Below are 72,089 nucleotides of genomic sequence, written 5' to 3' on the forward strand. Positions count from 1 at the left end.
TTAAATATTTAATTAAAAAATAAAAATTAAATAAAGAAATTAATTTGAAATTCAAAATTCAAATCTCAGGGATGATGCGACACACATGTGTGGCGTCACTCACTGTCTGGCCCAATGAGTGGCGCGTGCCACTATATGTGTATTCCTGATTTTCTCATTTGTTTGTTTAATTAATTTTAAGACAACATATTTATTTCCAAAATAAATATCAATTAATTCAAAGTTAACCTCATCCTAAAAACTATTAGTTTTAAATAATGATCTTATAATAAGATAATGATTACTCAAGATTTAGACTGATCTACAAATGATCATCTATTATAATATGAATTAAATCTTTATGGCAAATGGTAAGTTTATAAAGTTAATTAAATCATATCGGTCATGTCATATATAATCATTATTATATATAACACATTTACGAAGATATATATCCACATTAGCAATCTGAATCTAGATTACTTGCATCTCATATGCTTAGTAAATAGTACTAGCAACCATTCATTAAATATTTTGTACTTTAATATGTTGCTGGATATTTGATTCATTATATATGATCTTAATTCTTTCGTACGCACACAAGATCATATTCTCATGAATGAATATGGAATTGTATGATATTTATACAAATTATTCAAACAATAATTATATCATTCAAATATAATAAAAATGCACATTTATTTAAATCAATAAAATGTATTTTCACATGCTTTTATGGCATAAACCTTACAATCTCCCACTTTCCCTCAAAGCAAGTAAGGCGTCTCTCTCAATCCCATATTGCGAACATGATCCATAAACGACTTTGCAGGAAGTGTCTTGGTGAACGAGTTTACTAGATTTTGTTCCGACGCTATCTTCGCAACTGTCACGTCAACTTGGTGCACAGTCTCTTTAACCAGATGGTATTTCCTTTCTATATGTTTTCATCTCTTGTGGCTTCTAGGTTACTTAGAGTTAGCTACTGCTCCATTGGTTTCACAGAACAAGATTAGTAGCTTCTCCATATCTAGAACTACTTCCAGATCAGTGTAGAACTTCCTAAGCCAAACTGTTTCCTTAGCTGCTTCATAAGTCACTATATACTCGGCCTCTATGGTTGAATCTGCAATGCTGGATTATTTAATACTTCTCCAGACTACAACTCCTCCACCAAGAGTAAAAACTAACCAAGACTTCGACTTACGATTGTCTTTCTCTGATTGGAAATCAGAATTAGTGTATCCAGTAGAGTTTAATTCACCCCTTAAATATACAAGAATATAATCTCTCGTTCTCCTAAGATACTTGAGAATGTGCTTTACTGCAATCTAATGTTCCAAATTAGAATTTGATTGATAACGACTCACAATTTTCACTGCATAGCATATGTCGAGCCTAGTACACAACATAGCATACATAAGACTCCCAACTGCTGAAGCATAGGGATACTTTCTCATGTCATCTTCTTCCTGAGGTGTCTTTGGACATTGCTCTTTGGAAAGAGTAATTCCATGCCTGGTCGATAACTGACCTTTCTTGGAATTCTGTATTGATAACATTTCAAGCACCTTATCTATATAATAAGCTTGAGAAAGTGTCAAGAGCTCGTTCTTCCTATCCCTTAGGACTTGGATTCCTAGAACATAGCTCGCTTCGCCCAAATCTTTCATTTGGAACTTCTCAACTAACCACTTATTCACATTTGACAATGTCTCTACATCATTTTCAATGAGAAGAATGTCTTCCACATAACGAACTAAGAAAACCACCACTTTACCTTTGACATATTTATATACACATGCTCCGTTAGGGGTGTTCATCCAATCCAATCCGCACTAAGTGCGAGTTTCATATTTTGGATCCAATGCCACAGAAAGACGCTTTGTCAATAACACCTCAGCTTTGTCAGACCACGTCAATGCCACATAAGCATTGTTAATGGTGTTAATGGGTGGGTAGTGACAGAGAGACGCTTTGAGTGGGTTTGAATATATTCACCGCAAAAAAAAATTGGGTGTAAAAGTGGAAAACTTTGAAAACATTGGGGATTTTTGCCGCCAAAAACCCTAAATATAATTAAAACTATTTTAATATTCTTTAATAAATTAAATTAAAATTGATTAGTTATAACCATTTTAATTATTTAATTTAAATCAAATTTAAAAACAATAAATGCAGTTCTGTCCTCCATTTATTGGTTCGTTAATTAGAGTTGGTCAAAATTACCGTTTTACCCTTCTAATTACCTCTTATTCGTTAAGTACCATTAATTCACCAATGAATAATTAATCTATAATCAAATTATAATTTTTGAGCTCAATAACTATTCAGTCCCAGAATTAACCCTTAAGGGAACCAATATTCGATCCGTTAGGAAAACATGGATTCCATTATTGTATAATCATGTTCCCACCCATTCATGATATTGAATCTCCAAAACAAAAGTAGCTGGCCTCATTACATCAAGAGACCTTAATGAATGAACCGAAAGATCCAATAAACATAAACAAGAGTTCAAGATTACTCAGGATTTAGACTTATCTACAAATGATCATCTATTATGATATGAATTAAATATTTATGGCAAACAGTAAGTTTATAAAGATAGTTAATTCATATCGGTTTTGTCATATATAATCACTATTATATACATCACCTTTACTGAGATGTCTATCCACATCAGTAATCCGAATCTAGATTACTTGCATCTTATATGCTCAATAAATCGTACTAACAATCATTCATTAAAGATTTTGTACTTTAATACATTTCTGACTATTTTATTAATTAATTATATATGGTCTTAATTCTCTTATACGCTTAGAAGATCACATTCTCATAAATGAATATGGATTTTTCTGATATTTATACAAATGATTCAAACAATAATTATAATATTCAAATATAATAAAATTATACTGTTATTTAAATCAATAAAATATCTTTTCATATGCTTTTAGGATGTAAACCCTAACGCTTGTCTCCAACAACGACACTTTTCTCATAATGGTATTTGGGCTCTCTCGTCCCTTTTGGCTCTTAGAAATGGAGTACGACTTCCATGGCAAGTGGCGGGTCAGAGCGAGCTTAATTTTTTTAATGTCGTAGGTATAAAAGCATTATGAGACCTTATTTCGAAGGATTTTTTTTTGAGACCTTAGATTTTTGCCTAATTTGCCAAATGAATGAGCCGGTCAGGGTCTCACGCACATTCTGATGACTATAAGAGTGGTTTCTGGTTGGGTATTCGTTAGTCTAGCAGACTTCATCACAAGTGTTGATGGTTTTAGTGTTCAGCTTATGTGGTTCTCATTTGGCTTGGTTGGGATCTCTTGATTGATTGACTAGTGGTTTGAATGATGCTTTAGGATTTCATCTGTTGTTTTTAGAATGCTTGGCTTCAAAGCTTTGTTTTCTTTTATGTTATTATTTTGTGCTATTTGTTGTTATTTTGTTTCCTAGTTGTGTCGTCTATGTTTGATAAACATGTTTATAACACTCTTGTCTTTGATGACGATTGTTTGGCTTCTGCTATCGTTTTTGTTTGTAGATCTATGCAAAAATATCTTGCTAAAAAAAAAAAAGATAGGCTCACCAATTCACCTTTCTATGTTTTTGAGGATTTTGACTGGTTTATCTTATTGGATAACTTGTAACAATTGTAAAAATTTAATTAGTTGCTCTTTAAACTATCCAACTTTGTCAGCTTAACCAATTAATGGAGTTCATATTTTCTCTATAAAAAAATGTTCAGCTTTGATGTTGGTTTTCTATTTTATAACCCCTCTATGAAACCTTTCAAATTTGGATCCATTTCCCAGTCAAACTTAAATGCGTCATGAGATTTATTATATGATAATGTCTATCAAAGAAACGTAAGTACTTCAATTTATTAATGAAAATGGAGCCAACTTTTCCATTCAAATAAATAAATTATTAAATTATTTATATAAATAGAATTTGCAAAATTAAAATGAAATTAGGCTATATGAGACAAATTTGGATATGACATAAAGTGAGTTAAAGGATCTTGGGTAAAGGTCATTATTCACTTAACAAATAAGCAACGATTATAGTTAGTTGATTGATTAGTTTGGTAAATGTCACATGAAAATAGGATAAAACGAATATGAAAATGATATATCCATGAACCATATGATGAGTTCAAGACCACAAGGCTAAAACTTTACAATAGCCTAACTATTCCCATAAACTCCAAATGTTTTATTTTTAATAATATTATTATGTTGTAATAATATAATAATAATTATTTTCTTTACAAATTTATAATTGAAAAATAAAGTTACAAAGTCTTATATGACAATAAATACACATGGTCAAGTAGCAGGAACTATAATTACTCGAACCTATATTTTATTAAAGTGAGGACAAAAGATAATAAAAGAAAAAAAAATATTAACAATAAATATTATGTTAATGGTCTCGGACATTTTATGTTTGGTTTGCAGTGTCAATAATACTTATTATAATAAATGGAATTCGATTTAAGGTGCCAAACACTACGTATTAAAAAGAAATAAAAGATATATTTTTAGAAAAAAAAACATAATAACAATTAATGCTGAGGTTTATATTTTTTTCGGATACGGTGTTTTGTCAAATTATTTTTTAGATTATGTGTTTTATAAAATGGTTCAAATGAAATTATAAACCCAATTTAATTGAATATAATAACAAAGTAATTAGACATAATTATTGTATGTTTGTTCTCAGTTGTTAATTTGACGAATTATTTGTGATTTTAGTTCAAAAAACTTTGAACAAAATCGGGTTTAAGAGTCTGCTATTTGAACCATTTTACAAAATATAAAGTCTAAAAAAGTAAAACCATTAATGCTACAACACAACTTAAGTTCCTTAAGAGCAACTTCAATGACAAAAGGCGGTGTAGGCAGTGAGGTTTTTGGCTAATTTATTGAACCGCACCACATATGCGGTTTGCGCAATTTTCCAAACCACAACCCGCACCGCATAGACCTCAAATCGTATAAACTACACTGCATTTTTGCGGTGCGGTGTGTACGGTTTATACCCATCACCAAATAATTTAACAATTAAATATTATAATTAATAAAGATTCATAATAAATCTCATAACTAAAGATTGTTTAACAAAACAATAAATATACAACAACAAAATAATAAAAAAAACAACAAACTAATAACAAATAAAAAATGTGATATAGAAATAAATATTTTGATTAAAAAGGAATATCTTTAAGTTAAAGTAAAATATGTGTTAGCATCTTATAAAATATAATTTTTTTTAAATAGTGTACATTATACTATATATATGCACTAAGTTTAAATGTAGTAAAATTGAAAAAAAATATATAAACCAATTAATATACCTGACGATATGGTGTAGTATAGTTTGAACCGCATTTATAAAATTCAAAACCGCAAACCGCCACCACACTGCAAAGGGTTCCAAACCACAAATTATGGTGCAATGTCGACGATTTGATGAAGTCCCCTAGACAAAAGATATTTTGATGTTGAACCACCACTAAAATGTTGAAATTTTAGCACAATATTTGTTTTTTCTATTTCAATCACATTATTAAAAGTTAAACCAAAAATTATATTCTATTCTATACTATTATTTTATTTTATTTTTAAAGATATTAAGATAAAAAGCCAAAAAAAAAAAGGTGATTATACCATTGCTATAATGTTTGCATTCGGTTGGGTATGATATGCTGTTAATCAACAACAAAATGTTGAAATGATGCTTCGTTAGAGCTACGCTACTTCAATTATATATAAAAAAAAAATGCCCAGAGAATTTTCTATTATACTTTCTTCACTTATTTTGTATTTTTAAAACATTATATAATATAAGTGAATTATACATGTCATTCTTTGATTTGAAAGAGTGCAAAAGAATGTTTAATATAAAGTACATTTATTTTTTCTCATGTATAAATGAGACCTTATTTTGGATATGTGTCAAATTAATCAAGATATTTATCTAATTTTAATCTCTCAATTCATGTCCTATTAGGTTTGGACCTGAGATTGGTGAAGCACAAAAAAATGTTATTTTTTTAATAGCTATATACAAAATGATATTTTTCTAAAACTTGAAATTTAGGATTTCTTTGAGATAGGGGTCCTAAGTATGGACCTAGCCCCCCTAATGAGGTTCAATCATGTGTTAATAAAATACTTGCTACATTATTTAAGAAATTATTTTGATTTAAATATTTTTTTTAAATGTCACAAATATTTATTGGTTAAACATAAATAGATGGGAATAAATTTAAGTGCTAGGAATGATAAAAAGGGGATAAAAGGAAGAAACAAAAAAGCAATATAATATGTATTTTGACAAAATATAAATAAATATTAGATCACAATGCAAATGAAATAGTAATTAGATTACTACGAATGTAGATTCTCTCTTAGATTATTGTATATTATATTGTGTCTAACTAATATAATTGTGACACTTCGTATTAAAACCTAATTTATTGTGAAAGAGCAGTAGTAATTTTTTTATAAATAAATTATTAAATATGAAGTGTCATATTTACTACTACTCTTTCACAATAAATTAGGTTTTAATACGAAGTGTCACAATTACATTGGTTAGACACAATATGAGACATACTAATTTGACTGAGCATGTATTTTGACAAAATATAAATAAATATTAGATGTCAATGCAAATGAAATAGTAGCGAGTGAGTAATTAGATCACTACGAATCAAGATTCTCTCTTAAATTATTGTATATCATATTGTGTGTAACTAATATAATTGTGACACCTCGTATTAAAACTTAATTTATTATGAAAGAGCAGTAGTAATTTTTTTATAAATGAATTATTAAATATGAAGTGTCATAATTACATTGTTAGACACAATATGAAACATACTAATTTGACTGAGAATGTATTTTGACAAAATATAAATAAATATTAAATGCCAATGCAAATGAAATAGTAGCAAGTGAGTAATTAGATCACTACAATCAAGATTTTATATCATATTATTGTATATCATATTGTGTCTAACCAAAATAATTGTAATACCTCGAATTTAAAACTAAATTGTGAAAGAGCAATAACAATTTTTTTATTAATAAATTACTAAATATAAAGTGTCATAACACAACACGAGACATACTAATTTGATTAAGAATCCTGATTCGATTACTACACTTCCCCAAAAAAGGGATAAATGCACATTTACGGTGGAGGAAACACTTGGCGAAAATCGCAATTTACCTAATACCCCCTCTTCTTAACGGATAAGGCCTTTCGGCCGACCCAATGCCAGTTGCCCCATGCAAATTAATAAAAATAATAAAAAACCTTATTCTCATATCCCAATATAAATTCCATGCAAACACACCCAAAACCCAACCCAACCCAACTCATCTCTTTTTCTCTCTATCCATCTCCAAAAGCCTCGATCAAATCAAACACAATCGCAACACACTGAGCGTTATGGAGGTCGAAACTAGTACTAGTACTACTACTACAAAACCTAGTAGCAATCCTAATCCCAACTCTTTCCGTGTTTCAGATCAGGTAACAACGGCGGAGCCATCCCCACCGGAGAAAGCTCCCTTTCGAAAACTCATCGCTGTAGCTTCAATCGCCGCCGGGGTCCAATTCGGCTGGGCTCTTCAGCTCTCGCTTCTGACCCCTTACGTTCAGCTCCTCGGCATTCCTCACACCTGGGCCGCTTTCATCTGGCTCTGCGGCCCAGTCTCTGGCATGTTGGTCCAGCCCATTGTGGGTTACCACAGCGACCGCTGCACCTCCCGCTTCGGTCGTCGCCGCCCGTTTATAGCCGCCGGGGCTGGTCTCGTTGCTATTGCCGTTTTTCTGATCGGATTCGCCGCCGATCTCGGTCACGCCTTCGGCGACGACCTCGATCGGAAGGCCAAGCCTCGTGCCATCGCCGTGTTCGTCGTCGGATTCTGGATCCTTGACGTGGCTAACAACATGCTCCAAGGTCCTTGCCGAGCATTGCTGGCGGACCTCTCCGGGAACAGTCAGAAGAAAATGAGAGCCGCTAACTCTCTTTTCTCGTTCTTCATGGCCGTCGGAAACGTTCTCGGCTTCGCCGCAGGTTCCTACACCCGGCTGTACCGGATCATTCCCTTTTCCAAGACCCCAGCTTGCGACGTCTACTGCGCTAATCTCAAAACCTGCTTCTTCATCGCCATTGCTCTCTTACTCACTCTCACTGTGATTGCCCTAATCTCCGTCCGGGAACAACCGGGGGCGAATTCCGCCGTCGTCGCCGACGACGGCGGCGAGATAGCTAGCTCGGAAACGACGCCGTTCTTTACCAACATTGTGGGGGCTTTCCGGGAGCTGAAGAGGCCGATGTGGATCTTACTCTTGGTCACGAGCTTGAACTGGATCGCGTGGTTTCCGTTCCTGCTTTTCGACACGGACTGGATGGGGAAAGAGGTGTACGGCGGAGAGGTCGGAAAGGGTAAACAGTACGACCTTGGGGTCCATGCCGGTGCTCTGGGGCTAATGCTGAACTCGGTGGTTTTGGGTGCGATGTCGCTTGGGGTGGAGCCACTGGCTCGTCTGCTCGGTGGGGCCAAGCGGTTGTGGGGCCTGGTTAACTTCTTGCTCGCCGTTTGTCTTGTCATGACGGTGTTGATCACCAAGTTGGCCGAGGCCAGTCGGAGGGGGCTTCCTGAACCGCCGCTAGCGCCACCGCCTGGAGTGAAAGCTGGCGCCTTGGCTCTTTTTGCCATATTGGGTATTCCTCAAGCGGTAAGTGTTTAATTATTATTCTTTTTTTTAGTATTATCTTTTAATAAGTATTTAATAATATGCCTGTAATTAAATAATTAATAATTATTATTAGATGTGTATGTTTGGCAACATAGTTTTTTTTTATAGTCATTTAAAAAAATAATAACCAGAAAAAACTCTATTTAATTACACTTATAATTGTGTGAGAAACAAAGAGAAAATTTCAACATTAATAATATTTTATATATATAATTCTCTACAAATAATTTGTTTTAGAAGTTATTTTACAAAAATTATTTAAAAGAAAAACTCTATTTTCATTACCTATTTTTAAGTGTGTTTTTCAATTCAACAGTGTGTGAAACAGAGAGAAAATTTCGGCACTTAGAAAGTGAAGAGTGTTTGTAGGAAAAGTAAAAAGTGCAAATTAAATAAAAACCACGTTTTTATTGGTTTGGTAATGAGATTTAAGAGCCTTTTTAAATTATTAATCAACTTTAATTATTTTGTAGTTATATGCCAAATTAATTGTTTTAATTTTTTTTTACTATTTATTAGAAGAAAAGTTTGAATGAAAGTGTTAAATGGTCAACATCGTCCATATCCATATTATTAAATGGTCGTATTATGTTCACGTGCTTCACTTGTCGATGATGTCATTTTCTTAAACATATAATTAGTGTGGAAAATTTTGTCGTTTGCTTGTTTTTGCTTTTGACTATTTACTCAAATTAGAATGTCAGCTGTTTTTTTCTAGTTTAAAAATAAAAAAATAAATGGTCTTTTGGGTCATAACTCCCGTGATTCAAATCCACCTCTTTACTATATATGCACGTAACGTCTCGGGTATTCATATTTTTATATGTGAAGATAAAATAATTAAATTGCTAATCTCAAAATCGGAGAGAGTGACATATAATATTAAACAAATTGGGTTTTATTATTATTAGGGTTTATCTTTTTTTTTTTACCTGTATTTTTTTTCATTATTTGTTTGGACTCTGTATTTTGATAAATTATTTTTTAGACCCTATATTTTGTAAAATGGTTAAAATAAAACCCTAAATCCGATTTTGGTCAATGTTTTCTCAACTAAAATCACAAATAATTTACCAAACTAACAATTCAGAACAAAAATAAAATCATTATGCTTAAAAACTGTGTTGTTATATTCAATTTTTTCTTCATCAAAATTGAGTTTAGAGTTCTATTTTAACTATTTTACAAAACATAGGGTCCAAAAAGTAATTTGTCAAAATACAGAATCCAAACAGGTAATAGAAAAAAACACAGAATCCAAAAATGTATAAACTCTTATTATTTTGAGAAAATAATAGTCTGGTTTCTGAATAATTGACTCGTGTGTTTTGTTAATTGCTAATTTAAATATTATGTTTTATAAAATTGATCAAAATAATACCTTACAATAGATCTTAGTCAAAATATTTTTCAAATATAATCTTTCACCCTCACTTCATTAACTACTTTCTCTTATATTGTAAATTTATCTTATCTCTAACGACCTAAGAATTGATCTTATAATTGAATATATTTTCACAATAAGATCTAAAGTACTATTTTAATTTATTTTGTAAAATATATGTCATTTAATAAAATACAAAAATTCATCACTGCCTTCTCATTTAATGTATTCTGAACAATTTATGTTTTTATGTATAGGTTACTTACAGTATCCCTTTCGCTTTGGCATCCATATTTTCGAGCACTTCTGGTGCTGGCCAAGGTAAAATTTATTTTCTTAATTATATATATTCAATTTAATTATTCGATTAATTTATAACTAATATATATATATTTATTTCAGGGCTTTCATTGGGAGTACTAAATCTTGCTATTGTTGTACCGCAGGTAATTAATTTTCTATTTCATATATTTTTATTTTGTTCATTTACTTTTAAAGAATAATAATTAAAATTTACATTAATAAACAACAACAACAACAATACTAAAAAAAAATGTTTAGTATAAATATTTCTTGAGCTTTTTCCTATTTAATAATTCAGTCCCTAAAAATTCTTAAATATCTTCATTAATTTACTTTTTTTTTTATATTTTTTTATACGTGTAAAATTCTTTAAAGGTGAAAAATACATAGAAAAGTAACAAATTACACCTAAAAATTTAGAATTTTGTCAAAAAATTGGCTAGAAGAACCTACTTGGTTTTTTCAACGACTAAATTGCCAAACAACTGAGTTTACTTAATGGAAATTTAGGTTAAAAACTCGAAAAAAATATATATATCAAATTAAGTCCTTGAGACAAGCATATATATTGTAAAATTTTCAAAATATATTTCCATTATTTCTGTACACGTGTATATATATATATTGATTTTGAAATAATAATAATGATAATAATAAGGTTGTTGGCGCAGATGTTAGTGTCAGTAGTAAGTGGGCCATGGGATGCTCTATTTGGAGGAAGTAACTTGCCAGCGTTCGTAGTGGGCGGAGTTGCTGCGGCTGCCAGCGGAGTACTTGCGCTGACCATGCTACCATCGCCCGCCGCACAGCCTGATCTTCCCGGCGCCAAAAATGACCGGACTGCCCTTTCAACTGCTTCATTCCATTGAGACATGCACACATAAAAAAAAAACAAAACTAGCTTTGCTAATTGATATATATTTTTTAGCCTAACTTTTTATATAAAATTGGGTCATAAAACATATATCATCATAAAACAAAATTGTGTTTTTGTGTTTGTGTGTATGGAGGGCACATCTTAGAATAGAGTCTAGTCAATGTTACTTTCCAATCCTAATACCAATGTGTTCTTTTTTTTCTTCTTCATCTAGGTGTTAGTGTAGTGTAGTGGTGTGGTCATGTTGTACGTATAGTACTAGTTGTTGGGCAATATTTGTCTCTTTGTTTATAAGAGCACATATATGTAATGTATACCTAACGCCTGCAAAACATGTCATTTTGTAGTAATAATGGCAACTATCTCTGTAGCCATGCGCAAGCATGATACAGTCTCCTTTTATATAAACCAAATTTTCTTCAAAGTCTTCTCTCTTTCTTTCTTTGTTTCTTTCCAATTTATGTTCGATGCTCTTAACAACAATTATTTAATGCAATATGTACATATATATTGCTACACGTCAACACCTCCTCACATAACAATTTTATGGATAGTAATTTAATTGTTTATGTATATTAAACTATAATATGTGGGGCTCAATTCTAAATTCATCCTTTCATAATAATATATCAACCCAAATGGTGATGTTTGACAACATATGGTAGCTAGCTAAATATTTCGGTAATTAATGCAACAAGACACCTTTAGATGCCTAATGTGACGTGCTGCCCATTTGGCACAACCACATGAGCCATTTTGTATATGAGTATTTTTTGGTGCTTGATCATTAATTAAGTCTCGTATTAAGCAACTTTATGGGGAATAGTAACGGCAGTACTATAATTATGTATATGTCTCACAGACAAAAATCATATATGTTCGTGAGAATACATTTTTATCTTAGAATGGTCCTTAGGAGAGGTGATATGGTGACTTAGTGAAGCACCATGGCCACCAATACATATGGACTCAAATTGTGTACTCTGTTGTCCTATCAATGTCTTATATTAATAAAACGATGTTTGTCCTTACTTGTCCGAGTATGTCTTCTTATTGTCTATATGTTACTTATTTGTTACCTTTGTTAGGTCATCGCATGCCACTTGCCTTTGTTGTATGCTTTTGTGTTGTATAGACGTATCCATAGGATGGCTTGCTTTGTGCTTGCTCATACTTCGTTATTGCATGTTGCATGCACGAGACATGTTCGCGGCTAACCAATGAGTTTGTTAGCAAGTGTTGCACATTCCGTCTACTTGAAGAGCCCAAATAACTGGCACGAAAGGTAGCATTTATATGTGAGTATTGGCCGACACCATCAACCAAACATAAATGGTCATTTCACATTGTGTTCAGCACCTTAAGATGTCTTAGCAACATTCGTTCAGTAAATGTTTTATATATAGGACAATTCTTATATAGGGGCTTCACTTTAAGTCCTACCAGTGGGGCTCTTTAGTATTCTCGACTCGTGAACAGTTTTCAGCATGATTTTTTTCATGACCGTGTATATTGTAGTTGTTTAGAGCATCCTGCAAATTTTTAGAAAATTCCGAATAGTTTACAGTACTGAAATCTAGGGTCAAACATGTTGCTTTCCACGCGCATAAAAAAAATAGTCACGCGTGCAACAACATGTTTAAACTTAGTTTTCGGTACTGTAAACTATTTGGAATTTTCTGAAAATTTGTAGGACGCACTAAATAGCTACAATATACACAGTCATAAAAAAATCGTACCGAAAACGATTCACGGGTCGAGAATACTGAGAACCCCACCGGTAGGGCTTAAAGTGAAGACCCTATAGGAGAATTATCATATATATATAAAAGATGTAGTCCTAACTCGAATTTTAAATATTAAATGGTAATTTTGTAAGGGGTTTTAGCGACTAAAGTCTCTACTATTTATGTTTTGGTGCAGTCATTACTAATACATTATCATATCTCTTCTATATAAAAATTGTGTAGATAATAGAAATTCTTGGTTTTAACGGTTTGTTTTATAAACTTTAACGGAATATGCTGAATATTAAACGTAATATACATTTAAAACTAACTAAAAATAGATATTTATTTATTATATTAATATAAATTCAAATATTATAAATTATTATTATAATAATATTTAATACAAGATTAGACATTTAATATGTATATTAATATATATTTAAATATTATAATACATAATCTTAATTTTTATTAAAAAAATTATCATTTACGTTTAAAAAGACTATCATATTATATATATTTTAAAAAATTATAAACAATGCTTTTGTTTAATTTTTCATTTAATATGTTATTATGTGTATGTCATTCTTCTATATATAATATTGTTTATTTATATAAAATTTATATGACAATGATACAAATTTAATAAAAATAATTGATAAATTCTATAAATAAAACTAAGCAAATGTGCATTGTGCGTTGCTTATATCTAGTATGATTGATAAGTGTGCATCTAGTATATATTATTTATTATATTTCCTTGCATTTTGATATTTGTAAGTGTTTAAAAGATTATTTTTAATTAAATTTTGTATTTTGTGGAGTAGGTTGAATAAAATGATCAAAAAGAGAAAAAAGATTGGATTTTTAAGCAAGAAAATAGGAGTTGAAAAGCTTGAGCAAGTTAGAAGACGTTTTTGCAAAAAGCGTGGGCGTGCCTTGTTAAGTTGGAGCAGTCTGGTGCAGTTATGAATTTTTTATAGAGGAATGTGTTTTAAATGACAGCTGGACTTCTTTTGTTTCAATTTCATTATTTCTAAGAATTAGTCAACATGGTTAGACTTCCTACTATTGTGGGATATTGATGTGGAGAGAGAGAGAGAGAGTATTGCTTTTCACTCCAAGAAAATGAGGTCTTTACCTACCAATTGTAAGTGTAGGTAAAACTAGCATAATGGTCGGTAATATGGTTTACCTACCAATATTGAATTGGTAGAGACTGATAGGTAAAGGTTAGTGGGGAAAAAGTCTTTACCTACACTTATTAATACTGGTAGGTAAAAGAATCAGTGGACTCCACTAAGTTATAAATCAATTGATGAGTCATCAGATGACGTGTTTGATGACGTATCATCCTACGTGTCTGCTGACATGGTTTCCATAGTAGCATACACGTGGCATACGTCAATACCGCCACTTGGCATCTTGTGGTTAATCCACGTGTCAAACAAGAATTTGTCCATTTTTATCGATTATGTGGCACTAAATGATTGGTCCACGTGGCATGTTATGGTAGCCCTATTTTTACCTACACTTATTTATTGGTAAGTAAAGATTTTTAGATAGGTAGTTTTAATTATATATTTAAATTAAATTAATATAAATAATAAATGAAAGTAATTAATTTTTAAAATATTTAATATTGTTTCTCAAATAAATTATTTAACATTAATAATAAAATAAACAAACATATATTATAAAATATTCATTGCTTAACGATGAGTCTTAAACTAATAACACTTCATAAAAAAATATCAACAAGTTTATTACAAGTCATTACAAACTCAATAATGTCATTTTATTGATATTCTTCTTATTCTTCACTTTTGGATTATTGCACAAGAGGCTCATTTTTCTCTAACTGAACTTGTGAATGTCGATGATGGCTTCGGGAGGTGGACAACGACGATGGCTTTTGAAACATACAACTGTAATGCCCCAAATTTCCTAATAGGGTTCAGAACCTTGATTAGGAGGCCGAGAGGGCCATAATTGATTTATTACGATATTAAATGATTATATGCATGTTTATGTTAATTATATTATAATATGATGATAAATGCATGCATATGGGTTTATTTTAATTATAAGGACATTTTGGTAATTTGGCCCGTTGAGGGCGTGATTGTGTATTTTTGTGCATGTGGGTGAGTTATGAATGGTAGCACAATATATCTGGATTTGTTCGAGCCTTTCGGCATGAGACGATCATGAAATGCAAGTGTTTGGTTTGGTCATAACGGGATTAAGTTCGGGGCTCGGGGTGAGTCTCGGGGTGATTTTAATGATTAGAGCATTACCGGGAATTAAAGAGTAATGAGATATGATTTATTGGTATTTGAGAATAACGGGATTTGGAGGGCGTTAATTATGATTAACGAAATAGGTGCGAAAGGACGATTGTGCCTTTGGTGGCTGTTAAGGTTTCTTTTAGACTTGAGGGCATTTAGGTCTTTTCGCCCTAAAGGATTTGTTTCAGCCATTTAAGCTTAGAAAGCTGTAGAAACCTTCCCAAAAACAGAGCACCAAAATCACCTTCTCCCTTACATCATTTCTCCCCCATTTCTCTTTGAATTTTCAAGCTCTTTTTGAGGAATCAAGCCAAGGAACCATTCTGTGATAGGCTAGGGTTATGCTCTACCATTGAAGAGGGTGTTTTATGAGATTGAGGTGAGTTTTTAGCCATTAAACTCTTGTTCTTGCTCTGTTTTCCTAGTTTTGTTTTAGCTGGTTTTTGAGTTGGAAAGTTGGGAATTGATTGGAGTTTTGGCTAAGGTTCTTGGGGTTGTGATGCCTAGGTTATGTGGGGATGATTTTTGGGTTCATTTGGGACTTAATTTGATGTTTGGAAGCTTTTGGTTTGGGTTAAAAATGGTGGAATCGAAGGAAGAGGTTTCTGGGTGAATTCTGGCTGGAGGTAGCGCTACAGCGCTACCTGAAGGGGTGCTGGGCGGTTTGGTTCTGTGAAGAGCGCTGGGGCGCTAGGAGGGTAGCGCTATAGCGCTAACCTGTTTCTTCAGAACCTCGTTTTGAGTGTTTTTAAGGGTTTTTGGCTCGGGGTTTCAATTCTTAAGGCCCGAGATCGAATCTACTCACCGTGTGGGTACATTTCGGGGTCTCGAGAGTGGGGTTTAGATCAAGACCCTATCTTTGTTGATTTTCATTAATGGAGGTTATATTTGGTTATGACTACGTGACCGCTAAAGGATTAAAAGGGTCGATCGTTCTCAAGGGCCGTTCAATTATTGTTTCTTGCTCGAACCAGAGATAAGAAAACTGCACCCCATATGTGACATGCATGGTTATTCTTGATGCATGTTGGATGTTTAAATGTGAATATTGATAGCATATTGAATGCTTAGCAATCTTGCTCACTTGTATATGGTTATTATTGAGGCATGTTGGACGTTTAAGTGTGATGCACGAAAAACACGTGATTAGGGCATGCCATGAATGTTGAATATGAGATTGATCAGAGCTTGAGTCTCTGTGTCTGTGCATGATCATAGTTATTGTAACGCTCTGGATAGCCAGGAACGCTACACTGTGTACTTATAAAGGTGCAAGACTCGCTAATCAAGTCATTTAATTAAAAACGTGTCACTAACCATGAATGTGCTAGGGTTAAAAAGGGTTTTGGTCTCAAAAGATAAAATTTATATAATTAAACAATTTTACACATGGGATCCCAAAATGAAACAGTGTTTAAAAGTTGGTTCACAGAATCTCTAAAATACAGACAATCATCAGCCATTCTAAGGCAAAACAGAAATTTCTAGTTCCCCTGTTCCTGCTTTCCCCTCAACTGTGGCGGTTGAGCAGCTGGTTATGTACATTCAGCTCGCAAAGCTCTCCTAGTCAAGGCTGATCGAGTTTTCCCTTGCCTTTACCTGCACCACGTAGCACCTGTGAGCTAAGGCCCAGCAAGAAAACATAATATGCATCACAAACAACAATAACAGATGAATAATCCTTCGAAGATGATCAAACACTCAATACTCATAATAATCACATAGCACGTATTCAGAATCAAAGATACAACTAAACATCAATAACAATCAAGTTACATAATAATCAGGGCCGACAACTTAGGTCGCACCCTCTGTTTACCCCACTGACTCCAGCCCGCGTAAACCGAGCTCACTGCATAATAAGCTATCCTTGGCTACCAGTGGCCAAGCCGCGCCTTGTGCGCTAGTGTAACCCTTGGCACTCTTAGGCCGTTGGTTTACTGTTTACATGGTATAATACCATCATTTCAAGCATACATATTAGGGAGCCCTTAGTCCCATTACAAATACACAACCGGGTGCAGTTTTCTTACCTTTAATTTCTATGTTCACAGATTACGAGTGACGTCCCTCGAGCACGATTTATTTCCCGAGCCCTAGCTTTAACACCTCTTTTGCTGAACCACCTCCTTGACAACCTCTGAGCTAAAACCCAAGCACTCAGCTTCAATTCAGCCCTTAATCTTGGTTGAGTGACCCTTAGTCTGAGCTAAGCTAAACCTTCATGAATCCAGCTCAAACACATAATTTTCCAACTGATTTCCCTTAGAAATTCTGTAGTTTTCTTGGGAGAGAAAAGAGAAGAGATGAGAAGAGAAGAGAAGGTCAGTTTGTGTCTTTTTGTTCTACTGCTGTCATTAACTTAGTCTGTTAAGTCAATCCCGAGGTTCGTGGTACTGGAAACGTCCCCAAGGGCAAAACGGTAAATTTCCCCACTATTCCCGCCTAAGTCTCCTAACCTCAAATATATCTCCATATATTTATTTCCATAACCCGATAGTCTAAATAACCACCTGATACCTAAAATACCCCTGACTTGTCCAAAGTCAACTATTAAACCCCGTTGTGACTTTTCCCGCTATCTAGCTCCGCAGGATCGCCTCAAGTCGTACACTACAAATCTACCCACATAATAATGTGGTTCTCACAGATATAACATTTAACCTCATTTATATTCATATAATCATACAAACATGCTTATCATATAATCATGCATCAAAACAATAAATTCACACATAAACCAATTATGCATTCCCAACGCACTAATCAAGGCTCTTAAGCCATATTAGTGATTTTGGGTCGTTAAATTTATGCTAGCAACTATTAAGTAATCATGCTGAGTGCCCTACATTGGAATATTTGACATATGATATATGTTTGGTAGCATTGCTTACTTGTGTGTGACTCTGACTAACTAGTCAGAATTGGCAATAATGTCAGTATTAGTTGTGAAGCTGTGACCTACTTGTCAAGTTCACAGTAGTACTGAGCACTGGTCACCTGGTATTGACTAAGAAGTCAAGGACGGCCTTAGCGTATTCAACGCAAGCCAACAAATATTAGATCTAATCGACATCTACATTGAATGACTCAAAAGAGCATTAATGCCGGACCGACCTCAAGTTCGATGAATACTATAAGCGCTTGTCTAGCCAAAGGCTAGTCACTTAGAGCCACAGTGACCATTTAGTCACATGGCTGTGGGTATTGAGCCTGTGAGACTTACCCATCAGTCTCTTATCTGTTAAGCTGGTGACTTACTCATCAGTCACTCATCTGTTTAAGTTAGTGACTACCCATCAGTCACTCATCTGATTAGAGCCATTGCAGGGAAGCCCAGGTAACGGTCTAGTTACACGGCTATGGGCACCGGGCCCCCTAGTGATTTGCTTGTCAGTCACTCATTATGGTTTAACAGAACCTCAAAGTGATATTCACTCATCTGTTCAGGGCTATAAGCTCTGCATGATCATTCTGATCATCATTTGCATGGCTTTGGGTACTGAGCCTCGTAGTGACTTGCTTGTCGGTCACTCAGTATGGTTTACTAGAACCTCAAGTGTTAAATCACTCATCTGATTAGGATTGACTTGATAGTCATCCAATCAGGAGGGCAGGATTTCTTATCCTTGATTCCCCAATATTATCTGAGTTTATTTGCATGCTTGAATAGAACTATGTTTGCTAGGCATGCCAGATATGATTTGGTATCATGATATGACTGTTCATGAGCATATTGAGTTTTCTTGCTGGGCTTCGACTCACAGGTGCTATGTGGTGCAGGTAAAGGCAAAAGAAAGCTGGACCATCCTTGAGTTGGAGAGCTTAGGTGACAATGTGTACATATGCAGCTGCTCGACCGCCACGACCAAGGTTTGAAGGAGAGGAACTAAGGTTAAACCCTATTTTGCCGCTTAGATCGGCTGGTTGTAAATATTTTATTGTAATAGACCTTTAAATTATATTTTTGGGATCCCAATGTATACAGTAAACGTTCTAATGAAACGTTACATCTTAACCAAAATTGTTAATCCCTAAACCGCTAATCATACTTAGTTACACGATTTTGGCCAAATGACTCGATTAGCGAGTTTATCACTGTTTATAAGGCACACCGTAACGGTCCCTGGAGTTTAGGGCGTTACAACAACCTTGTACAACTAATGATAAACTTAATATATATATATTCTGATTATTTAAACTTTATTGTTCTTCAAAATTAATACAATGTTACATCATAATCTCAATTATTACATTATTACATCATAATTTTAATTATTACAAATAAAATATCCCTACTTTATTCATCACAAGGATTTCAGAATTTTTATAATAGACCGATTATTAAGGGCATTTATATGACTTGATATACCAACATATATATATATATAAATATTAGCACAAGAAGTCACATAATCACCAACATAATAATAACTATTTTCTAACATCATAGGCCAAAAAAGAAAAAAGACAAGCATAAAACTAAGGAAAGCTTCATTTATTTGGAATACAAAACACGACAGAGGCAAAAAATACTCAGTTATTGAACATCAATGACCAAAATCTAATTTTTAACTTTAGCATTTAAAAATTCTAGAAAGGCAGTAATAATCACAATGGTAAAGTTTACAAAATAATTAAAACATGAAACCAAAAAACAAAACTTGAAACCAAATGACATTTCCTTGGAACATAAATCATGACAGCCAAAAATTACTCATTCTTGAACATAAAAAAAAAAGATGGAATATGAGATAATGATGTATTTAGCAGACATTGTACAATACAAAATAATGCAGTAAAACAATGCCAAAGTCTTTAAACAAAAGCACAACTCCAAAAAAAAAAAAATATATTGTATTAGAACAATGAAACTCAAAGCCTAAGAACTATGAAAAAAAATAAAGCACATTAAGACAATGAAATACATATACTGTATTAAAACAATGAAATTCAAAGACTTGGCATAAATAGTCAAAACAAAAATTCCCAAAACCATAAATCTAAGTCATATACTAAATACACACTGCAAATAACAATCAAAAAGCCACAGAATAATGCATCATCATCAAACAAAAAACAAAACTTCACAACTCAAAGCCTAAGAACTATGAAACTAATAAAGCAGATTAAGACAGTGAAACACCGTTAAAGACTAAACAAAAACACAACTAAAAAACAATGAAACTCAAAGCAGTCAAAAGACAAATTCCCGAAACCATAAATCTAAGTCAAGTAAATACAAATTAATCCTTGAAAAGGCCTCAAAACAATGCATCATCATTAATCCTTCAGAACAGTGGGGATTTAATCAAAACGAATCATAGCAGTATACCTCAAAGCCAACCAGCCAACAATGAAACTCAAAGCCAACAAACCACCAGGCCAACAATCTGAAACTCACAAAGCCAGAGCCAAGTGTATCAAAAATTTCATACCACCCGAGCAAGAAAACAGAACATCAATCACAATATGGTACCTCTGTCAAAACAGAATCACAATCACAATATGTGCCCCTGCCAAAGTGTTAAAGCCCATTAGTTTTCAATCAATTAAACAACATAGAAAATATAGAAATTAGGGATTAAATAGAGATTATTTATACCTACAGAAAATAATTGAAATCGGGTAGCTGTTTCAGGGGTTGAGATGAAGATTCGAAGATTCAAACATGGAGGCAGCGGTTCAAAGATGGAGGAGACTGTAGGGGCTGAGACAACTTAGCAACTATTCAGATTTGGAGGCGGCGGCGGCGGCGACGGCGACGGCTGAGCAATCATCGGCATGGGTGGTGTGGCAGGTGCGGTTGAAGAGAGTGTTGGGGCTGAGGAGAGGAGGGAGTACTCGTGCAGCTGAGGAGAGGATGGAGTACTCGTGCGGCTGAGGGAGGGAGTTCTCGTGCGGCTAAGGAGAGGATGGAGTACTCGTGCGGCTGAGGGAGAGAGTTCTCATGCGGCTGAGTGAGGGAGTTATCATACGACTGAGGAGAGGAGGAGAGGAGGGAGTACTCGTGCGGGAGAACAAGAGCGCCTGGGTTCGCCTGGGTTTGAGGGAGAACAAGAACACAGAGGTGCGACTGGGTTTGAGAGAGAAGAGCAAAGTGAGGTTAGGGTTCGGAGAAGGGGTTAAGTGAGGAGGGATTTGAGAGATAAGTTTATATTAAGTTTTGTTTTAAAATATTATATTTAAGTTAAGGTTTAATGTTTTTTGTAAATTATGATATAATGTTATGTGAATTGACACAAGTAGGGCTGAGCATTGGGCAGGTTGGTCGGGTTACAAGGTATTTTTACCCATCCAATGTCATAATCGGGTTAGCAAAAGTGACCCGTAAATTGCTCAATTAAGAAATTTTTTTTTTAACCCGTCCAATAATTTGGGCGGGTTGGTCGGGTTAACCCGCCCAAACCGAAATTGTATTTTTTTTGGTGGGTTGGTCGGGTCAACCCGTTCAAACAAAAGTGGTATTTTTTTTTAACATTTTTGTAATTTTTTTCTTTTAAATACTAGTACTAATAGTGTGAAGTTTGTATTTTTAAGCTTAAAACAATATTTTAAATTTATAGTAAAAAAATTAAAACAAACCTTAATTAATTTATATATTTATTTGAATATATTAAAAATAATAAATTCTTAATTGGGCGGGTTAGGTTATATTGGGCGGGTTGATAATTATTTTCAACCCGCCCAATGTAACAATTGGGCGGTTTAAATTTTGGTCGGTTTATTCGGATTGTGTTTTTTGGCAGTTTTTTCGGGTTGGTTTGTGCGGTTTATTCGGGTTGGGCGGGTTGTAAAATTGTTTGCACAGCCCTAGACACAAGGATACATCAGCATTTATTTTAATAAAAGTTAAAAATTAAAATAAAATTGGAGGGAAAAAAAGGCTCTAAATGCTGAATTTTTTCCCTCCAATATATATATGTAGGTAAACCTTTTTCCTACCAATTTTTATTGGCAGCTAAACATAAATTTAAAATATTATAACATTTTTTTAATTTTTACCTACTAATAGTTCGTACCATTAAATATTGGTAGGTAAAATTAACATTTACCTACCAATAAATATAGGTAGGTAAGAAATTGGTAGGTAAATGGCGAATTTCTTGTAGTGTTTTAACAAAAAAAAAAGAGCCCTAGGACGTGAGAAGGGACTCAACTTCAGAACTTTCTATTTTTTATTCTCAACCAATTTTTATATTTCTTTGTCATGGATTGCTAAGCTTTATTTCCAGCAAAATATTAATTGAAGTTCGATTCTTCAAGATTGTGAGATCTTATTAATTTTCATTGCTATTCATTTTTTTCTTCATTATTTATATATTTTCTATGTTTATAATGCTATTATTGTCTTGTTTGGTTAATTCAAATGGTCATTGTTTATTCATCATTACAATATATTTCTATTTAGAACTTTGAATACGTAATTGTTTGAATGTTCTAATGTTAGTGGTAAAATAACATGGTTGATTATAAACAGGTTTTCAATTCATGTTATGGAGATATATAATCTAGAATAAATGAACTAAGCTTTGTGTTTGTTGGCTAGAATTGGTAGTCTTTCTAATTCTTAATGCTATTAGTAAATTAAATCCTAAGAGCTTGTTTAGGGTTGTTTATTAATAAAATAAATAATCAAAACCATTCAAAAAAATAAATAAATAATCAAAGAGCTTGTTTTGATTATCAAGAAACTAAGGAAAGATAGGTTGTTAGAGCTTGTTAATATCTATAACCAATTTAGTGAAGGATAAGTGAATTTATATATATCAATGATCGATCTCTATGAATCAATACTGAAATTATACCTTGAGTTGGATTCTTCTTATATCGATTTCTTATTTATTTTCTTTTTGTTCATTGATATTGTTTTTAATTAAGATAATTAGTTTTGAATTAATTAGTTTTATTTATTTGAATAATGTGAAAAAATATTTCTAATAATTCAAATTGGATTTGAATTTGAAATAATATATATTCTTTAATTAATCTAATAAGATAACTTATCAAGTTTAGATATTTTTTAATAAATAATAATTTAAAGAAAACTGTTGGATCATATCTCTGATTTACATGCCAAGCATGCACTATAATTGGTGTGTAACAAGGCCTAAGAATGAATTTTGGATATTTCTTTTATTTATTTAATTATTTAATAATTGATTTATAATTTGAATTTTGAATTTTAAAATTTAACTAATTCCTTTATAAATTTATTTGAAGGAAATAGTTTCATAATATGCTTAAGAGATAGAATATTCTAGAGAGAAAAATCTAAGCCTTTCACAGACTATTTTGGATTTGATGTTCGTTGGAGTTACTAAAATATAATAATGATTCTTGATTGTTCTACAACGGATAAATCATGAACTTTTTCTTTTTCTTTGATTAATGTTTTCCATGTTAATGGATCCGATTATTTAAAATTTCTTTAAATATTTTTTTTTTAAATCTCTGGGCCCAACATCCCATGCTTTCCGCTACGCATATGGTAAACAAATTACCAACATGAAATTGATTTAGATTCTAAATTTAGTAAGTGGAATGCTAAATCTTCTAGATCGAGGAAAGTCCTATCAAGTATGTGTGCAATCGATTATAGATTATGCGACCAGTTCGGTAGAAAAAGAGGGCCAAGCAAAGAGGAAAAAGTCTCGTAGAAGATAATTGATACTCACATAAGCAAACATAGCTTGCATTAACACGACAGTAACAGACGAACATGGCTCGTTAACTGTAGATTGCACCTTCAGAATGAGCTCAGTTAATTTAAAGACAAATACTCATATTTACGCATTTAGTGAAAGATCCATTTAAAAAGAGAAATAATTAGTCAACCATAAAAGTAGGAAAATGAGTTATGTCCCACCGATTTTTTGCTCAAAGCAATGTTAATTAAGCAACCTAATTAACGTAACCAGAAATTCTATATTCTATAAATAGAGGAAGAAGGAAAATGTACAAGGGCTAAACTCTTTGTGCTCCGAAAAAAACTCCATAAGAGAGTAAACAGAAAATAATAGTGGGTGTAGGCTATTTCTTATCGGTCGAACTACTATAAATAAATTTTGTGCGTTTTTTTATTTTTTTATAATTATTACTTTCCATACATTTTGAACCGGATCATATGACAACTTCTTCCTTCTTCTTTTCATTGGCAAATCTTCATGTTAACAGTAAAAATAAATAAAAAAAATCCAAACAGTTCTAGTTCAAATACATATTTTAGTACTCATATCTTAAAGGAATCTACTAGAACAGCCAAAAGAAGAGAAATATTGTAAAACATTCACTTCCTCAAGGTAATAGTTACTTGGGAATAGGGGTGAGCATCGGTCGGTTTGGGCCGTTTTTTCACAAAAAAAAATCCAGAATTCGGTTTTCGGTTCGGATTGGTGCAATCCAAAAACCAACCGAACCAAACCAGTTTAAAAAAAAACCGACCGTTTTGGACCGCGGTTTGGTCGGTTAAACCGACCAAACCGAATTGATTTTTTTTTTTTTTTTAATTTTTTTTGAAAGTTTTAGTTAAAAATTAAAAATTTTGAATTATTAGAATCCATTTTTGTGTGTTTTTAAAACATAAATATATAGAACATAATTACATTTACAAGTGCCCTAAGTTTATTTTTTTATTTTTATTAAAAATTTTAATAATTAAAAATTATATAATATTATATTATTATTTTATTGTGTTCGGTCGGTTTCGGTTTTTTTGGTCGGTTCACCCAAAATTTCCAAACCGACCGAACAGTGGCGGTTTGCACCGTCGGCGGTTTTTTCGGTTTTCGGTTTAAACGGTTTCGGTTTTTTCGGTGTTCGGTAGGTCGGTGTACACGGTTTTTTCGATTTTTTGGATTTCATGCTCAGCCCTACTTGGGAATTACCGAGACAAAATCTTATTTAAAATCAATCTTGACAATTACATTTGGAAAATGAAGAAAAGAGTGCCATTATAGAGCAATTGCCCTTGCCTTACATAATTGAGTCATTATGCATTGTCGTTCTATAGAGATATTGGTGATATAAATACCTAAGTTCATGCTTCTATTGCACTCAAATACCTCACTTATTTTTTTGACGATATAAATATCTAACGTTTATTTTTTTGTTGCAACTGTTACTTTTTTTTTCCGTTAAGTGGCATATACCAAACTTTTTAAATAGAGATATTGACAGCATAAATACCAAAGTTTATGTAATTGTGGCATTTAAATACCTAACTTTTAATAGACTAATAAATCTTTTTTTTTTACATATACATTTAGATCTTTTGAAAAATCTTAGATTTATCAGAAATAATTGTTTAATTAAATTTGAATTTTTCAAAACATCTAAATATAAAATTATTTTTTAATTTTGTATTAATTAAATTTAGGATCTAAATATTTTCTTTTTAAAACTAAACTTTTTTTTATTATTTATGTTCCAGAAATTAAAAGTTTGGTATTTATGTCACTTAACGGGAAAAAGTAACAGTTGCAACAAAAAATAAACGTTAATTATTTATGTCGTAAAAAAATTATATTTTTAAGTAGAACAAATGCATGAACTTAGGTATTAATGCTGTCAATATCCTTATTCATAAGTATATGTATGCAAAGAATTAAAAAAAAAATTGGGTCTCAACAATTCATAAAATTAACATGTAATAGTATGCCATACATACTACTTTAAGTAGTAATTAATGTAACATCATTCTCTTAGGTTTCTTGGTGGTCTCATTAAAAATATATTAAATATGAGCCGTCTTGTTTGATATCAATTTCATACAGAATTAGAAAATCTTTCAAAGTCAATAATTTTGGCTAAGATGTGTTATTGCCAAAACACAATTACTTTCCGATGATAATCACAAGGTAGGCCTTGGCATGATTGTAGGGGACAACCAAGGAAATGTGCTTGTTTCTGCAATATGGCCCCTCCTAGCAACTTTTGTGCCTGTTGTGACTCAGGCTATGGCCATTCTGTCTAGTGTGAAACTTTGCAAAAGCTTGATTGCACTACTACAAAAATACTTTTTTAGGACACATTTTTTAGGGCACTCACCTAGATGCGAGTCCTAAAACTAAACTCCTGGACGTTTTAAGACTCGCAAGAATTTCTTTTAGGACTCGTATTATGTGTGTCCTAAAAGTTTGAGTTTTTTTTTAAAGAAACACTTCCTGGATTTTTTAGGACTCGCAAACTTATGTGTGTCCTAAAAGTTTGAATTTTAAAATATTTCAAATTCCCTCCAATTTTTTTTAACTAAAATTACGAGAATAATGCGAGTCCTAAAAACTTACGTGTGTTTTAAAATTTTGAATTTTAAAAAATTTCAAATTTCCTCTAATTTTTTTAACTAAAATTACGATAATGTTTTTAGGACTCGCATTGTGAGTCCTAAAAGAATGCTTTTAGGATTTGCATTGCGAGTCTTAGTGTGTTCTAAAAATTTGAATTTTAAAAAATTTCAAATTCCCTCTAATTTTTTTTAACTAAAATTACGAGAATGTTTTTAGGACTGCGAGTCCTAAAAACTTATGTGTGTTCTAAAAATTTGAATTTTAAAAAATTTCAAATTCCCTCCAAACTTTTTAACTAAAATTACGAGAATGTTTTTAGGACTCGCATTGCGAGTCCTAAAAACTTATGTGTGTTCTAAAAATTTGAATTTTAAAAAATTTTAAATTCCCTCCAATTTTTTTAACTAAAATTACGATACGAGTCCTAAAAACTTATATGTCCTAAAAGTTTGAATTTTAAAAAATTTCAATTTCCCTCCTATTTTTTTTAACTAAAATTTTACTATTTATTACCTCACAAAGACAAATAAAACATATTAGCCCATTTTCTCTCTCTCTCTCTCTCCTTCTTCCCCCATTTCTCTCTCACGAACTCCACAACCAAGCCACGGATGGCGGCGCTCTGGCCACCCCTCTCCTACACGCGCCGGCGCAATGGACGTAGAAGGTCGGGGACCTTCGACCCCCGCGAGCCCAGCCCCTCACGCGCCGCCCTTCGCCGCCTAAAGTCGTTCGAAGTCGCGGTGGTGCTATTTTTCTCAAACTCTTCCGAGTATTTTCCGACCGCCTCGAGCCACCCCGACCCAAACGAACACCATCAATTTATTCCTTGTGCTTTGGGAATAAAAACCCACTAAATGATTGATCATTTTCCCGAACCACCACCGTGGGGTGGTGGCGCCGCCGTTAATGTCGGAGCTCCGGCGGGAGCTTTGGCTGTCAATTAATTTTTTAAAAATTAAAAATAAGATCTGCGAGTCCTAAAATCTTACCTTTTTTTTTTTTTTTTGCCAAAAAGTCCTAAAATCTTACTTAAATGCACTCAATGGGATTTTTTAGGACTCGCATCTTTTAGGACTCACAAGTTTTAAGACTCTCAAATAGAGGACTCGCGCGAGTCCTAAAAAAATTTTTAGAACTCACAATGCTAGTCCTGAAAATCTTTTTTTGTAATAATGTTGGTTCTCATCAAAGTCATTTAGAAGAAGTTTTCGACATTATCTTATCTAGGACGTATTGTTAGTGATATCATTTTATTGCTGTAATGATTTTGTTGATATTTTTTTTCCAACAATTGCCAATGGAGTTTCTCACTCTTTGGCAAAACTAGCAGTGTTCACAAAAGATAACTATATTTGATGGTCTCGTAATCACTCTCTAGTTCAGGTTGAGGCTCTTTATTAATAATTTCTCTTGGTAATAAAAGAAATTGATATTTATTTTAGTATCTTCCTGAAATATTATCTTTTTACCATGCTACAATAACTACAACAATTGTTTTTTTAATAATAATTCAAATCAGTTTGTGTAATTAAGAGAAATTTACATAAATATGGGAAAAATAAACATAGTTTCAATATTTATGGGGGAAAATAATTATACAAAATATGGTAAATTTTGAAGAAAAAAAATAAATATGGTAATTTCATAGAATATAAAAAATATATTAACACAATCATAAATACACAAAATTCACTTTCACTCTCACATTTCTCTCTCTCTCTCTCTCTCTCTCTCTCTCTCTTTTCTCATTTCTTCTTCTCTTCTCCCCCATTTGGTTCTCTCTTCTCAGCCCTCTACCGACGATGCTACCTTCGCCCTCGCCCTCGACGACGACGACACACCTCCACCCCCGCCCTTGACGGTGACGTACCTCCACCCCTCTAGTTCTTCTTCTTCTTCTTCGTCTTCTTCTTCTTCAGATCTAGTTTTGTTTTTATTCTCTTTGTTCTTCTTCACATCTGATTTTATCATTCCAAATATGATTTTGCACTTTATATTTAATTTTTTTCCTTCTAAACCTAACTGTAACCGGTTACAGTCACGATCTGTTCTGATTTTTGGTTTTTTTTTAAAATATGTTTAAGTAACTGGGTACAATGGTTTCTGATTCTTTTTATTCATATCTGATTTTTTTTAGATCTAGTTGTAGCCAGTTACAATAACGATTAATTTAGATTTGTTTGTTTAGATCTAATTTTATTTTCACACTTTACTAAGTAACCAAGTACCGTGACGATTGGTTCTTTTTTTTTAAGATATGAATTTGTAACCAATTACGATTATGACCAATTTAGCTTTTTTTTTCGTGATCCTATTTTTTTCCAGGTTTTGCTAAGTAACTGATTACCATCACAACTGGTTCTTTTTTTTCATATCTATTTTATTTTTTAGACCTAGATGTAACTAGTTACCTTCACGATCAATTTAGTTTATTTTTTTTCATATCAGATTTTTTTCAAATCTCACTAAATAACCAGTTACAATTCAATTGATATTTTGATAATGGTACATTACTAAAAAAAATCAAAATTATTTTCATAGTTGTAACTATTACTACAACACCACTTAAAAAATAAAAATGATTTTTATTGTTATAACCAGTTACCACACATCACTAAAAAAAAGTGACAGTGGCACATGATTACTATCACAAAAAAAAATATCAGAATTATTTTGATAGTGGTAACTAGTTACTACGAATAAAATGTTGATTGAAGAAGATAAAAAATGGAAAAAAAGAAGAAGAAATGGGAATAAAAAGTACGGTGCTGAAGGTCTCAAATTTTTTTCTTCAAAGAATTATGTAAAAAAAATATTTTATAAAATATGAATGATAAAAAATAATACAAATAGATTAAAATTATAAAATAATCTCAAAACATATCAAAACTAACTACTAAAAATGTATAAAAGATAAAATATGGTATACAAATAAAATTTTACAAATATATGAGAAAAAAACTCCCATAAAAATGGTAAACAAAAAAAATATGCCATAAAATACTTGAGGAAAAAAATTACCATATTTTTCAATGTTTGAGAAAAAAATCTCATATTTGATGTAATTTCCTCCATAATCAATTGTTATCTTTGGTTTATCTTACAATGCTATTAATAAAAACTCTAGAGGCCAATTTGGTTGATGGGAATGGAAAAGAATGGAATGATGATGAGCCGATTCTTTTGTTTGGTTGGAAATAACAAGTTTGAAAAACATTTCCAATGGAATGTTTATTCAGCCAAAGTGGTGGAATAGCCTTTCCACTTTTGAGTGAGTGGAAAAGCAATTCCATTCCATTTAGGGGTGGAAATTCGTGTTCATGGGTCATATTCTTGTCGTATCAATGTTCCTATATTATAAGAAAATGCTGAACCCAAACCCGACCCATTTATTAATCGTGTCGAAAACTAAAACCCAAACTCGACCAGTTTATAAACAGGTTGATTTGACATGACACGTTGTCGTAACCCATTTATATAAAGATCGTTGATAAGTGCAATTTTGATCATATATTTTTAATTTCCTTAGGCTTAGAAATTTTTAGTTTTTAGTTATTTTAATGATTTTAATTTTATTTTTCGTATTTTGTGATTTTTTGGTTAAAAAGAATTTCAAGAGTAAAAATATACATTTATTAATATAAAAATAAACTGAGTTTGAATTAATATTTCTATGGCTTTAATTTAATATTTTTTTATTTAAAAATATTTAATTTTGATTTGATTTATTTGGTCTTGTAGGTTAGTGTGATATTTTTATAAAGATAATAAAAGAATCTAAATATGAATTTGAGCCAGAGCTGAAGCTGAAACTTAATAAACGATTTTGAAACTATTCCAACCATATTTTGGAAATTCTTCAAGAAATAGAAGTTGTAGATATTTTTCTTAGATTTCCAAAACATGTTTAATCGTCCAATTCGGAGTATGAAAAATACGATTAGTTCCGTGGAAAAAATCAATTTCTTGAGGACTACGAAAATAACAGATTCAAATTCTGATTTTGCAACAAAATTGGAGATATCACATCAAAATTAAAAGTAAATTAGTATGTATTAGTTTAAGTTTTAAATTTTAAATTTTATTCTAATTAGTTTTAGTTGTTATGTGACTATTATAAATAGAGCTATGTCTCTATTTGAAAACTTGACTCTACACTCTCTTAGAGATATATTATTTTCTACATATTTTTTCTCTTAGTAAATTTTATGCATTTTATTTAATTATGTCTAGCTAAGTTTTCTTTTAGGTTAAGGGTTATTTCAAAACTCTAGACATGAGATCTTAAATGCATTGATGAATTTTATTCCTTCTATTCCCTTATATTAAATTGTTTTTATTTTTTTTAGGGTTTATACCTTTTTGGACCTTGTGTTTTTTTCCATTACTTGTTTGGACCCTGTGTTTTGACAAATTACTTTTTGGACCCAATGTTTTGTAAACTGGTTAAAATAGAACCCTAAACCCGACTTTGGTCAATGTTTTCTCAACTAAAATCACAAATAATTTACTAAACTAACAATTCAGAACAAAAATAAAACCATTATGCTTAAAAACTATGTTGTTATATTCAATTTTGTCTTCATCAAAATTGAGTTTAGGGTTATATTTTAACCATTTTACAAAACATAGGGTCCAAAAAGTAATTTGTCAAAACACAGGGTCCAAACAAGTAATGGAGAAAAACACAGGGTCCAAAAATGTATAAACCTTTTTTTTTATTTGAATGCTATGAATCTTGTAAAATCTTGTTTAGATGGTGACTAACTAGAGTTTTGTATTATTCTATTATCATCTTAGGATTTCTATTCACCTAATAGCTTAGGATTATAAGTAGAGTCATAAATTACAATTAAGTATTGTGACAGATATTTTAATTGTGATGAAGAATAGAACCTAGGTTAAATGAATTGCATGCTTAATGAATTTTTTGCCTAAATTAACTTGTTTTCATTTAATGTAATGATTTTCCTGTGTTAAATAGATCACAAGTTTAATAGGTTTATTGCTTGGTAAACATGATTAATTAATAGCGCTTAACTTTAATTAATTATAATAGGGAAACTATGATAATTGTTTGATTAAGTGTTATCTGCGGGGTTAATAATTTAATTGGGAATAAGGATTATTATTTGTTATTGTTGATAGATAAATTGTTGAAGCTGAAGAATAATTCTTAACTGTTTTCTAAATCGTATTATCCATTGTTCTTTGATCATTGCTTTGTTTTATATTATTAAATATTTAAACAAAAATCCATTTTCAATTCTTGCTTGCACTTTGAATAATAAATTGAATCATAGTCCCCGTGGATTCGACATTTATTTGCCACTATACTAAAGTAGTTGTTATAATTAAGAAATAATAAATAATTAAGTTTGATACGACATACGACAATCATCAAATTTTTGGCGCCATTGCCAATGACTATTTTATTTAATTTGTTATTCATTTTTTTTTTCTTTTTACTAACTTGGTCTATTAGTTGTGATTTATGTTTTCAGAGCTTGCATAGAACTTGGTTTGAGACATGGCAATGTACTATCAACACTATTATGATCCACAAATGAATAGATATGACACATATTCTAACAATTACAATTCACGATGAGAGGAATATTCTAATACTTTCTATTATGGAAATCAATATGTTGAGCCGAATTACTACTCTCAATCAGAATATAATGAGTTCGCGCCACAATATTCATATCCATCAAATGGAGATTTCATCAATGCATTGAATGCCAACAATCTCCAACTTCAACCGATGTCACAACAGGCTTATGGGAATTTTCCTCAACAACCTCTTACAGGAATGTCACAAGATCAGGAATTATCAATTTCAGATATGCTAAAAACCTTGGTGGCTTCAAATATACAGACCCAAGTTATTCTTAGAGTAATCAAGCATCCCTCAAGAATTTGGCGAGTACTATGGGACAAATTGCTACACCATTGAGTAATCTTGAGATTGAGAATTTTAAAGAATTACCCACATAATTAGAGAGTAATCCAATCAAGAATGATGGTGCCCTAACTCTCCAAAGTGGTACACAACTTGACACGCCACCTCACCCAAGCATTACATTTGATCCAATTCTAACTCAAGAAGTCAACAATTCAACCCCAGAAGCATCATCTCCATCGGAGATCGAAACTTTCACTTCAGTTGGTTCATCATCACAGAACATGCTACACAAACCAACTATCAAATTGTATGTCCCTCTTCCTCCTTTTCCGAGCACATTGACAAAATCTAAGAATGAGGAGGAAAATAAGGTGATCCTTAAGACCATTAAGTAAGCCCCACAATATGCTAAGCTTTTTAAGGAGTTGGGCACAAATAAAAAAAAAACTTAAGGGTGATAAAAATATAAGTGTGGGGGAGAATGTCTTTGTTGTTTTTCAAAAGAAGTTGCCACCCAAGTGTCAAGATCCTGAGATGTTTACAATTCCATGCATCATCAGTAAAACTAGGTTTCATTAATGTATGATAGATTCAGGAGTACCTATTAATATATTATATTCTATTCTATTTTTGCTTCTTTAAATCTATGGTTATTAATAATAACACTAATTTCTTTAAACTATATATATATATTTGGAAGCCAAATGTTTTGTGACTGATAAAATTAAAAACATATTATATCTTTATTATTAGAATATAATTTACCGTACCGTTTTACTACAAATTTTAATATTTTCAAATATATATAGAAATGTAACATTACATGATTTATTATAATCATACATTTTTATATTCAATACTTTTAATATATTAATTTAATTATTATGATTTACCTAGAAATAAATCTACTTTAAAATATATGTATATTTATATGTAGTTTATAATTAATATTTACTATGAAGGAACATAAAAATCGTATTATATATATGGCTTAAGTTGCCGTAAAACATTTGAACTAAACTTTTAGGTTAATTACCCTTTACTTGATATAGCCAAATTGAAGCTCTTAATAATTAATATATACAAAGTAGACTTTGTTGCTTGATTCAATATTTTCTTCTCCTATATTCTAATAACTGCCCGAATTTAATAAATTACTTAAAGTTATTTAGTAAATTTAATGTCTTTTCAGAGTTTTCACCATACTACGTCAATGTTCCTCTAGCAATATAATTTAAAACTTGGTTGGCAACAATTACCTTCACGCTTTAATATTATATTATTATCATATGGTTCCATTCAAGATTTTTATTAATACTAACTTAGTTACATATATTTAAAAAAATATATTTGGTTGTAAATAAACATACATTTACTTTGTACATATATTGAGAAATTGAAAAAAAAATATTACTTTTATTATTTTATATATTTTAGACAAATTTTAGAGTATCCCCTAATATTTTCGGTACGTGAATAGTTATAATCCCAAATTTTTTATATGCAGATATATATTGTAGTTATTTATGACATTTTGCACAATTTTGGAAAATTCTAAATAGTTTATTGTGCTAAAACATGGTTCAAACAATCTATTATACGTGTGTCTGTTTATATTTATATCAATTTGACACGTGTAGGAAGACATGGGCCTTTCACCCATCCAAAAAAATAAATGAAAAAGAGCAACACCGCAGCATTGGAATCAAGATTTTGCTTGGCATAGTTGCAATACGAGAGTTTATTTAACTATGAAACTGACTATTTGAATCAAATTTTTAGCTCTATAAATTATTCAGAATTTTTTAAAAAATTTACATAATATTCTAAATAACTACAATATATACCATCATATAAAAAATTAAAATATAACTTTTCAATTACCAAAAACATAAAAAGGTGTATCGTCATTTCCTAATTGAAAAAGGTCTATTATTCTTTTTAGATTTATAATAAATGAAAAGCTTATTATAAAACTTAATAAATATATACTGGTACAAATTTTTATTATTTTTTTCATTAACAATCAAAAAGTAATAATTTATTATAAAATTTATAAAGTATAATGATAATTATGTAATGCTAAAGCACGTGACTTACGCGTGTAGTTCACATTAAACTAGTAATATTGAAAACATCTCATTGCAACAAAAAAAATTAGAAATTTTTACATAAAATACTAATTTTTGCTAAAAAATTACGTTTTTATTGTCAAACATTTTTCTTTATAATTTTATAGTTTTAAGGATTTTTTTACGGTTTTATTTTTTATCTTTTTTTGTGTTGTTTTCATATTGTTTTTAGGTTTTTTTTTTTTGTTAATGTTTAGTTATTATGATATATATTATTTTTTTATTTTTTGTTGGTCTCATAACTTATTTTTCCTAAAAATCTTATTTTCGTAATTATAAAACTTTAAAAATTATATTTTTGAAATTGAAGTGCGCATTTTTTTTATAAAAAAAAAAACCGTAAAAAAGTAAAAAAAAAAATAATATGTATTTAAAAAAAATCTCAAAAAAATTTTCAAAAGACCCATTGCTTTTTATTCGTAGGCCCAAACACATCAGCCCAATAAAAGGCCCATTTACTGTAATGTCTCCTTTGTAATTTTTCAGATTTCAGAGGGCATAATCAGAACTCAAATCAATTGATGTCAAACCCTAACCCTAGCTAGCTTTTGCTTCTCTCTTATACATATTTCTTCTTTATTCGTCTCTCTCGTTTGTTTTCTTCCATCGCTCTTATAAAGAAACCGTTTTTATTTAGCCTATTATCTCTTGATTTGGTTTTGGAAATTCATGTGGTTGTGTGTGTTTTGGTATGATGATATATGTGTATCCCAGCTCATTATGAGACCTTTTGTAGGTCTGAGACTAGAATCATTCCACACATAGTTCTGACCCATCTAATCCCCATTTTTTCTTATTCCCTCATTCATTTCAAATACGATTTTAGTTTATACATGTTTGTGATATTCGTATATTTCTTTAAAAATATACAAAATTTGGCTGTGTTGGAATCTCTTTCTGCTTTTTCGTAATTCTGAGGTTAGTCGCCGTCAAAATTTATATCATTATCGTCGTCTACAATATGTTCCTACATTTATGTCGTTTTTCACAATAGCTATCGTTTTCACAATCAATGTCGTTTTTCGAAATTGATGTCGTTTTGTGGAATTAGTGTCATTTTCGCAACCATTGTCGTTTTTATCAATAGTTGTCGTTTAATAAGTTGATGTCGTTTTTCTATTTTATTGTCGTTTTGGTAAATTGATGTCTTTTTGTTTTGGTTAATTTTTTATTTTTCGTCATTGATTTCATTTGAATAATAGAAAAAAATTAATATAACTATCAATTTGATAATACTACTATAATGAAAGATCACTTGACCAAGGAAAAGAATCTCCGAGCACAAAAATTCCAAGTTTCATATGAAATGAAGTCAAAGAAAGTGTTTTGTAGTTTTTTGTTGGCCAAAAAGATACTTCAAACATAACATGTCTCCTAAGCTTAAATGGCAAAAATAAAAAGAGAATTTACTCATTTAGTATATTGTGTTTTTCAAAGTATTGTTTTGGTACTTTTTTTTTCAATAATACTCATATGGTATCTTAGACTCAGATTTCATAAATGAAATTTTATCAATATGATAAAAAATTTGAATTTAGAACTTATATAATTTATGACAGTTTGATTAAATTAGTAAAATTGTATTAATTAAATTTAAATTTAGGGTATCAAAATGTACGATTTAAAAAATACAAAAACACAGGGTATCAAATAGTTACCTACCCAAATAAAAAATTGAATGAGACCTCCTTTAAGGTGGTGGCCCTTCATTTCCGTGAAGCTGATCTTTAGCTCCATTTCCATCATTGAAAAAGCTCACCAAGGACTATTCTTTCTTTATGTTTAAGCAACCTTTACATCAAAGCCTCTAATTAGTTTAGAAAATGCAAATGCTTCCTTCTTCCATCTTGAGGATTTAAGAGCACTTTCCCTAGTGTTTTGAAATCACCAACTTCAACTGAAACCTCTAGGGCCAACTCCCACTTTGGAGTGAGGTAATTAGAAGAGAATGAATAATTTATGGACTTACTACAAAGCTAAATGTATTTTTATTTTAAAATATATTAAAGTTATAGTTTCAGTCATTTTGATACATTTTTCAATAATACTTTACATACTTTTATATTAAAGTTATTTATAATTTTTAATTGTTAGAATTTGAATACTTATTAATAAATACTGAAATTTATGACTCACAAATCTTAATACAAATTAATGTAATTTTATATTGATTATAAATACTTATATTATATGATATATTTATAAACATTTAAATATAATTGAAAAATAAAGATTTTATTAAAAGGACAAATAATCAATGTTGATTATTAATATCAAATTAATGAGCTTAATTTGTAATTTTTATCCTACCATGCTTACAGGGTTACATGTTGTCATGTCGTGCCTTTAAGGCTTGCCATGATGTATTGTATCATGCCTCCGTGTTTGACATCTAGATCTGACATGACCCACAACATTGTATCGAGTTTGGCCTAGTCTAGACTCATATTTGTCGTGTTGTGTTGTAATCGTGCCCGCCCCACCCACATTGATAATTGTAGAAATGATAGTTATATATATATATTTTGTATATATTTGAAACTGATCAATCTTTTTTTTTAGATAGTTTATAGGTGCTAGTCGTCCTAAAATTAGCTTGAATCTACCAACTCTGCTAAAATGAGGAGCTCAAGTGTCCAACGAGCTCCTCATTTTATCAAAGTCTCTAGGTTCAAGCTGTCTGTAAGTCCATATTCAAGGGTCTAGCGAGACAGTTAATTTACTCTCAACACGTATCTTGCAAAAGGCTTACGAAAAAGTCATCATACTCTGGTGCAAGTACTCCCACATAATAGCGAGAGGGTAATGTGGTCCCCACACTAGATACGGGTTCAATCTAGGACTTTTGAGCTAAATAATCTTAAAAAAAATTTATGTTAGCTATGTAACTTTCATTTTTCAAAATTTAGCTACACTAACCTCCTCCTTTAATGAAACTTTTATATTCCAATAATGTCCTTTTGTTTTTAATTAAAATTATAAAAAATCAGATTTAAAAAAAAAAAAACGTGTCCAGCCCCCCATCCTTCCTCCATCCACCATTTCTTCTTCAAAATCTCTCCAAATCCTATCAAATCTCTCCAAATGTATAGAAGGATTATTTTGTGATACACTTACATACCGATTTCAGCGACATTGTTGAAAAAAAGTGATTACATTAAGGTAAGTAAATGAGAAACCCTAATTTTTTAATTTTTGATTTGAATGTGAAAACAAAGAAAGTTGTATTTTTTTATGTAGATATTTATTTTTCCATATATATATATGGTAAAAATAACAATAAAAGTACCTTGTTAGTCATATTAGAACTATTTTGTGGTTTTTGAGTTGAAAATGACAATTTTTCGAAATGAAACTCGCGAAGAAGATGATACGCATATCTCGACTGTGTAGAGTTGAGCTCGACTATGTTCAATCGAGAAGACAGTTACAGTATAGCTCGACCAAACATGGTTGAGATACTAGTAGAGCTCAAATGTTGCTCAATTATTGCTGGTTATGATAGTAGGTGAGGTCAACTGGACTTGGTCGAGATTAGTATTTTAAATTCCGAATCTTTCTTGATTTGAATGTTAGAACTAAATATTTGCATTTTGTTTGCTTACAAGTTCATAAACATATGGTAAAAATAACAATTAAAGTACAAGGTTACCCATATCATTACCATTTTGTAGGTTTTGAGTTAAAAATAGTAATTTTGCAAAGTGAAACCCATGAAAAATATGATATTGCTTAGTTTTTGGCTTGGTACAATCGAGCTCAACTAGATAGAGATGTTCAAGATAATGGTTGAGCTCAACCGTTGTTTTACTGTAGCTGGTTGAGATACTAGTAGAGCTCAACTGAACTTGGTTGAGATTTATATTTTTAATCTATAAAATTGTTCCATCTACATTTTTTGTCAAAAAGAGAGATTACATTCTTTGTAAAAAAAAATATTAAATTCAATCGATATGTTAATTCCAGTAGTAGAGCTCAACTATAGTTGGTTGAGATACTAGTAGAGCTCAACTATAACTGATTGAGATATTAGTAGAGCTCAATTGTTGCTCAATATAGTGGGTTGAGATACTAGTAGAGCCTAACTAGACTTGGTTGAGATTCGTATTTTTAATTTTAAACTTATTAATTATAATTTTAACATCAAATATATTTTTTAATGTTAATAATCTATTCTCGTTACAAGAATGGCTCGAGTGGTAATCTGTGGTCAATATGACGGGGAATGGAAGGATGACCAAGGGTTGTATAAATGGTTACCAAAGAATAAGGAAGTTATATCTATCATTGTTGATGACTCCAATACTACTTTTGAGGTGTTATTGGAGAAACTATATAAGAAGATTGAGGTGAATCAAAATGATATCGAATTGAAAATAAGCTACTTACCTATCATTGTGGGAGAAAATATGCCACCACTCATTTTACAAGGGGATGAATGTCTTGCCACTTATCTTTTGGATTGTGGAGAGAACAATTGTAGAGTTGCACTACGTGTGAAGCTCATTAAGAGAGAAGATATATGTGATATGGAAGTTGAATGCGGCATGAAAGAAAATGAACAAAGTTTAGTAGATGATTACTTTGACTGTGAATTCTACTTTGAAAATAATATTTGTGATGCTGCTTCTGCACCAAGCGAAAGTGGTGTTAATCTAGGTTGTGAACCTGTGGACCTTCTTAACAAAAGGACAACATCATCATCTCCAACTCCAAATCACATTGACCCACTCAACTACTATGATCTGTTGGACCACCGCGATGAACAAAATCAAGTCCTTAGTAAAGACACATTTAATTTCCCAGATGGGTCAGATTTGGCAATTGGTCAAGAATTTAAGAACAAAGATGAGGTAAAAACTAGGTTGAACGATATTGCAATAAAGGCTTGCTTTGAGATGGAAATTAATAAATCTACCAAGTCATTATATGTGACAAAATGCATTGACAAGTCATGTAATTGGGCAGTGCATGCAGCAAAAGTTACCAACTCAGAGCGTTTCTCAATACGAACTTATTGTAACACTCATACTTGTTCCCTTATTATTAGCCGCTCTGGCTAAGACGATCTCTTTGTGTCCTCTCAACTGGGGATCCTCCCCCTACGCCTCCTTGATCCTCTCAAGTAGTGTAGACTGAAGAGTAATGTTGGCTAACTGACCAACCACTAACTCTGTACCCGCTCTAGTCATCTCCTCAACTAATTTATCTGATATCTGTCTCGAACTGAACAATTGTCCTGGACCCTTTTGACTCAGTGCGTCGGCCACTACATTGGCTTCCCAGGATGATATAAAATATCACAATCATAATCCCTTACCAATTCCAGCCAACATCTTGGGCGCATATTCAGATCTTTCTGAGTAAAGAAGTACTTCAAACTCTTATGGTCGGTGTATATTTCGCACTTCTCACCATATAAGTAATGTCTCCAAACCTTAAGTGCAAATACCACTGCCACCAATTCCAGATCATGTGTAGGATATCTTTGCTCATACTCCTTTAGTTGTCTCGACGCATAGGCTATTACCTTTCCAGCCTACATTAGTACACACCCTAAACCCTGTCTGGAAGCATCACAATAAACTACAAACTTCCCATCGTCTGACGGCAGACTCAAAACTGGAGTGGTGATCAGTCGCCGCTTCAATTCCTTGAAACTGTTCTCACACCTGTCTGTCCACATATAACCTATGCTCCCTCAACCGTTGTAATACCAAGCGTAGATGCTGCTCGTGCTCTGTCTCTGACTGAGAGTACACTAGTATGTCATCAATGAATACGATCACAAACTTGTCCAGATAATATTTGAAGACCCTATTCATCAAGTCCATAAAGATTGTTGGGTGTTGGTTAATCCAAAGGACATAACCAGGAATTCATAGCGTCCATACCTCGTGCGGAAAGCAGTCTTTGGTATGTCCTCCTCTTTAATCCTTAATTGGTGGTAGCCTGACCGAAGGTCAATCTTAGAAAACATTGTCTTCTTCTGTAGCTGGTCAAACAAGTCGTCGATCCTAGGTAGTGGGTACTTGTTCTTAATGGTCAGCTTGTTCAACTCTCTATAGTTGATACACATCCTTAAGGATCCATCCTTCTTCTTGACGAACAACACTAGAGCACCCTATGGCGAAAAACTCGGTCTGATGAATCCCAAATCCAATAACTCTTGCAACTGAATCTTCAGTTCTTTCAACTTTGTCGGAGCCATTCTATAAGGTGTCCTAGATACTGGCTCCGCCCCTGGTGCCAATTCTATGACGAACTCAATCTCCAAGTGTGGTGGCAACCCTGGCAAGTCTGCAGGGAACAAATTTGGAAACTCACATACCAGTCTGGTCTCACTCGGCCCAACCGACACAACTCTAGAAGTATCCACAATATTTGCTAGGAATCATATGCAACCATCCTACATCAGGTCTCTAGCCCTCAGTGTCGAAATCATAGGTACTCGTGGACCACTCACTGTCCCCACGAATACAAAATGTACCTCTCCTTCTGGTTCAAAGGTCACCATTATGCGCTTGCAGTCAATCGTCTCCCCGTATTTTGATAACCAATCCATCCCTATGATCATATCAAAGTCATCCATTGCTAGCTCAATCAAATCCATAGACAACTCCCTACTATCTATCTCTACTGACAATGCTCTAACCCATCTCCTAGAGACTACTAGTTCCCCAGTCGACAACAAAGTCTGAAATCCCCTAGCATACGAATCACTAGGTCTACACAGCTGATCTATCACTCTAGCAGACACAAATGAATGAGTAACCCCCAAATCAATCAATGCAGTAAAAGAAGAACCATCACTAGAAATCTAACCTGTCACGACCGAGGGGCTAGCCTCAGCCTTAGTCTGAGTCAAGGTAAACTGTCACTCTGCTTCGGCTCTTCCTTCATGGCTTGTGGGCAATCCTTCCTCAAGTGACTGATACTCCCACAAGTAAAGCAGGCATTGATCCTGCACTCTCCCTGATGTCGTCGTCTGCACCGAGGACACACTGGGAAACTTCTCCAGTTGTCTGACGGCCACTGAAAGCACCTTGTGCCCTCCTATCCGAGCTAGGAGGAACAAAAGATTCTGGGGTCTTTCTCTTCTGCTCACTGGGGCCACTACTCCGACTAGATCCAGTGAAAGGAGGCACTGTCCTCCGAGCATCGCGCCTAGCAAGGCCCTCTCTCCATATATGATCCTCGGCCCCCTCAGCTGTAAAGGCCTTGTCCACTACCTGTGCATAAGTGGTAGTCCCCGGATCCAAATTTATCTTGACATCACGGGCGATCATGACATTCAATCCTCGTACAAACAAATCTCTTCGTGCCATTTCAGTCAACACCAATGTAGAGTCCCAGAATATTTACTTAGTTAGCTAGCTAGTAGTAGTTGTAGTATTTTAAATTTCGTGGATTTTGGTTCAAACCGGGACTTAGTTTAACACTCGTAGCAACACTTATAGATTTTATAAGTTTAACTTATAGTTTAAGAATATTAATTATAACATAAGGTTTGATTAATATAGCTGATTATAAAGATGTTATTTATTATACTATAAGGTTTAGATAGAATTAATAAGATCATGACACTTGTCGTGTGCATGTTTATTTAAGGATTTAATTATAGTTTAAATAAAAGAAAGTTCAAGAAAGCTTTAGAATCTTCCAAGACCATTAGGAGCTTGTTTATTTGTGGATTAGGTTGTTATTTAGATAATTAAATAGATTTTTCGTAACTTTAGGGTACGGTAACTTCTGACTTATTTTTGACCCAGTTATGTTATGAATTTTGAAAAATAGTATTTCTAGAAAGTTGTAGATAATTGAATTAGCTTTCTAACGGTATAAATCAGAGTCTTACAGCTCCAGTTATGTTGATTTTACTACAGGTGAGTTTAGAGTTACGAGATTTAGGAAGTTAGAAGTTAGAATTCTATTTTATTTAAATTTAAATTTGGATTATAGTTAGAATGAAATTAAGTATTTTTTTTTTAAATAAAAGAAAGATCTAGAAACTATAAAACCTTCCAGAACCACTAAAAGCATGACACTTGTCATAATCATGTTTATTTAAGGATTTAAGTATTTTTTTTAATAGGATAATTTCACTCCTCAAACTCTATAAATCGGATCTAGTACCCAACCTTTTCACTTACTCTTCAGTTGTGATCATACTCCAAGGTGCTAGTGAGAACATAAGAGTGATACATTTGGGTTGGGAAGTAAGGATTAAAGTATTTCGGTATTGGAGTTAAGCCAATCCTTAAGATCAACAAAGGTACCGTTATTCTTAAGTTTAATTCTTTTGATTCCTTAGTTTCTTTTGTTATGGTTTTGTGGTTAGGTTTTTAAGTTCTTTGAACTTAAGGTGTGTTTTCGGTAAGTTTTCTCTTGGTGGTTTAGTTCTATTCTTAAATATTTTGAAGGAGGCAAAATAGATTAATTTTACATGCCCTAGACAATGAATTTTATTAGATGAAATAAATCTCTCTAATGTGTAAGTTTTTCAATCATTAGGTAATTCATTCATTTTGTCAAAATAAAACAAAAATATCAAGAACCTGACATATTATTGGCAATGCACACACCCTTTAGACCTTATTGGTAGAAAATTAACAAATAAATAAAGATTACATTTTCATAATTGTATTGTATGTCTACATAAGATAAACAAAATTTGACAGAAATGCATAAAACATTTAACATTTAATTATTAATTTACTCTGTACACATAGAACAAAGGAAAACTATAAACCACATATCCGTCCATTTTCCATCTCTACAAGCAATTAAATTTCCCTCGAACCACATGTTACTTATCACCCTAATTTTTCACATGACTTCCACATTCAAAAAACAGCAACCACTTTTGTCACTCACCTATCTGTTTTTTTTTTCTTACTAATTCACGCATAAAATAGCTAGCCACGGCCTCCGAAATCCAAAGGCTCTGCTGCTCACAAGTTGACAATGAAAAATGCAGAGGTGGGTCTGTTCTGAACGTGCTGCCGGAGAAGAGAATCCTTCCCCCTAGCAAGTTCGGCGTATCATCATTTTCTCCCTAAATGTTTCGAATTGTGTCAACTCGATCAATGAGGTCCAGCGCTTTGATCCGGTCTATGTCAAAGTCAATGACGGGAACAGAGGACGGTCTTCTAATGGGAAATGGATCTCTCCTAGTTTCACCTGTTGGGGAGTGATTACTACTCTTACTCAGTCTATGGTGTTTGCTTAACCTGGTCTTTGCAGTGTCGAATTCTTGACTCTTGCTTATCCCGGGTGTCAGTTTTCTTTTGCTCACGTCGCGAAGCATCTCTTGATCTTCGACAGTCAACAAAGGCGATGGACAGTTGGGTTTGCCCGAAGATAGCTGAATCGTCTTCTGGTTTGGAGAGCGTATTGGAGATTTCACAGGAGACCTAATGCCACCATTTCCAGCCCTTGCTTGGCTGACCAAATGGTGAAGCCACACCACTAGTTCAAGAATATATGCTTCGGTTTTATCCTTATCTGCATGATGTAGAGTCTCGATCCTTAACAAGTCAGTCTGACCAGCAGGTTTTCGGTTTACATCGGTCCTAAAAGAATATCAATCAGATAAGCTTGGAAAGTATAACAAATAATTTTAGGAAAAAAAATAAGTACCAAATGTATGAAAGCTTACCCTGTATTTGCCCATTCTCCTACCCAACCAAAGCCATGATGAGCCCTATTTGGATCAAATTGCAAAAATGCTCACAGGTCAACTTTTAAAGTAGATAATGTATAACTAGAAGATATGAATAATGATGTTGAGTAACTGTCTTGAGTAGATAATGTAGATTCTGGTTACCCACTTCAAAATTTACAAGGTTCCCAATACAGTGGCAAAAATAATAAAGGACATTTCAATCATTTCTCTATGGAAACAAAACAATTTAATTACTTTCTCATTCACTCTTGGATATTAATGAGTTTTTTTGCATTGAGAATAAAGGGAACGAAGCAAATTATAAAATGGGGTATACCAGACACCATAACCCAAACAAAAATTTACTCCAAAAAATAGAATGAAGCTTTACTTGGTCGTATTATTTGCAATGGGGACAAGCCAACGCAATGTTTTCTCCATTTCACATTTGATTTGTGGAATTGTAAGCTGCAAGAAAATACATATGAAAAAAATGGAAAGATCATTACCAAGAAAGAAATATCAGTCATCAACGTATTTCTAAATACAAGGATTGTGATGAACAATATGAAACATTATATCTCAGTAAATAACAAGTTTCTTTTGGAAGAAAATAAAGTTACCTCTTCCTTGACCTGAAATGACAGTAATTTTGAACGCAAAGCTGACTTTATACTAGGTGGAAGCCCTTGATATAAGGCATCCCTTGTGTTAGGAGGCACAGAACTTGACCGTGACACCTAAGTTTATGCCAAAAAGCATCACATATTATTCGCTCAAAACATATGATTTAACCTCTTAAACTATTAAGGGCAGAATAAATCTTAAAAAAAATATTGCCAAAGGAACCTTCTTAGCACTAAATTTGAACCCATAAAATTACTTTTCAGTGTACTCTTGAGACAAATCTATAGAAAGATGATAAGAAATGAATAGAGCTATAAATAAGATGGTCATAAAAACAGAACAAAGTTTCAAAATTTAAAAGAGGATACAGCCCTCTTTGAGGGTTGTGCTTTTCTTGTAAATCATAAAAACATGGTTGTTGCGAGTTTGTGGCGAAAATCCTCGTATCTTTTTCTTGCTCTCAATTTGATGATGCATAAAATTGAGTGACATACTATGACAGCAGTCTACAAAATACAAATGGATAAACAAAATCTTACAAGAGTATCAATTTGTGTAATAATATTTGCATAATGCAATGCTAGACCGGCTGAGCCCAACTTGTTCTGTGAACCTTTTATTGGTTTATCACCATCTGCAAGTCACAGAGAGAGAAGATGAGTATCGCATCAATAATAAATATATATATATATATTTTGATTAGAGAACGAAAAATGTATTCAAAATTAGAAATGAGTAAAATGTCAAAATTATTAAGCTAGAAAACAAAGTATACTCAGTCAAATAAGAGAAAAAAGAACACATGGACTGATCCAATCCAGTATGCCAAAAAAAAAATATATATATATTAGAAATTTGATCCAACATTTTGTTTAATGCATACCAGCACTACCAAAAGCTTCATGAATCTCCACATGTAAGAAATGTACCACATCAACAAGCTTCTCCATTACCTGTAAATACAAATAATAACTTCAAGAATTAAAACCATTTTCTAGAAAAGTGAAAAGATATATTTAATTGTAATACGCCTGCATTTAAGGACTTTTCACTTGATAATTTCTGTAGTACATAGCATCCGAATATAAAACAAGTTGTTTCAACCATTCATTTTCAAGAACAATAGATAAGCATATAAAATAATATGACTTGCACCTCTTCCAGAATCTTGGACCAGAGGGATTTTTTCTTCAAGTTTCTCACGTGCTTCCTTTGACTTTTTAATTCTGCTTTTAAAATTGCAAGGCTGTCTCCTACATGCCAAGAGAGTATGTAGGTAAGAATATAGCAACAGTTACTCATCTACAGTAACAATCATTCAAATTGGCAACCAAAACAGCATCAAAAACATATATGGTACAATTAAAGGCAGGAGTCCATGTTTTCAAAAGAAAAAAAAAAGTAACGCAGATATGCTACCTGGAATCTACCAAGAACACTTACACACCCAGTTTGAAAAAGGCCAAGGGGTCCTCCAAGAAATTTAAAAAACAAATATTGCAATAAATTATGGACATAACTCTCAATGTTTGCAAAAGGATGCCCTTTTTTTAATTACAAAACTTGTAATAGCAAATATATTAGGCCTGCGTACAACTACTACAGCCAAGCCAGAATAATCCACTCTTTACTTGAATCTCTGATAAGGTTTGTCATTTCTCGTGTATCTCTGATAAGACTTGCCATTTCTCATGTTTAAACATTTATATTGCGCATTTTAAATTAGCTTAATTTTCTTCCTCTTTGTATGTTATTCATTATCACACTCTAAAGCTATATCTACAATTGATAGAATAAATGAGGTACAAAATTTCCGTAAGCTTGGGACAATAACTTAATCACCACTAAAAATCTTTATTATTAAAAAGATTAGCTCTATCAGTAAATCAGCCTCAGAAGTTAAACAATAAGTGACACTCAAGGAATCAGTATTTTATTTTTTAACAAAAACACATGGTCATTAATGAAACTAGACCTCTTAAAATGAATGACAGAGTAATAAATTTAGAACGCTACAATGGTAATGAAATAAAATGAAATTGGAACTTCAAAGAGGTATACAGCAGACAAGTTAGACGTCTCCAATGCAAGTATCATTGTCAATGCCCAATTTGGAACAAAAAGTGACTAATTGTTATATTTGGCACAATATTTTGTATTATGTTTTTGAAAATAAAAATTATAAAAGTCAATAATATTTTTTAATAAATGCACAATAAATTTTCTTAGAATTGATTTTTAACTAAATAAAATAAATAAATATAAAACAAGAAATTTGATCAGTCAACTATAATGAGCATTTTTTAAAAGTACAGCATTTATTTTTAGCATACTTCACAATTTGAGGGTTTTTTCTTTCTTTTTCTTTGGTCATATTGTGCTAAATATAGCATTGCAACACATATTTGACATTTGCATTAGAGAAGCTCTAACCTCTTTGAGCAGCATTCGAATTATCCTCTTCATGATGTTTACGTTTATAGTCTTGTTCAAATCGGTCCAAAGCATGTAGCTCGTGATATAATTCCTGTACCCGACCAGGAAAAAAAATAGTGTCCTCCAGTTCAAATTCAAAATAATAGAATGTCTATGAAGTTACATTTTCATTGTCATATATGAAGTTAAAACATTTCATCAACATCATATGAACGGGCCAAATAAACATATATGATTTCAGCTAATCTTTTGATGACAAAAGAAAACCTTAAGTAATAATGTATAAGAATATTAACAAATTGATCAAAACAAAAAGAGAATTGAGTTGTCCTCATTAACACTAAACCAAAATAAAAGAGTTCAGAAATTAGAAGACCCCAAACTGACCAAATAAAATAAACAATTCTTCAATTCTTTCAAAGAGTGTCTCAAAATGAGACCAACAAACTAAGGGGGTGTTTGGCACCTTAACTAAAAAACTGTTTTTTGTTTTTAGAAGCTAAAATCTGTTTTTTGAAAACAAGTAGAGATGTTTGGCATTGTTTTCAGAAAACAATTTTTAAAAACAAAGTTACAAAAAACAGAAAATTTTGAGAACAAGAAAAAGTTGTTTTCTGTTGTTTTCAAATTTTCTCACTTCTTATTTTTCATCATTTTTTCTTTTAAATTATTTTATCTCATTATTTATTACAAACTTTTAAAATTATTTTCTCTTTGTAAATGTATTTGTTAATTTTTTATTTAAGATTTTAAAAAAATAAAACTAAAAAATTGTTTTTAGAAAATATTAACCAAACACTTCTTGTTTTTTGAAAACTACAAAAACAGTTTTCTGTTCTCATTTCTGAGTACACAATTTTGAAAACAAAAAACAGAAAACAATACCAAACATGCCCTAATATTCTCCTCCCACGACCCTAGCATGTTCAAGAAGTCCTCTAAATAATGTTTATTTCCTTCCACCCAACGAACTTCAACTTAAATGCAGCCCAATACTAGAGGGAGTGAAAAAAAAATTATAATATTTTACCGAGTTTTCAAAGCCTTTGGAGCACTTAAAATTTTCAGCTCAAAACTGAATATCTTTCTAGAACAATTTATTCTAGAAATTAGATCTTCAGCAGTCTAGAACACAAGATCACTTGAATAAGTTCTTCTGGATCTTCAGTGCAACTATATGGGAGAGACAGAATATATAAAAGGGAACTTATGGATCAATTTCACCACAAAAGATAAAATTGACGTGCACCCTATTCTTTTCATAGCCTCCAAGGTGAATAGTATATAGGAAATAAATAAAGAGCCTCTCTGAGCCAAAATGTAAAAGAACCTCAAAAGTATAGTATTTTATAACTCCCAACATTCCATGTATTCTTCTTCCTCCACAAATCCATAGAATGTGTAGAAGAGCATCGAAAAGTCATCACTCCTAGGATCCCTACAATCTGTATATAAGCTTAAGCATATTTTGTCTTGAATTTAGTGTAACCTTGGACATCATCAAACATACAAAGCACTGTCAACCAATATTCCAGGACACCAATAGTCGAGAAGACGATTTACAGTACAAGATGGTCACTTCATGGTGAATTCCATGGAAGGAAATCCAGTTTAATAAGAGATTTAGAACTTCAACACAGTTGTCAGAGAAAAAGCTCGCACTAATTTGGTAATAGAAGATTAAGAAGAATCAAAGAATAGCATGTCTATCTTCCCAATCTTAATGAAGCCCTGCAAAACTGAAAACCACAATCCAAAAGCCATTCCTTAAGACAACTTGATATTGATTACCATGTGCATTACTAAATAGGATCATATATGATACTAGTGCACACCATAAATTCAACAAAAACTGCGCTTGCAGGTTTTTCTTGTGCTCAAAGAAGACTCCTCACCCTGATACTTTTATGCATTTCTCAGTCCTAGCCGTACATGAACCCCAGTACTTCTTCCCCCTCCTCTGCTTGCAAACTCCTAGAAAATAAGACTCATTCTAGGCTTTGGCTTTTAACTTCAAATCCTCCTTAACACCCTAACTAAAAGACCATCTAAGTTTTAAGGCCTCCACTTTTTTCCACCTCACAGATTTTTTTATAAGCAACGTGACATGTATAATTGTTTAAAAGTAATGCAAGTATAAGTGTGGAAAAGAAAACCGCATAGAATAAAACAAACCTAAACATAATTGCGCTACAAGCCCTTACAAGATCAGAGAACAAAACACCTTTAAAATCTTTTAAATCACAAAGCCCAAGGCCAGCTTCGAATTTAATGTTACCATCTCACAGAAGGAACCTTCTCCCCAACCTCATAGTGTGTCCCTCTATTTTTCTACAGCTGATGACACGAAAACTATGATAAGACAGAGATCAAGTAACCTGCTTTTCAAATGTAATGAAAGTGATGTAACAACTTTTGGTGATTAGTATTCAACATACCAAATTGTCCAAAAGTAATTAAATACCCCCAAGAAAAAATGCCTAAAGGACCATTGGGACCTCCATAGATTCAAAACATCTAGCTAAAACACCTAGAGAAAGGCTTCGAATTTATGGTGAGGAATCTATCAACTTTATAAACCTCCAAAGAATTTTGGGTGTCTATTTTAAGATATATTTAAAGATTTAACTCTTGATATGAGGAAATCTGGGAAAAAGTTGACTTTTGGGTGTCTATTTGGTAAGAAATTCAAGAACATTACTTTCTCTGATTTATTTATGGGACTTGTTGGATTAGTCAGAGATTTTATTCTTTTTTGTTTTGCTTGTTTGATTTTTGATAGGTTTGCTTTTATGCACGACTTTCTTTTGTAATTTTATATCTACTGTTATCAATAATACTATAGGTTTGAGGTTCAAGTCCCTCTTGGGCACCTACATAGCAATTGTTATAGTTTCCTATCCCACATATTGTAGTATTAGGGGGGAAACCTAGTTTTCTTTTTTTTTTTAAAATATATATATATATTACAACAATTAAAAAGAAAAGGATGGGAACAATAAAGTTTAGTACTATTTTATCATAGAATTGTTGTGCTTATACACTCACAGCAGTATGTTGAACCAAAGTCATCAATTGCTCCATAAGTGTTTCTGCGTCTTCCTTCAATTGCTTCTGCGGTGTAAGTTCAGAACCCAACCTATCAATAAAGAGAGAACAAGAGTGAAATTAGTAACTAAATTTAAGAAAAGAGTGAAATTAGTAACTAAATTTAAGAAAAGAGTGAAATTAGTAACTAAATTTAAGAAATTAAGTAAAACGCACAAGGAGAAATAAAAAAATTAAATAATAAATGATAATATCACAACAAAAAGATTACTTCTCAAAATATCGATCCAAGTTGTGCCACTGAGGATCCTTACAACGATTTCCAAAACGTACCACTTCTCCAGAAAATACATTCAATTCATCTCTGTAGAAATTGTCAAAACAAATAAATAAAAAAGGTTAATTCCTCCCCTAACTTAAACAATCCCAAAATCAAAGATTAGAAGGATTCAATGAAAAAATAAAAATGAATAACTAGAATGAAGTAACATAATTTCTGGATAACCTCTTGTCAGATGCAGCAATTCTTAGGAGTTCATCCATGTCTCGCGATATTAAATTCTCCACTCCTTCAGATATCAACACATCCTCTTTTAAACGTTTAATGTTATCTTTCGAAAGGGATTCCATTAGATTGGAACCTTTAACAATTGTATTAGCAACTTCAAAGGCAAGTATAGAAATTTTGTTCCCTTTTGTTGTCACCCCTGCAGTAAAACTGCTACTCAGATTCAAATTTGTCATGCTACTACCAAGTGTGTCCAATACTTCTACTGCCTTCCCAAAGCCAGCAGTACCAGCCCTACCCAAAAGTGAGCTCACTTCTGATACCTATATCAAAGAATTACACAATTCATCAAATTAGAAAGATAGCCATGGTATCTCTATGTTGCTTTAGAAAATAAAACTGCAAAAAATATTGCAATCACTGCTGTAAGAAGCACTTTTTCATCTTTTATGGGAAAGTAGTCCCCTTGATTTCTAAAACCAATACCAAACTAATGGCTCAAATATTAATTTTATCAACAAAATAGCGTAAGTGTAATATTATATATGTCAACACTTTTTTTCAAAATCTCCCATCCCCCCAGCCCCCAAAAAAGTAAGAAAAAAATAAATTATAACTTGAGTACAAGGACATGATTCCAAATGGATCTTTGAAGGATTGGCATATGAGATGAAGGTAGCATAAATACAATCAACCAACCAAGCAAAGGCCATTTTTGTTAAGTACCTGTGCTTAGTTTCCAAAGTTGGCTCTTGTCCTACTTTAGAGTTCTTAGAGAATTAATATATAAGTTGGTGAAGCTGAGACATTTTGTTTGAGAAATGGATGACGGACACAAAAATCCTTTGGTAGCTTGGGATATTGTGTTTCTGTGTAAAGTTAAATACATGAGAAACTTCAGGTCTTTTAAAAAAGGTTAATGAGAAACTTTCTTTGGGAAGGCAATGAAGAGCGTGATCGTCATTTGGTGGCTTAGGAGGTGGCTTGCAAAGCTAAGGATAAAGAAGGGTTGGTATGGGAGCTTGCAATTGCATAACAAAGCTCTGTTGGAAAGGGAGACACTATGGCACAGAGCGATAATAAGATTGGTATTGGAAACGCCCTATGGAACTTCTCTACATGTTCGAGAAAGTTCCATAAAATTCTTGTAAGCGTATTGCATCTTTAGTTGACTTTATACACCTTTGGTTGTGATTTAAGATAATATCTTACCATATTTTTGTATTAGTAAACAAGTGACTATTTCTAATGTATAAACACACATAAATATATAATACAGATAAAGTAAGAAATAGGAGAAGATTTTGGTGTTGCCAACTATATTACTGTCATAACAAGGTACGGGATTGTTTGACAACACTAAAAACTATTCTACCCTATATGATCTAGCCATATTGAAATTGTTAATTTTTCTCTACAAGGTGTTTTCATGACCCAATGTAGAGCAGGTAGTAAATATCTTGAGGCAAGAAGATCCACACTCTCCCTGGATCTGTTCACTATGGTGGTAGATATCTTGGGTAGGTCTGTGGATAAAGCTAGGAGGTCCGAACTGATACCGGGCTTCTTAGGGGGAAGAGAGAAAGTAGAGATAACCCACTTGCAGTTTGATGACGATACCTTATTCTTTTTGGAAGAGAATTCGCGGCATCTGGAAAGTTTAACTAAGATTATCAAGGCTTTTGGTGTTTTTTTAGGGTTAAAGATCAACTTACTCGAGAGCAGTTTGGTGGGATTGAATGTGGATAGGGCTTGGATCCATTTAGAGGCAAGAGCTTTGGGGTGTCCTACAGGAGAATGGCCTTTAAATTATCTCAGGTTCCCTTTGGGGGACAACCCAAATAAGTTGAGCTTCTGGGAGCCCGTAATCAGAAAGATTTCAAAGTGTTTAGATGGATTGAAGAACACTTTCTTATCCAGAGGTGGCGGACTCACTCTTATAAACTCAGTTCTGTCATCTCTACCAATTTATTACCTCTCTCTTCGAGCACCTCCAAAAGTAATTGAGTTATTGGAGATGGCTGAATAGAAATTAATTCTGGGAAGGTGGACATTTAAGTGTGGTGGGGAGAGGAAGGTCAACTTGGAATTGGGAACCTTAAAATGAGAAACAAATCGCTGCTTATGAAATGGTTGTGGAGATTTCCTACGGAACAAGATTCTATATGGGGTAAAGTCATTAGCGGTAAGTATAGCCTTCAGGAAAATGGTTGGGACACCAAAATAACCCCAAGACGGACACACCGTAACCCTTGGAAGGGGACAAGCAGTTTATATGAAAGCTTCCTTCAAATGGTTTTGTGGGAGCAATGGTTGGAAAGAAATAAGAGGATTTTTGAAAATCAATCTACTAAAGTTGATATCCTTTGGAGTAAAGTCGGGGTGTGAGTAGCTCTATGGCTTCATTATGTAAAGGGCTTCAAGGATATCCAGTTCTTTGATTTAGTAAGAAATTGGAATTTTTGTCTGGTTTGAGATTTCATGCTTCATGTTTGTTTTTCAATCCTACTTTAAAATGAAACTAACTCTAAGAAATTATAATGAGAAATCTCTAAAAAATTAAAAAGAAAATAAAAATCTAATAACAATCCTAAGCAATTGTATTATAAGCTAGTATCAATTTCTTAATAGTCTACTATTTTGTTCCACATCATAGCCTCAAATTATGGAGGCTATTGCAATGTACATCTCCAAGTCTTTGGTGATCTCCAAAATTGCTGCCGACCATGCTTCACCAAACTTGGATTGTTCTCTCAAGATTAGAATTTAAACATATGTCTCTCCCTCCCATTCCACTATCTCATTCTTTTTCACTCAAATTTCTAATATAACTTTTCTACACTTCTGGATCAAATCAGCAGCAACTAGACACAATTGATTTCTGTGCGTGTATGCAAATTAGTTAAAATGTTAATGCCTTATAAGCTGGAAAGTTTTCTTTCCTCTACAATATTTCACTTGTTGGCACGAGTATATGTATATAACGCTTAACAGGATTTCAAAAAATCAAGAACAACCTTGATTAAAATGTCCAGTTAGGAAGAGTAGTTTTATCAATTATCAATTTTCTTGATCTCTCCGAGTGAATACAACTTCCTACAACCTCTACTGAGATTTTTTTTTCTTTGGAAATAAACAAAACTTGTATCAATTACTAGGTAATTCAAGAAGTCTGAACAAGATAATTCAGATAAGAGTTTACAAATTTCTGTTGAGGTATGAAAAGGGGAAACTTTTAATCCTCACTTCCCATGCTAAGTTTAATCATTGCAACCATGGCAAAGAACTAAAACAGTAAGAAGAAGATGCACTTCAACTTAAGCAACAACAACAACAAAAAATCTCCAAGATTTTACAATTTGTTGTGACTACCATCCTCATTTCATTGGCGACAATTTACTGTACTGGCTGAAAAATTATGTTAACCAAATTCAACAAGACCATAGAACCATACACATTGATAACATAAGAAGTTGTGACTTGTGACAAAACTAACATATCAAGTTCAGACTTACCTTTGCAACAGCAGCCTGCTTAGACTTGGTAGATCTGGATTTGTTCGACAAGACCCTAGACAATCGAGGAATCCCATCATTGGTATCGTCCGAGCCAAGCCCGTAAGGAATTATATTTACCTCTTGAAAAGAAAAAGGATCACGTAACTGCATATCCATGCTCTGACTAGCTGAGGAAGGAGTAGAATTGCTTTCCGGTTTCATGGGAAGTGCGTAAGACCCATTATTGGAATGGCCATTAGCATGAACATGGTTTCCTGGAGGTTCATCATTTATGACATTGTCTATAGAGGATCTCCTCGTTCTAGAGCATATTCCCCCCATTTTTTTTTCACCACCAAATATAATTTTCAATAACTACTATTCACAACTTCCATACAAAAATTTGAAAGAAAAAAAAAAAATTAGTAACACTAAGAGCCAAGAACTTATGAATTATCAAAAGAATCAAATGCAACTCTTTTGGCTATCAATAACTCCAGACTCTCTAAACTGATACACTCCAAAGCTATGGATTCATCAACACTGAAACCCAAGCTCTACCAAAATTACCACAGTACCAATTGTGATCACGACTGAAGCTCCAATCCATCAACTTATCTTGGTCAACAAGCTGAAACCAAAGTAACCCAAACACAAAAACATTTCAAAATCCAATCCCAGGAACAAATCAACAGAAACCAAATGCACAATCACAACAAATTTACCCTATCCCTCACTTTCCCACTAAACAGAAACTACACAAACAACACAACAATGGCGAAAATAAAAAAACCTTTCGGAAAGGGAAAACATACCCAAAGCTAGAGAAGAAGAGGAGAGAGGAGTTGGATCTGCGAGAGCACAAAGATATTTTGGTCTGTAATTCTTCTTCAAAGCAAAGAGAGAAGCTAACGATGGCGAGAGTGACGTTGACGGCGATGGTAATAATCCAAAAAAAAAATATCAAAAAAAAAAAAAAAGCAAACAGTACAAACATATATATATATATATATAGAAGAAGTACAGTAAGAAAGAACGATGAGCAGAGCAAAGAAGCAAAGAAACCTACCGAGATGGGCGAGTCGTGGAGGCACAGTGACTCAGTGAGTCGGGTATTGTGACTCGGGGCAGTATTTTTCTTTCTTTATTTTTTGTAGAGAGAGAGAGTCTGAGTTTCTTCCTCTGTTAGAGACTTAGAGAGAGAGAGAAGAGGAGAGAGAGAGAGAGATGTGGTCAAAGGCAGAAAAGTCATCCGTTTATATGTAAGTAACCATGGTATGGTTTATTGCTTTGGACGACTTTCAACATTTTTTTGATTTCCACTCTCGCTTCCCGCGCGTGCTTCTTACTCACGTGTCAAACCAACTGGGTCCCTCACTCCATTTGTTCGGTTCGGTATGAATCGCCACGATTATTTCGGGAACCATTCAAAATAATTATTTAAATTTAAATTAAAATTAATATACTTTTGTTAAATGTTGTAGTAAACTAAAACACTTGATTAAATTATATTTATGTCTAATCAGGCAATTTTACAATAATTATTATATAGGAGCTTTCATACACATTCTCATTTTTTTTTTCAATCCATCCTAGTCTTCATAAGTTTTAACGTTTATTTTCAAATACCTTCTAAACAATTTATGTAAAATAATCAATTTAGCAAATTAAAAATAATTTCTACCTTAATAAATAGTTATTGTATTAAACAAAATTAAAATATTTTTGACACTATCACTTAAAAAATGATATTTTTAATGATAAAAAAAATTAATCATAATTTATTCATTTAAAAATAAGAATAAATGTATAAATAATTATAAATTAAAAAAATTATCTTCGTAGAAATAAATTCGTTTTTGAAATAAGTACATTATTCAATTTTTATACTTGAAAATTATAGTATTAATAAATTATTCTTTAAAAATAATAAATTAATTAATATATAAGTGACATATCATATATTTTGGAAATGTTAAATAATTAATTTTTATTGTTAATATTTAATGAGGATATTTTTGTCAGTTCACTAAAATAATATATTTAATAATAATTAAATAATTAGGAGTAAGAAGAAAAAAAAAAAGTATGGTCAAAGTCTCACCCTTAATAATTTTACATATAAAAAATTACAAATAGGAAATGTTTATGAATTATGATTGTTTTAAGAACTATTAATTGTGAAGCAAATTGGAGAAATATTTGGTGGGGAGTAAATTTTTTATTCAAATATATTAAATAATGTAATTGTTGACTTAAGTATACATTGGAAATTAAGAACTTATGTATATATTTTGTTTGATGTAATAGAATGAAATAAAAATGAATCAGTTTTCATTCAAATCATTTGTTTAATTGCAATATGAATATTGGAATGTTATTCTAAGATAATAGTTTTTTTACAATTTTGGTAGAATGACTATTCCATTTGAAAATTGGAGGAAATGCAATTTCAATATAATATTGAAAAGAATTTAATCAATTTTTATCAAATTTTTGTATTCATATTAATTTTTGTTATATTTTATTCTTATTCTCAAATCAAACGCATGTGATGTTTGGTTGGGGGTAATAGATTGGAAATGAATTAATTTTCATTCTATTTACTTATTTTGTTGCATTTTAAGAGTATTGGAATGTCATTCTAATATAATAGTTTTTCTACCATTTTTAGTAGAATGGTTGTTCTATTTGAAAATGGGAGGAAAATGTCATTCCAATGTAAGATTGAAAAAAATATTGATTTTTTATCAATTTTTTTTATTCACATTAATTTTATTCAATTTTATTCTTATTCCTCAATTTTTATTCCCTCCAACCAAATGTCACCAATGTGCTTGATTGAGAGTAATGAGAACAAATGAATAGGAATGGACAAGATCGGCCATGAGTTGTGGGAGGCCCTATACAAAATATGTTATTATAAAAAAAATTATATGCAAAGTGACAATTTTCAAAATTTGGGGGTATTTTAACAAATTTTGGAGACTCATTATGTGGGAGCCCTAGATACAGGCCTGACCCACCTGTGCCTAAGGCCAGACCTAAGAATGGAAATAGTAATAAGAATAGGATTGGAAATTAATAAAATTTAATACAAGTCAAAATGATAAAAAGAAAAAAATTGCATTAGAATATTCTTTACTCCCACATTTGGATGGAGTGGTCATTCCACCAAAAAATCAATCCATTAAAATGACATTCTATTGATTATAAAGCAACCAAAGAAATGAATGAAATAACAATTGTTTCTGTTCTATTAACCTCAAACAAACATAACCAACTATGTGAGCAGAAAATGAAGAAGAAGATAAATAAGGTTCAAAGTGGTTCAAGTCAAAATAAGTTGACCTAACTCATGGAATTAACTAATATGCCTTCAATGTAGTTAGTCCTGGATTTTCTCAACATCTGGTTCAACTTTTGCTCACAATACACACCAACCAAGTAGATAATGCCAGCTCACTCCCTGAGCACTGCTCGTATTCAGAACTGGAGTTATATTGAATGTAATCTTTTCATCATCCTAGGCTAGGACCATATTATTATTCCAAGTAAAAAAGTTGAAACGAAATATTTCATCACATTCACAACTTGAATTTGCCATCCCTTCCTTCCCAAGGTCAAAATACCTTCGTGCTGTGCCTAAATTTTAAGCTTGGCATTACGGGTGCACATGGGTAAAATATTTAAGATTTTATCAAATTTCGATTCGAGTGGGTAACGGTCTTACAACTCTTTGGACAATATCAACATTTCAAATACATCCAATGTGTTGAATTGAGTGTTTATATTTTTATATGTGATTCTACGTTCAACAAGGAAAAAAAAAATCAATACAGTGTATCAACACTCAACTAAGTACTCCTCCACCAAGAATCTAAAACAAAATCCCCAAAAAAATCAATAAACAAAATCCTTCCCCATTCATGAACTTGTGAGGAGAAGCAGGGATTTACTTTTGGGACTTTCGTCTACTAGATTGCTTCACCTCACCTCGAAGTCCCTTCGTCGCCATGATCACAAGTCTCTTCATCCATTGTGGGTGTCGACTGCTCCTCATCTCATGGTGACAGAAGGAACGACAAGGATAAAAGAGTGAAAGAATTAGAGTGAGAAAGGGGCTTTGAAACGTCAAGAATTAGTTGGGCCTTTTGGGCTTCTGAGTTTTGGGCCATGTTCAAAACTTGTCGTACCTGGCTAAGGCCCATACCTTTTGTGCTGCCTCTTACTCTAGCCTATGTTTTACAACTTCAAAAAGATATATGGCAGGATTTTGTTTTGGCCCAATATCTTTCTTTTCTTTTCTTTTTTGACAAATTTGCCGCCAACATCTTTCAAATAAGAAAAACCCATATTATGCATCGAACAAAAAAAAGAGAAAAAGGAGTCCATCATAAAAATGCGTTAGAAGTAAAAAGAACCTTACAAGGAGGAACAAAAGTCATCTCATGAAAGACAATGCAGCTAAGGAAATTTACATTCCAAAGTCCAAGGGAGGACGATGCCCATTGCAATTTTTGAAAAATGGTTAATGCTGCTAATCAGAAAATGGTTAATTTGGCCAAAACAAAGGAATCTACACAAGTAGAGAGAGCTGCATCAACGCCATCAACGCCGCCGGAACAGGGAAAGTAGTTGGAGTTCTAAACTTCATTTAGTATTTGCTGTCATTTACCTGGCTGCCAAAAAAAAGAAAGTAATGTATAGATTCACTGAAGCTGAAGATGAAGATGAAATTGTTTTGGAAGAAGATTGGTCAAATATCGAACATAATCCTAACACAAGAAATTCAATAAAAAGTATTGTAAGTACCTCTCTTTGAACTGCCTTCGCCACTACACCCAGAGATGAGATCTTCCAACTCATCAACGATGGCCAAGTAACAGAAATGATATTGCTCCTAAAGGTTAAAGCAAAGTCAGAGTTAATATATATTTGTAATTGTAACAAAGAACAAGACAGTAATGGTGGCATTGAAATCCTTAGATTTATTTCAGCATAAAGTATTTTTGTGTTTTCGTGAAAATTCACTCAAACTGGCCTTGTATAATTTTTTCATTAAGACAAGTGTTGTTTCTTTAGCAAAAATTATATTAAGGAAAAAATCCAAACAAACACAACCAATATAAACATATATATTCTCAGATTTAAAGAAAAAACAAAAAATAAATAAACGAGGACTATCGGCTTTACAAGTTGTTATACAGTTTACCTATACTATCAATTTTAATAAAACACAAAATATTTCAAGGGCCAAGCATGTTATGTTTTTAGACATTAATTTTGAAATAGTGATATATAGCCTTGAAATCAGATATAGTAAAAGAAAGTAAAATTTGCTTTTTTCTAAAGCAAAAAATTGTGCATCAGAAATAATGTGATAATAAACCTCAATACTCCAAATTGACATTTTCATAATTACTCTCAACATGTATGTGATGAATTGCTGGGTGACTAAGCTGCCAAAGTGGAATAGGTAAAATATCTCCAGACATCTTAAATTTTTAGGAATCTTCACCAAGGCCCTGTTCTATATTAGTAACTTGACAATGGCCAAGTATTGACTATTGAGCAATATATAAGTGGCACTGTTAAATGTCGTGTAATACTTCAAGCTCAGATAATAGGAAATGAAGCACAAAACAACAAATTTATAGAGGTTCTCAATATTACGAGAGGTATCATTAAATCTTTGACTAAGCAAAAACTATAAGATTAAAAAACACGGAAAATGGATCGTCGTGAATCTCAGAAGCAATCCACTCTCTAAATGTTGGACATGATATACGGTAATTCGCCACTACTTTTATTTCTCAATAGAATTAGGGATAATTAACTATTTGGTACATGCAGTGGATCGCTTCTCATGAAAGTAAATTTTCTCTGCTTGTGTAACAAACATTTTAACAAATATTAGTTCAACTTCTTGCGCTGCTGTGGCTATTTATCCATATATTTTCTCGTGGAACTAGTTATAACATGTTTGTCTAGATTTTTTTAGTTTTATTCCCTTTTCCAGTCTTGAAGATACCAGAACCAAGAACGCCACTAATAGAAAAGCAGGTTGAAATCCATACTTTATATCAGTGGCTATAGCCGAAAACATAAAATTAATAAAGATTTGGATCCCAAAGTAGAAATTACCAGTGTTTGAACCATTCCAATACGCTGAGACCTAAATGTGGTTACGGTTTGGGCGAGATCTAATGCAGACATGTCTCCAGTAAGAATTCTTTGGACTGTATTATGAATTGCACAGTATGCTCCAGTTCTTCCTATACCTGCACTGAGTGTGAGGGGCATTTGTGTCAGCTAAAGATGTAGTGTGATTACCAAATTCAGAGCCATAAGTTGTAAATAAGAGATAAACCTGCAGTGAACCACAATCGGGCCAATATTTGGTGGTATTTGATGTGCCCTTTTGAAAATTTCGCGAACTGCTATTGTATCTCCAGGAACACCGTGGTCTGGCCATTCAGGATATTGAATATGCAGAACAGACATAGGTGGTTCCTCTGACTGTACAACGAAAGCAGGGTCTAGTTGGTCCAACGCCATAATAATAATGTTTTGAATAGATATTCCTTATGTTTTGTGTGTACAATCTAGTGGGTCTGAATAAGTATGTGTATTAAAATCACAAAATACATTTCAGAGAGACATAGCAACCACACCTCCTCCTACACAGACACCCACCCGCCCATTTTTTTGAGAGAAGTAAAATACGTACAATTTCTTCTATAACAACAAAGTATAATAACACATTAACAATGTTGAAGCCTATAATATAAAACTGCATGCAAATGCCATCAGCAAGGACTAAAGAGTGCCACGCCAGAACTAAGATGACATGCAAAACAGATAAGAGTTGCGAATTTCTACACACAGACCCAGATTAAGAACCTTGAAGAGAAAAACAAAAATGGAAAGAACTGTTAAGTCTGTTATCAAAAAGAAAGAAGTAGCAAAAAATTTGAAGTGGTTTATGCAAGAAGATCAGTACATACAATTAGACAACATTTAAATTAAATTATATATTGAGTTGCTTCTCCATTCATGTTATTGCTGATGGAATCAGCATGCTCTTGAACCAAAGAAAACTCACCCAGAATGACCATATGCAATTATACATCTAGCAACACACAGACGTACATCTGGCAATGATATTCGAATTTAGACAACAAGAGAGGAAGTGATAATTCCTGATGTTCATGGAGGAGAAATACAGCTATCGCTAGTTTATTTTCTTCTTCTGTTATTATTATTATTATTTAAAAAAAAAAAAAGAGTTTATTCAAATGTCGCATGGCTGAGGAGGAATTTTGGTCCTATAAAACTTAAAGGGAAAAAAAGAAGATACCTAAGGTTTAATAACTCTGGTTTTGTTCCTTTCAAACTAGCTTGGCTTGGATCTTGAATTTTATAAAAAAATTGTGAGGGAAAAATATTATAATTGTTCTAAATATTATAAATTTATAATACATTTGAGTTTTATTTATAAAAAAAAGGATTTCTCAATTTTTTGTTTGAATCCAAACAAGAAAAAATAAATCTTTTGGAATTTTTTTTCCATCTTAAATCCAAGATCCAAACACAAACAGAGGGTAACAAATTTTAAAGAGAGAAAAAAAAAAGTTTTAACATACTGTATAAATACTAGGAGAAACAGCCAAAAATCATAAAGAGCCATGCCTGGAAAACCAAAAATAAAATGAAGCTACCTCCTTGTAGTTCACCTCCAGATGGCGCAGCACTAATGAGGTGTTAGTGGTACTTATCCACTTAGTATTAATGCATATGTTACCAAATTCTCTAGGACCATCTTCCGCCTGAAAATAATCTCCACACTTTACCATCTGCACATAAAATTTAAAGAGCAACAGAAGTAAGAATAACTCAATCATATTTAGACAAAATAACAATAGAAATAAAGGGTGGACATTAAAATAAGTATGATACTTAGCCAAAAAGACAAGATTTCAATTGTAATTTATATAACCACCCCAGGGTTTTTTGCACATCCAGAGGAAAAATTAAAAGAACAGCCAAAGAACTACAGGTATTAAGACTGTAGAATCAGAGTCCAGAAATTTGAAGGCAAAAGTATAATTATTACTTGAATTTTACTTCATAATGTTTTCCTTCAAGCACAGCAACAAAAATCAAGTTTCTACAGAATGTGAGTTGTTTATATATAAATGAAAACAGGACAAGTAGAAGACTATATAGTATTTCCCATACTCCAAGAAATGAAAGCAAGAAAATACCATGTTCAAGCAGATAAATAATAGAGGCTGATTTATGTTTATCCTAAACAAATAACAATGTAAATGAATAAATTTGGATAGGATAAAGTAGAGAATATGCAAAATAATTATCCATTAAATGCATGTTAATGCTCTTATTACATTACATAGCATAAAATTTGTGCCCCAGAATAATAGAACACACAGTGGGAACTTTTAACAAAATAAGAAGCGTATGAACTACAATATATCTCATTTGCACTTCCATAATACTAATACCCTCACTACTCTCAATAACCCGCAAAAATAAAATAAATATTGCAATCGACTCTGTGGTCTACACTTTCTGAACGGAAAACTCTCTCAGACATTGCACACTAAAGTAACAATAAAGCTTTAGTTACAGGAACCAGGATGCTGAGAATGTGAACAAGCTGGGAGTTTCAGGTGTTCCATTTTACTGTTGTGTTGTAATGAGTTGTGTTTGTATCTGTTTGTCTGTTTTACTTGCTAAGACTAAGATTCAATCAAGACCCATATCATAAGTTTAATCAATGCCAAAAGAAACTAGTAATAAAGTAACTTAAGTTGATATATTGGGTAAAAGGTGTACGGATTGCAAACAAACTGTCATGACAAGAGACAAGATTCCATGAAATATAAACACAAAATAATAATAAAGCTTGCAGATTTTAAATGTACATGTCATGCAAAGTAACCTTAGACACTGTCTCATGAACAGCTGATAAACTGTTACATAAATAATCTGATAATACAAAATATGATAACAAAATCTACCTTGAGCAGATAACAATGAAGTACCTTATAGTTGTCAACCAATCGTGTTAGCATCACAACAACAGGACACTTATACTGGATCACCATTTCCCAAAAATCCTCGTAAGTGTGAGGAAGAGGCCCTTGTGTAGCAATAAACCGAGAAATGCTTTCAGAAGAAGAAGTCTACGACAAAAAGGTTGCATTTCTCAAATGTCATCATTTGTGAAGTAAATCGTGCTACTAAAATACGAATAACTAATCACCTCCTTTCCATTCATGAGTTTATTTACACGTTTGAGTTACAAAATTAAGAAAATCCCACAAATAATAAGTTAATGCATCAATTTTCATTGCACTTGAATCCTATTCTTTTCTTCATGATTGATTTAATAAACCTGTCCGAAACACAGTTTACAGATTTGGCATAAAATCTAGAATGAGTATAGTTTAGAATATTCAGGTGCATTCCAGCAAAATGCATGGAGGTATTACTAATTCACACAATAGGGGTGAGAGATAAGCAGATCCTCTGGACCACTGCAGCAAAGAAGTTTTTTGGGCAATTTGGTTAGAAATAATAAAAGAATCTTCAAAGATACTGCGAATGATTATGGGACAAGATCAACTCTTTTTACAGATATGATTAGAGATTGGAATTTTGTTATGTAATTATTATAATTTCTCTGTACTGTTTTGTGCATTATGATGGTGGATTGATTCCACATTTCTTGTATTCATGAAGTTTCACATAACAGTACAAGATTTGGTTTTGTTTCAAAAGTATATATATATATATATATATTAATATAAAAAGCATGTAAAGACCTTACCGTAATGAAGTTGGCATTAATGTAGCCTCTTGCAGCAGGTCTATAGTCCTTGCAAGAGTTGAGCACCACTCTAGTTCTATCAACTGACATTCAGAACCAAAAAAATCAATACAATAATCAAATTTAACGGCATATCCCTATCAAATTACCCTAAAAAATTTCAGGGAAAAAAAAAAAGGATTGCTAAGTTTGCCATTGATGATACATACATGCCAAGACATCAGTGTAGCGATTCTTGTTCAAATTGACAGCATCAAAAGCAACACTGCAATTTATCTTCATCTCCGATGGCGTTATCCTGTTATCCTGAACGAAAAACAAGCAAACAAACAAAAACAAGTTAACAAAATCACAACTCAGCAAGCTTCCATTTTCGCAAACAAAGTTCCGGGAAAACCTAAAAACCTGGAGATAATCAAACTCTTGGCCGATCAGGTAAGGCGATTGGAGCTTCTCCTTCAAGGATCCGAGAGCCTCGGAGCAGTACTTGAGCTGATCCGGTGTCACGGCCAGCCTCGGTGGAGGATCGGGCGAGAAGTAAGGCGACGGCAGAGGTTTAGCGGCGGAGGCCATGGCGGAGGTTGCCGATCTCCGGTGAGTGCGGGGGCGCGTGAAAGCAACGTTCCCCAGAATGAAGGAGGGAATGTTTTTTTCTGTGTTTGGCAGAGTTTGGGGGCGTGTTTGGATTGGATGGGGAGTGTTTAGTAGCGTGTAAGGACAGCAGTCGGTAAAATGTTCCTAAGTTTTGGTTGAACCCAACCCAACCCAACCCTGCGTACGTGTTATTTTGGTGGCAAGTGTCCAACCAAACACGCACATAACGAAATAAATATATGTTTAAGGTTGTCATTTTGAGGGGTAGGGAAGAACATTTTCTCTAAAGGGATGGGCTCGCGGGGCCGTCACCTAATGTGGCGGAGAATCTCTGTCTAAATGGAGAATGGGGCGGAGATGAAGATAACTTTTAATTTCCGAATGTTAAATGGGACTGGAACGGAGATAGCACTCCCCACCACAACCGGCCCCGTTTAATTTTTTTATATATTTTGTAATATTTATATGTATTTTATATATTTCTTTATATGTTTTTGTAGTATAGTAGTAAATTTTTTAATATTTTAAATTTTATTTAGGATAGTGTTTAATATTTTAAATAATAAATATTGTGCAATATTTTTATTTACATATAATTTACGATTTTTATTTTAAAATTTATTTTAAATAAATTGGGTTTCCCGTAGGGATTCCCCACCCCGTCCCCGACAGGGAATAAGTGGGGATGGGGCGGGGACGAAGATTAGAAATATAAATGGGAACGGGGAAGGAGGGAGCACTCCCCACCAATTCCCCGTCCCGTGTGCATCACTACCCGTGGGTACTCGGGTACTTGCCCCAACTATGAGACTCTGCAGTGTACAGGATTGGGACCCCCCTAGTTTATATTTTATTTTTTAATTTTAATTTTTTTATTTAAAATTGATTTTTATTTACTTAATCTAATTTAAAATTTATTAAAATTAATTTTTTAAAATATTTATGAACTGGATCAATCACGAAGTAACTTTAGATACTTTCTCCGTCCATTGTTTTGCTGTAAATACTTTTTTTTTTCCTTTTAATGTTAATTTTTCAAAAAGATTATGTATTAAAAAATGAAAATTATTTTTATTATTTCACAATCATATTTCTTGAGTTAACTTTATAATAAATATTTTAATTGAAATAATATTTAAAATAAACTAATTTGTGTTGTGATGTAATTGTATATTTTGAAAATTAAGATCACAATGCTACTTTATATGATAAATTTTTTTAGGGCAAACAACAATCTATTGTGCGTCTAAACTTTTAAAAGGAGAGATCTAGATCTAGATATTAGGTTTCTACTATTCAAGCAAAAAAGTTATGTAATGATAAGTTATTTTCATCTTGTCTAAGACATAGCCTACAACATTGAGAGAAAAAGATAGATATTGTCTGTCTAGTATAAAGAAGAATTATCATTAGTTAAAAACCAAATTAAGAATAATATGAATTAATCAAACATAGAAACGAACATGTATATCTTCTTCTTTAATGTAGTTTGAAAGGCAATGGGTGAGGAAACATCATCAAACATGCTACAATAAATGGAATTATTATTACTACAATACAAATTCTATATAATAATACCCTATATTAGAATAATTTCTATTTTATTATAAAAAAATTGGTCACAATTTAGACTAGTTATAAATAAGAATAACTTCTAACATGTAATAAGAACTTTACAAAAATACGGGAAAAAAAAATAAATTACTTTCTATATTTATGGGCATAAAACTTATGCCACAAAATTTGGTAATTCTAACAAAAAAAAAAGTTTAAAATATGGGAATCTCACAAAATACTACGAACAAAATACCATAAACAAAAATACATACACTCTCTCTCTCTCTCTCTCTCTTACTTTCCTATTTCTCTTCATCTCCCATGCATCTTTCACTCACTCTCTCTATTTTATCTCACAAATGGACGACGTACCTCCGGTCACCACCGACACCAACTCTGATTTGTCTTCTTCTTTGCTTTCTTCTTCGTTTTCACGTTCTTTTTCTTTTTTTTCTTCATCTTGTTTTTCTTCTTCTTTACATTCTTCTACGTCTTCTTTGTTGTTTTAGATCTGTTTTTTTTTTTTTTTCAAATCTAGTTTTCTTTTTTAGATTTGGTTTTTTTTTTCAAATTTGTCTAAGTAACCAGTTACTGTTATGATATTGTTTTGTTTTCAGATATGAGTTTTTTGTGGACTTAGATGTAACTAATTATCTTATTTAATCTCCTTCTTCATGGTTGTTTTTAAATTAGTTTTTATTTTTCAGATCTGGTTTTCTTTATAAAACTACCTAAGTAATCAGTTACTGTCACGATTTTGTTTGCTGATTTTATTTTTCAGATCTGGTTTTCTTTATAAAACTACCTAAGTAAATAGTTACATTCTTCGATCTTCTTCTTATTCTTCTTGGTTATTTTCATATATGATTTTGTTTTTCAAATGTAGTTGTTTTTTTTTTTGTTTTAAAGATTTGGCTAAGTAACCAGTTACCAATTAATTAATTGTTATTTTGATAGGAGTAACCAGTTACTACCTTCTTATTCTTCTACTACTTCTCAGATTAATTTTTTAAGTTTTTTTTTCTAGATTTGGCTTAGTAACTAGTTATCAATCATTTATTTTAATAAGTGAAACTGGTTACCTTCTTCTTCTACTTCTTCTATACTGGTTATATTCTGATCTGTTATTTTTTCTTCAAAATCTGTCAGTAACCAGTTACGATTAACTCAAGTACTTTCCATAGCAATTAAAATTGATAGTGGTAACCGATTACTGTCACATTACTAAAAAATCTAAAATTATTTTTATAATAGTAACCGGTTATTATTTAAAATAAAATTAAATGACATATATACATCTCCAATAATAATTTAAAACATACATATGTATAATGACATAACCCAAACATCATCATCATCATCATCATCATCATCATCATCATCATCATCATCATCATCATCATCACAATTAGTGAAAGTCATTCTCATCACCTTATATTTAAATGTATATATAAAAACAATATAATAACAATAATAATACATCTATATATATATATAAATGTGTACTATTTTATAATCTTATATATATATATGCATATACATATAATAATAATAATAACAATAATATATGTATATATAGTGGAAGAAATTATATAATTTCATGTATAAGATGAATTAATTAATTGGATATGTATGTATATATATTATTAACCTAAATATAATTAAAAAAAATATAGTATTAAAAATATCCTAAAAGTAATTAAAAAATCAATATTGAAATTTTATATTAAGTATATAGTATATTTTAATAAAATTAAAAAAAAATATGGGGAGAATCCCATAAAAATGTAAATAAATAAATTATACTATACAAAACTCAAGGAAAAAAAAGTCATATTTATCAAAGTTTTACAAAAAATCCTATATTTCATGTAATTCCCTCTACTAATTAGTTATACATATTTTAAGTCTCACATTATGAAAATATACATCTATACAGTAATAATTATGTATATAGTCAAATAAATATATATATGGGTCCACTCTTAATGGTTACTGCTCATAGATGATTATTTTAATATTAACATTTGGATTAAGATTAATTATCCATATTTATAGTTGTTAATTAATATTTCTAAAAATAAATTTGTATTTTTTCAAATTTTTTGAAGGATTACCTGACGAAAAATGTGTATTTATTATGAAAATATAATATTGTAAACTTTTCATTTTTCAAATAAATGTCAATTTCTAAATATAGCTAGTGTCTCTCATTATTTGGAAACAACATTAATTATGACAAAAAAAAAACTAAATTTGAAATTAATGTAGAAAAAAAATATTTACATATTGGTGACTTGAATTATACATTTGAATTACATGAATTACTTTTAAATATGCAATAGTTTATTAGGGAGTTTTTATTGTTGTAATTGTTAAAGTTGATACTTCTGGGTGTTTAAAAATCTTTTTGTATCGATAGATTTATTTAGTTATAAATTCTCAATTAGAATACAATTAGTTTGGTCACAGAACTATTCTTATATAGATAGGTTTTGCTACAATTTTTACACACACAGTTAGTTAGATTTAAACTAACAATTACAACATTCAATTCAGTTCTATTGCCTTAGATTTCGATCTATCTCTTTAGCCCCTTCAATTTTGGCAAGCTTTTATCTCTTCTTCCTTTATATATTTTCTTCTTGTTTTCATAAGACGGTTTCATTTTCTAATCCCCTCGTGTGAATTAAGCAGAGGCTGACCTAGAAACAAGTTTTGGGAGGGTATTATTGTAAATATAAAATCATAAAATAATAATATTTATACTATCAAATAAAAAAAAAAAAAAAACATAAATGATCTTCTATGTGAAAGAGATATTTATTCTTGTCGGCTAAATTACTATTTTAAAAAATAAATAAAAAGAATAAAATTAAAACATGTTTAGAATTGCAGAATAATAAGTTTTGGTTGAATAATTTGTATAATCTATCCAATTAGCTCAAATCGTACCTATGTTAGCCAGGTATTTGTTTTGAGTAGTTGGGTTGTCTTTGAAAGTGTAAAACGACTTAAAATGTAGATAATATTAAACTCTTGTGTACAAAATAGTTCACTTTACCCTTAAAATACATGTAGGGCTCACACAAATTATTAACTTTATTCTCTTAAAATTTGAACTAAACATAGGAAGAAAGGGCATGTTTGACATTGTTTTCTGTTTTTTGTTTTCAAAGTTGTATTCTCAGAAATGAGAACAGAAAACTATTTTTGTAGTTTTCAAAAAACAATAAGTGTTTGGTTAATGTTTTCTAAAACTGATTTTTTAGTTTTATTTTTTTTAAATCTTAAATAAAATATTAACAAATATATTTACAAAGAGAAAAATATTTTAAAAGTTTGTAATAAATAATGAGATAAAATAATTTGAAAAAAAATGATGAAAAATAAGAAGTGAGAAAGTAAGGAGAGAAAATTTGAAGAAATTGAAATTGAGAAGAGAGAAATTGATCCAAGAAAAAATGGGAGAGAATGTGATGAGAAAGAAAGTGAAGAGAGCGAAGTGAGTAGAGAAAAAGTAATGAGAGATGAAATGACAAGAGAGAAAAAATGATGAGAGAGAAAGTGATGTGAGAAAAACTGAAGAGAGAGAAACTAATGAAAGAGAAAATTATGTGACAATGAATGATGTTAAATAATAATAAATAAATAAATGATATGAGAAAAAAATAGACAATTTTTTTTTTTAGAACAACAGAAAACAACTTTTTGTTGTTATCAAAATTTTCTATTTTTTGTAACTTTGTTTTTAAAAATTGTTTTCTGAAAACAACGCCAAACAGCTCAACTTGTTTTCAAAAAACAGTTTTTAGCTTTTAAAAACAAAAAACAGCTTTTTAGTTAAGGTGTCAAACACCATCTTAGATTCTCATTCTCACATTTACTTAACCACATACCAAACACCTCCTTAAGTTATATTATAGTGTGCTCATTGTTGTGATGTTATAATTGGATAACTTTTTTCTTCAAAGCATATTTTTGTCAATTTCATTTAAATAAAATAAAAAAAATTCTTAAGCTAAAGAATAATAATAATAATCATACTTTTTTGACACATTTTATTTGAGGTATTGTTTTCATAAAATGAGTGATACATGGGTCAAACTCAATATCAGCACATTTTGTGTAAATTAGTTGTATTTTTTTTTATTTGGTAGAGAATATTTTGATTAGATGTTATTTCAATTAGTTAGTTAGTTGATGTTGGTTACAGTTGGTTAATTCTATAAACATGTGGGGGATAGGATAGTAGATAAGCAGACATAAAATTGGAAGGAAAATTTGGTAGGTTTTGTGGGAGATTTTTTTGTACTGTGATGGTCTCAAGATCAACATTTTCTTTACTACAATAGAGAAGTTTGAGATCTAGGGTCTAGATTTTGTCCATAAATATTGTTTGGTCCATAGTTGTGCTATTTTAGTGATTGGAGTGATGAAAGTATATAATAAGATTTACAACTATCTTCATCCGATCGGTATTGGGGCAGTTCCAACCGGACTGCAAAACATCAAATATAGTGTTAAAAAGGCACAAAATCAAATTCACCCCAACTCCATTTATCCCACCATTTTGCTGTCAAGCTACAAGACCCCACCAAATATGGTGGAGTATTGTAACAACAGCAAAAACAAAAAGCAATATTATTTTGCTTTTTTATATTAGTATTTAATAATAAATATATATGTATATTATTTTATATATAAGGAAAATAATAAAATAATGAAGAATATATTTTTTGGTATAATATTTTGTGTTGTGGTTGGAATGGAAAAAAAATATAGTGTTAAGATTCATTAATTTTGGTGTTGGTGCAACACCATATATGGTGTTATGGGTTGGAGATGGCCTAAGGGTCATTTTAAGATTTCAAACACAACTTAATGTGACATATTGTTATTAGTGCGAATCAATATCAGATTTTACGATATTTATTAGAAATTAATTTGCGCCAATAACAATATACTATATTAAATAGTATTGGACACATTCAAAAATTAAATACGAATGTTTTAAGTTTTTAGATGATCTTTGTCAAAATTTTCAAATAAGACTCAAAAGAAAAATATATTTTTAAATATTAAAAATAACAAAATAAATATAATTTTTCAAGTAAAAATATATAATAATAAAAATTTGAGGCGTCTAATGCAAAATATAATATTTTATAAAAAGTTGTATATAAAATTTGTCTAACTTGCCTATATCTAAAGTGGATGTTACCTAAAAATAGAATTGGCCTTAACATTATTTATCGAAACAAAAACCCTTTGAGATTTTCTTGTTTTTTCTTTTGAGATGACTTGAGATTTTCTTTGTTAGAATCTTATAAAAATGTCTCCCAAAATTGAATTGTACACAACTGTAACTGTAAAATGATAGTTTTAGAAAAGACACTTATGATTATGAACCCACACATTACTAACACACAAGCATTTTGACCAATCCTGAAAAACCAAGAAAAGAAAATGTTACAGTGAGTGAGAAATGGAGAAAAAAATCAAAACAAACTACTTTAATGAATTGACATAATGACACACTTGCTAAAAGCTAAAATTGTGAGAGTTTTTGAACAAATCATAATAAATTGGAGAGACAACTACA

The 72,089-nt window shown here is 31.9% G+C and overlaps 3 protein-coding genes and 1 non-coding gene across 7 annotated transcripts; 2 read left to right on the forward strand and 2 right to left on the reverse strand.

Moving 5' to 3' along the window:
* The first annotated feature begins 7,354 nt into the window (after nucleotides 1-7,354).
* On the forward strand, nucleotides 7,355-11,763 carry LOC133803169 (sucrose transport protein SUC2-like). The gene is made up of 4 exons (XM_062241132.1): nucleotides 7,355-8,754; nucleotides 10,417-10,480; nucleotides 10,562-10,605; nucleotides 11,134-11,763. The coding sequence occupies exons 1-4, from the start codon at nucleotides 7,459-7,461 to the stop codon at nucleotides 11,329-11,331; spliced, it is 1,602 nt and encodes a 533-aa protein (XP_062097116.1). The 5' UTR covers nucleotides 7,355-7,458; the 3' UTR covers nucleotides 11,332-11,763.
* A 23,609-nt stretch (nucleotides 11,764-35,372) lies between these two features.
* Nucleotides 35,373-35,470, forward strand: LOC133807512 (small nucleolar RNA snoR69Y). Its single transcript, XR_009879421.1, has one exon. It is a non-coding gene; the product is annotated as a small nucleolar RNA snoR69Y (small nucleolar RNA).
* A 7,830-nt stretch (nucleotides 35,471-43,300) lies between these two features.
* Nucleotides 43,301-55,700, reverse strand: LOC133804518 (protein PSK SIMULATOR 1). Of its 2 annotated transcripts, none has more exons than XM_062242675.1 (14): nucleotides 55,544-55,700; nucleotides 55,290-55,382; nucleotides 54,493-55,105; nucleotides 50,975-51,300; nucleotides 50,741-50,833; nucleotides 50,470-50,560; nucleotides 47,419-47,512; nucleotides 46,141-46,238; nucleotides 45,869-45,938; nucleotides 45,525-45,619; nucleotides 44,982-45,098; nucleotides 44,750-44,826; nucleotides 44,353-44,397; nucleotides 43,301-44,266 (listed from the first exon to the last, which is right to left on the reverse strand). In XM_062242675.1, the coding sequence occupies exons 3-14, from the start codon at nucleotides 54,814-54,816 to the stop codon at nucleotides 43,750-43,752; spliced, it is 1,947 nt and encodes a 648-aa protein (XP_062098659.1). In that variant the 5' UTR covers nucleotides 54,817-55,105; nucleotides 55,290-55,382; nucleotides 55,544-55,700; the 3' UTR covers nucleotides 43,301-43,749. The 2 variants fall into 2 exon arrangements, with proteins under 2 accessions (XP_062098659.1, XP_062098660.1); XM_062242676.1 differs by having other exon boundaries at nucleotides 55,290-55,325; nucleotides 55,544-55,692.
* A 3,151-nt stretch (nucleotides 55,701-58,851) lies between these two features.
* On the reverse strand, nucleotides 58,852-65,109 carry LOC133807346 (protein-tyrosine-phosphatase PTP1). 3 transcript variants are annotated; one of them, XM_062245609.1, is made up of 9 exons: nucleotides 64,739-65,106; nucleotides 64,543-64,639; nucleotides 64,334-64,416; nucleotides 63,546-63,686; nucleotides 62,199-62,333; nucleotides 60,848-60,996; nucleotides 60,622-60,763; nucleotides 59,290-59,377; nucleotides 58,852-59,152 (listed from the first exon to the last, which is right to left on the reverse strand). In XM_062245609.1, the coding sequence occupies exons 1-9, from the start codon at nucleotides 64,904-64,906 to the stop codon at nucleotides 59,145-59,147; spliced, it is 1,011 nt and encodes a 336-aa protein (XP_062101593.1). In that variant the 5' UTR covers nucleotides 64,907-65,106; the 3' UTR covers nucleotides 58,852-59,144. The 3 variants fall into 3 exon arrangements, 2 of the variants coding, with proteins under 2 accessions (XP_062101593.1, XP_062101592.1); XM_062245608.1 differs by having other exon boundaries at nucleotides 58,852-59,156; nucleotides 64,739-65,105; XR_009879273.1 differs by lacking the exon at nucleotides 58,852-59,152 and having other exon boundaries at nucleotides 60,622-60,758; nucleotides 64,739-65,109.
* Nucleotides 65,110-72,089: the final 6,980 nt, after the last annotated feature.

Source organism: Humulus lupulus, chromosome X (assembly GCF_963169125.1).
Source record: "Humulus lupulus chromosome X, drHumLupu1.1, whole genome shotgun sequence".
NCBI lineage: Eukaryota > Viridiplantae > Streptophyta > Magnoliopsida > Rosales > Cannabaceae > Humulus > Humulus lupulus.

Bases quoted from the DNA above. Each gene is read 5' to 3' on its own strand.
- LOC133803169 (XM_062241132.1), top strand. From the start codon at position 7,459: ATGGAGGTCGAAACTAGTACTAGTACTACTACTACAAAACCTAGTAGC. The intron at 10,481-10,561 runs GTAAAATTTATT...TATTTATTTCAG, and splicing joins CACTTCTGGTGCTGGCCAAG to GGCTTTCATTGGGAGTACTA. The intron at 10,606-11,133 runs GTAATTAATTTT...TTGTTGGCGCAG, and splicing joins TTGCTATTGTTGTACCGCAG to ATGTTAGTGTCAGTAGTAAG.
- LOC133807346 (XM_062245609.1), bottom strand. From the start codon at position 64,906: ATGGCCTCCGCCGCTAAACCTCTGCCGTCGCCTTACTTCTCGCCCGAT. The intron at 60,997-62,198 runs GTAGCTTCATTT...TTCGTTGTACAG, and splicing joins TGGAGGTGAACTACAAGGAG to TCAGAGGAACCACCTATGTC. The intron at 59,378-60,621 runs GTAATTTCTACT...TTTAACCTTTAG, and splicing joins TTGGAATGGTTCAAACACTG to GAGCAATATCATTTCTGTTA.
- LOC133804518 (XM_062242675.1), bottom strand. From the start codon at position 54,816: ATGGGGGGAATATGCTCTAGAACGAGGAGATCCTCTATAGACAATGTC. The intron at 50,834-50,974 runs GTTATCCAGAAA...CAATTTCTACAG, and splicing joins ATTGCTGCATCTGACAAGAG to AGATGAATTGAATGTATTTT. The intron at 46,239-47,418 runs GTTAGAGCTTCT...CTTGGCATGTAG, and splicing joins TTCGAATGCTGCTCAAAGAG to GAGACAGCCTTGCAATTTTA.